At 31.3% G+C, this 71588-nt stretch overlaps 9 protein-coding genes across 11 annotated transcripts; 5 read left to right on the plus strand and 4 right to left on the minus strand.

The window, feature by feature from the left end:
* Positions 1 to 1807: 1807 nt before the first annotated feature.
* LOC114196268 (XIAP-associated factor 1-like) lies at positions 1808 to 5936 on the minus strand. Its single transcript, XM_028086858.1, has 6 exons — positions 5758 to 5936; positions 5570 to 5649; positions 5088 to 5223; positions 3313 to 3450; positions 3100 to 3221; positions 1808 to 2174 (listed from the first exon to the last, which is right to left on the minus strand). The coding sequence occupies exons 2-6, from the start codon at positions 5611 to 5613 to the stop codon at positions 2015 to 2017; spliced, it is 600 nt and encodes a 199-aa protein (XP_027942659.1). The 5' UTR covers positions 5614 to 5649; positions 5758 to 5936; the 3' UTR covers positions 1808 to 2014.
* Positions 5937 to 6435: 499 nt separating this feature from the next.
* Positions 6436 to 8672, plus strand: LOC114164371 (pentatricopeptide repeat-containing protein At1g09900). Its single transcript, XM_028049020.1, has one exon. The coding sequence runs from the start codon at positions 6634 to 6636 to the stop codon at positions 8431 to 8433; it is 1800 nt and encodes a 599-aa protein (XP_027904821.1). The 5' UTR covers positions 6436 to 6633; the 3' UTR covers positions 8434 to 8672.
* Positions 8673 to 14674: 6002 nt separating this feature from the next.
* LOC114164446 (oligopeptide transporter 2-like) lies at positions 14675 to 19341 on the minus strand. The gene is made up of 6 exons (XM_028049121.1): positions 18596 to 19341; positions 18392 to 18489; positions 16062 to 16625; positions 15727 to 15979; positions 15464 to 15646; positions 14675 to 15379 (listed from the first exon to the last, which is right to left on the minus strand). The coding sequence occupies exons 1-6, from the start codon at positions 19094 to 19096 to the stop codon at positions 14768 to 14770; spliced, it is 2211 nt and encodes a 736-aa protein (XP_027904922.1). The 5' UTR covers positions 19097 to 19341; the 3' UTR covers positions 14675 to 14767.
* Positions 19342 to 21897: 2556 nt separating this feature from the next.
* On the minus strand, positions 21898 to 27210 carry LOC114163062 (CBL-interacting serine/threonine-protein kinase 8-like). The gene is made up of 14 exons (XM_028047124.1): positions 26503 to 27210; positions 26346 to 26408; positions 25899 to 25970; positions 25686 to 25793; positions 25532 to 25606; positions 25381 to 25434; positions 25133 to 25258; positions 24594 to 24683; positions 23733 to 23855; positions 22884 to 23003; positions 22546 to 22662; positions 22311 to 22367; positions 22153 to 22227; positions 21898 to 22066 (listed from the first exon to the last, which is right to left on the minus strand). The coding sequence occupies exons 1-14, from the start codon at positions 26659 to 26661 to the stop codon at positions 21965 to 21967; spliced, it is 1341 nt and encodes a 446-aa protein (XP_027902925.1). The 5' UTR covers positions 26662 to 27210; the 3' UTR covers positions 21898 to 21964.
* A 3701-nt stretch (positions 27211 to 30911) lies between these two features.
* Positions 30912 to 36083, plus strand: LOC114163061 (protein odr-4 homolog). Its single transcript, XM_028047123.1, has 10 exons — positions 30912 to 31230; positions 31314 to 31622; positions 31698 to 31786; positions 31870 to 31998; positions 32096 to 32216; positions 33669 to 33753; positions 33864 to 33973; positions 34255 to 34397; positions 34943 to 35039; positions 35573 to 36083. The coding sequence occupies exons 1-10, from the start codon at positions 31150 to 31152 to the stop codon at positions 35864 to 35866; spliced, it is 1458 nt and encodes a 485-aa protein (XP_027902924.1). The 5' UTR covers positions 30912 to 31149; the 3' UTR covers positions 35867 to 36083.
* Positions 36084 to 38217: 2134 nt separating this feature from the next.
* On the plus strand, positions 38218 to 39369 carry LOC114163694 (F-box protein CPR1-like). The gene has a single exon (XM_028047989.1). It carries the CDS (start codon positions 38218 to 38220, stop codon positions 39367 to 39369), a length of 1152 nt encoding a protein of 383 aa, XP_027903790.1.
* Positions 39370 to 40779: 1410 nt separating this feature from the next.
* Positions 40780 to 42088, plus strand: LOC114163695 (putative F-box protein At3g16210). The gene is made up of 3 exons (XM_028047990.1): positions 40780 to 41327; positions 41433 to 41598; positions 42062 to 42088. Exons 1-3 carry the CDS (start codon positions 40780 to 40782, stop codon positions 42086 to 42088), a joined length of 741 nt encoding a protein of 246 aa, XP_027903791.1.
* Positions 42089 to 43733: 1645 nt separating this feature from the next.
* LOC114163696 (F-box protein CPR1-like) lies at positions 43734 to 44870 on the plus strand. The gene has a single exon (XM_028047991.1). It carries the CDS (start codon positions 43734 to 43736, stop codon positions 44868 to 44870), a length of 1137 nt encoding a protein of 378 aa, XP_027903792.1.
* An 817-nt stretch (positions 44871 to 45687) lies between these two features.
* On the minus strand, positions 45688 to 54698 carry LOC114164564 (phosphoglycerate mutase-like protein 1). 3 transcript variants are annotated; one of them, XM_028049283.1, is made up of 11 exons: positions 54546 to 54624; positions 54244 to 54351; positions 53942 to 54003; positions 50201 to 50308; positions 49855 to 49934; positions 48876 to 49038; positions 47565 to 47639; positions 47353 to 47441; positions 46941 to 47060; positions 46130 to 46174; positions 45688 to 46047 (listed from the first exon to the last, which is right to left on the minus strand). In XM_028049283.1, exons 3-11 carry the CDS (start codon positions 53999 to 54001, stop codon positions 45939 to 45941), a joined length of 849 nt encoding a protein of 282 aa, XP_027905084.1. In that variant the 5' UTR covers positions 54002 to 54003; positions 54244 to 54351; positions 54546 to 54624; the 3' UTR covers positions 45688 to 45938. The 3 variants fall into 3 exon arrangements, with proteins under 3 accessions (XP_027905084.1, XP_027905083.1, XP_027905085.1); XM_028049282.1 differs by lacking the exon at positions 54244 to 54351 and having other exon boundaries at positions 54546 to 54698; XM_028049284.1 differs by lacking the exons at positions 53942 to 54003; positions 54244 to 54351 and having other exon boundaries at positions 54546 to 54698.
* Between the last annotated feature and the right edge of the window lie 16890 nt (positions 54699 to 71588).

Genomic DNA, 71588 nt, shown 5'->3' on the forward strand with positions numbered 1-71588 from the left:
TTGGTAGGTAATTGATTTTCTTTAATTATATTGACAAGAATTTGATTCCCTAATTATACATTACAAGAATTTTCAAAAATAAAATTTACTTTAATGATCTCTACATACGGGGACATTAATTGACAGAAGAAAAAAAAAATGAATGAAAAACGGTAAGCACGTGTGGATACAGGATGGAACATTCCTTGCTTTTATATCTAGATATACCCGTACCCTTCATAAGGAAGATCAATAAGATCGCTGGCTGAATAGTCCATCAGAATCCTTGTATCATCCAAGGAGGAGGTTGGATAACAAGTTCTCCTTATTATATATTATTATATATGATAATTGTATTATTTTTATATTAAATGAAGATATGAAAGTTGAATATTATAAAAAATAGGAATATGAGGATAAATTCTGTTAGTATCGGTGGGTAATAGATATTCATACATAACAAATATTTTAATATATATTTATAATCGAGTATGGGTATTCGGATTTGCATATATCTATTATCTGCCAAAATTTAAAATATTTTTTTGTTCTTGTTATGTTATAATATATTAAGTAGTTGCATTCTAAGATAACAAATATTTTAATATCCATTAAATGAATCGATTGTAATATCATATTATCCGTACTTATATATTCTCGTGAAAAAAATTAAAATGATGTTTTTATTCCTGTGTTAATGATATATTAAGCAGCAGATATATGAATTTGGAGTGTTCACGGGTCTTAATCACAATCTTTTAAACTCGTGTTAGGGTTGCACACATTTTCATAATCCCATTATCCTCACTTTTATTCAACATGCAGCATGAGTGAGTGAAGTAGATGATTTTGAGTTTTTGTTTTCGGTAATAGGATGACAAATAAGCATGATAAGTAAGTATATTATCCAAAATCCTTGTAAACTTTAGTTTGGTTGTATTTTATTTTATTCAAAAATATTTTAATTTTAAAGTAATTTTAGTGTTTAAATATTCAAAATTAAATTTTCGTGTATTTTAAAATTTCAGCATGTATCTAGCATGTACCTATGGGTCGAAAATAATCTAGAAGTTTTTTCATGTGAGTATCCCATAGATGAACGGAACAGATGTGGCTTAGTTCTTTTCATTTGAGTAGGCATTATCAATGTGTTATTATTTTTGAAGACTCATAAATTCATAAATTTATTGTTTTGATATTCTGTGTTTAAAATGGTGTCGATATATGGTATGGTTGGACACAAATTTACCCATCACGTAGTGCACCTGGGTGTCATCAACCAAACTCTTCATTCTGTCTCAATAAATACTCGCATCTACATCATTCTAGTGTAAAAGGCTTCATGGTGATGGAACAGATTAATTTATTCTCCCAGGCATAGTTTTGTTTTGAAGCAAGCACTGACAAACATATAGGTTGAAAAACTCGTTTTATTTGGTGACAAAGAATAACAAAAAATTAAGTGTAACGATTAGGTATAAATTTGTCTATTTATCTGAACTTTTAAATTCATCTATCATTTTACGAGATTCTTTTTCCTTTAATGGACAGGAAAATTTTGAATTGAGTAATCCCTGTTAAAAAAATGCATTTCAAAAATCAGGGGTTCTCTTTATCAGGACAAAAATGCATTTCAAAAACTGCTAAATACTCACCTTCATCTGCATACGTTATTATTTATCAAAAACTTGCTTAATATTACCTAAAATTTATTATAGTAATTTAAGTGCTAACGCAGAATCACAAATCCCAACAAAATATCCCCAAATTTTATCAAAAAACCATATTTCAGTTCCTAGATAACAGACGAATAACAAAGAAATGGCAATATTGGTAATGAATGACTCATTTATCTCTTGCTACTTGGCAGTTTTCACTATGAAATAGAATAACACAATAATAATTCAATGACAATGCCAATCTGTTTTATCCGCAGGTGAAGGATATCCCATAGTTATCTCATTCGACCTTCTGTTGTATGCAAATAAATTATACAGATCAAGCAAATTTACAGTAACATGTATTCTCTCCGCTGTTATTGCACATTGCTGAGATCTGTCTTTCTCTGGAAAAAAATAGACCCGAGTATAACAGCAATACCGGTGATGGCTATTGTGAAAAAAACACGCTTTCTTGGGAAATCATTCTGCGGCCTTCTTCGAGGACCATCGTCTCTTTCAACTGGCCTCACGTACCTTCACAAGAAAATTAAAAGTAAATATTCAATCACGAAAAATAAGTTAAGACACACCTATTCTAATAAGTTAAGACATTTTTAGAAATAAAAATATATACATGTAAATTAATTAAACAATCGTTTTAGTGCTATGAAGATACTCTTGACATCAGTTTGGTCTTCCAAGATAAAATGAATCAGTCCTCTTAAGATTTAATGTGAACATCAGAATAATTCTAACTTGATGTCATATGTAACTTGAAAAAAGGACCACTTTATGACATATCTTAAAATAGTTTTATGAAGCAAGCCAATTGGAAGGAATTTCTTCTAAGGGGAATAAAAACAAACCAAGCCGAAGAATACCTTAAACAATCAAATAACTTTAGAAAAACAGGAGATATCTCTCAGATGATAATTCATTATTCAAAATTTCATGGAACTTGCCTGTGGTTAACAGTAAGTGAATTGTTATTTTACCATCTACACTTAATATATGACATGCCTGCGATTCTCATACCATCTACATTCTAATCATTGTTATAAATTTTTTAATGGCGATTCTTTGCCACTCTCCTGCAGAATGTACAATTCAGCACTAAAAAAATTATAAAAATTTATGAAGCAACCATAAATATTCATGCTACTAATAGGGTAATTACACCGTCTACAGCTAACAGGAACCATGCATCTTAGAAAGAGAGCACAAAAATGTATTTAAGACTTGCACAGGTTGAGAAAAAATTCTAAGAAAAAAATCCATCCCAAACTCTCGTGACATCTATAAGCTGCATCAAGAAATAATCTTTGGCAAATGTATTTTTGTGGAAAATAACACTTTTTTTTTCCTCCCAAAACTCTGAAGGAGCTATTGATTCAAGCTGTTTCAATACAAAATAATCTAATTGAAATGCCTACTACAATCAAATGATACCATTTCCTACCTTGAAGGCCCTGAAGAATTTTCTTGAATTCTATTGCAACTATCTTCATGGTTGTATCTTTCACGCAGTCTAACATACTTGTTACAAAGGTGACAAAGTTCTGTTCGATTCCCGCATACTTCCTGAATGTTTAAAAATCAAACTGAAATTAGTACCTGAGTTTATTGATTGATGTAGACTTCTCAAATACAAAAAGTCCTTTACAAACAGTACCTGATGCTCAGCCAGATCAATGGCTGGCAAAGGAAATTCACAGAACTCACAGGTGACCATCCTTCTAGGACAATTTTCATCTCTATGGATATCTAAAATATCACGTTCCATAGTTTCACTGCACAGCGAACAGGCAACCTGCACAAATTTACGATTTTCTCATGAATAACCATTGCAAAAGTGAATTTTAAATCTGATTTCATGAACAGTGTTATAATGTGCTAAGCAGCCTTTGGGAGAAGGGGAAGGAAGGAGCAACAGCAAGGAACTGATGGGCATGTAGCCAGCCAGCTTCCTTTGTCGTATGGAGTTGACACTCCAAGTTTCTACACTCTATGATATGACCGGACCTTCATATCACATACTGGACATAGTAAAACTAGGACTAGTTCAAAAAAAAAATTGCACCTGTTACTGCATCCCCGTTCCATTCTTGATTGCTAAAAAATTAAAGCCAACTGAGTATGTGAAAGTTGAAAGAGCTGCTTAATTAAGTAATATCTATTATCAAAGTACCGAAAAATCCTTTAAGAAAGTAAACCCTCACCAACCAATATATATTCCCTCCTAAGAACCATTATCTTTTTCTATTTTTTTATGAAAGCACTATTAATATAGAACCAACACTCCATTGATAGGTCCCACATATAAGAACTAAAGCAACAATTATCAGAAGCCATGCTAAGAAAGATATCAACCAAACCAACTCCAACCCATCCATAAAAATTGATGTATATCCAATCCATCTATTATTTTGTTTTCTAATTTTAATGCATCTATGGGATTATAACTCTGCCGTTCTCATTTTTCACAATTCAGGATCCAAAAATTACTATTTGTAACTTAAAAATTACAGAGACAGTTGAGTAATCATTTTTGTTGAAGTTTAAATTGACTTGTATTTTTATTAGGTTGTTTTCAAATTTATATTTAGTAAATGTTCAGTTCAATGTTGTCATTTTCAGTTGGAAAGCATGGGAGAAAATTGAGGGGAAAAAGAAAATGGAAACTATTTTCTCAAAGCTACAGCATAACTGTTGACAAACTCATGAGATGACCCAAAAATTTATACTTTTATTAATATGAACATTTGAAAACCAGAAATCATAAAGTAGCTATTTAATTAAATTTTAAATACTTTTTTGTTATAGTTATTGATTTGAACATTCTTTTGTAACGAGGTTTCAAAAACAAAGCTGACGGAATATATAAATGAACTACATATATGGAAAACAAGATGCAAATGATAAAATTCTAACATAAGGACCCATCATAAGGTAACTTTTAGAGATAGATAGGGGGTAACAAGAGCAAGAAGGTTGACAATGTTTATTGAGTTTCAGTTTTTGGAGCTCGCAGATTCAATTAGTCCCAAATATCTGCAGAGATATGGTTACAGCTAGTGAAGGCGTTGAGTGACTCATAGGACAATCTCAAGATTAAGTTACGCAGTTCTCTCAGTGACTCGGTTGAAGAAGCTGGCGTCTAATATATCCTAGTTAGACCAATTACCACTATTAATCGAAAAGATCTACAAAATCCAACTCATAAGATCTAAAGTCATAACTTGATGAGTTTGATTGAATGATACATGAACCGGGGGGATCATTTTCCACTAGTAACTAAAATTGTCAACCAATTGTCATGAGACATCAATTTAGACCCTTAATAAACTCAAAACATTTTGTATTTATTCTCTGATTTTCTTTATCTTCAAATACAGAACTTCTCAACTTATATGTTTATCAAGCAAAAGAAGACAAAAGTTTCCATACCGGGGCATGCGTGTTCAAATAATGCTCCTCGGCAAGTGTTTTCGGAACCATATCGCAACAGATTTTGCATCTTTCAAGGTTCCGAGAGCAATGAGCATAATGCAAATCAATATTTGCAGAAGGGATAGCCCGATCACTAAAAAAACAAAGAAAAACATACCGAGAAAGAATAATGATCAAAGCTCCGGAGGATAAATCATAAACACGTGATTTAGGAATTCGATATGAACAAAGCATCACCCTAAATGGCAAAAAGAAAATAAAAAATCACATCATCTTGGCTTTCATCGCCCTGAAGCAGTTCTGAGTCAAATGCGATACGAGTAATACCCACGAAACAAATAAGGCCAATTATCCACAATTTCAAGCTTAGAACTGTCAGGGGAGTAAATCACTGAACCTAGTTCCTCATTTTAACAAATATCAAATAATTGATCATTTCATCGTAAACCATATTCATAAATTGGGAGGGAAGTCTTTACCAGTGAGTGCATATACTAGTGGCCTGATCGGACACCGTTGCCATGTCGTAGAAACAAGCAACCTCGTTCTAGGACCAGATCTTAACGAAAGAATTAAAAAAGGAAAGACATTTAATAAGTATAAGAAATAAGAAAACAAAAATAGAAACCAAATTAAATTAAAAATATATATGAGGGAGAGAGATTACAAAAGTAGAGATTCGGAATAGGGCGTAAGGAAGAGGAGGGTTAGGTTATAATTAAGGAAAATTTGGGCAAAATAAACAAAATGGAGAATTGCTCTTGTTGAACCACTCTTATTTGAGGAGACTTTTCGGAACCATCGGCCATTAAAATAGATGACTGAGAAAGTAGCTACCATTTACCTTACGCGCCATTAAGACAAGGGAACCATCAACAACCTACCCTTTTCATCTTATTGGGCCGTATGGGCTTGTTGGTCTTTACAATTTAAATGAGCCTTTTGCTTTATGCATTCGTCATTACTAAATACAGCACCACACAAATAAATAATAAGCTTACACGTCTCGTCGCCACTGCAGAGAAAGAACACCACGTAGAAAGAAATTGTTACTTGATTTTTTTTTCTTACTTTTCTGTTTTACATTTTTTTATTACTAACTATAATTATTGCATTTTTTTTCTTAGTTTTGGTTCTACCAAATTCTTATTTTCTTTTAACCTCAATATTTATTGACATTCTTTAAATTAATAGTTATTTAATTTTTCAAAAGATATAAAATATGCAAAGTGCAGAAAAAGGATGCAAATAGTAATCTGATGGGCATGCGATGAAGAGGTCGTAAAAAATGAAAGCCCAATCCAGCCCATTTACTGTGACGACAAAAGCATAAATCTGCGTTTTGTAAGAACGAGAACAACAAATAGAGGATAAGTACCCTCGTTTTCTCGTCCCTGCAAACCCCCCCTAACATATCAGCCACCGTGCCTTCTCACCATTGCCGTGGAACCTCTCAACTTAAGAGGTAAACAAAAACCAATTCTCATTTTTTACCTATCACTACAGTTTCAGTGGCAACGCTTTTGCAAGTGTAGAGAAAACAATGGATTTAGTGGTACCGGAACAGTTTTGTTCATTTCACCGCTTCCATGTGATAAGAGCTAGGGTTTCGGATAACACCGTTTCGCGACCATTTATTCTATCTGCTGATACTGGTAGTCACTTTACAAAATTGAAAGTCACTAGGTCTAGAAAGCGTTCAGACAGTCGCGTTTTCGCTGCTTCAAAATCCGAAACCTCTGGTTTGAACGGTAGACTGCAACAAATTGTGAGCACCTCAAACGGGGACTTGAATGGCATAGCTATGGAATCTTCGGCCAGCGGGGTGAACGGTTCCCGGAACTTTGAGGAGTTTGCGAGCAACATTCATCTGCGGAAGTTGGTTAGAAACGGGGAATTGGAGGAAGGGCTTAAGTTTCTGGAGCGCATGATTTACCAGGGGGATATCCCTGATGTCATTGCTTGCACCAGCTTAATTCGCGGGTTTTGCAAGGGTGGACGGACTAAGAAAGCAACGAGAGTGATGGAGATTTTGGAGAATTCGGGTGCTGTTCCTGATGTCATAACTTACAATGTTTTGATTGGTGGTTATTGCAAATCAGGAGATATAGATAAAGCCCTGCAGGTTTTGGAAAGAATGAGTGTTGCTCCGGATGTTGTTACATATAACACCATTTTGCGTAGTTTGTGTAGCAGTGGGAAATTGAAGGAGGCAATGGAGGTTCTCGACAGGCAGCTGCAGAGGGAGTGTTATCCTGATGTGATTACTTACACGATTTTGATTGAAGCGACTTGTAATGAAAGTGGCGTTGGTCAGGCGATGAAGCTGTTGGATGAGATGAGGAAGAAAGGATGCAAGCCTGATGTGGTCACATACAATGTTCTTATCAACGGTATTTGCAAGGAGGGTCGGTTGGATGAGGCTATAAAGTTTTTGAATAACATGCCTTCATATGGTTGTCCACCGAATGTGATAACTCATAACATTATTCTGCGTAGCATGTGTAGCACTGGGAGATGGATGGATGCTGAGAGGCTGTTAGCTGACATGCTGAGGAAGGGTTGTGCCCCTAGTGTTGTTACTTTCAATATCTTGATTAACTTCTTGTGCCGGAAACGGTTACTGGGAAGAGCTATTGATGTCTTGGAGAAAATGCCAAAGCATGGTTGTGTGCCAAATTCCTTGAGTTACAATCCATTGCTTCATGGGTTTTGTCAAGAGAAAAAGATGGATAGAGCAATTGAGTATTTGGAATTAATGGTGTCAAGGGGTTGTTACCCGGATATAGTGACCTATAACACTTTGCTTACAGCACTATGCAAGGACGGGAAGGTGGATGCTGCAATTGAAATACTGAATCAACTGAGTAGCAAGGGATGCTCTCCTGTCTTAGTTACTTATAATACAGTTATTGATGGTCTTGCAAAGGTGGGAAAAACAGAGTCTGCTGTGGAACTCTTAGAAGAGATGCGCAGAAAGGGTCTTAAACCTGATATAATTACGTACTCTTCACTGCTTCGTGGACTTGGCCGTGAAGGAAAGGTTGATAAGGCTATCAAAATTTTCCGTGACATGGAAGGATTAAATATTAAGCCCAATGCTATCACTTACAATTCTATTATGTTCGGACTTTGTAAGGCTCAGCAAACTAGTCGTGCTATTGATTTTCTGGCTTATATGGTAGAGCAAGGATGCAGACCTACCGAAGTCACATATACCATTCTTATAGAAGGCATTGCTGATGAAGGATTAGCTGAGGAAGCTTTGGAGTTGTTGAATGTGTTGTCCTCCAGAGGATTTGTGAAGAAAAGTTCTGCTGAACAGGTAGCAGTCAAGATGTAGAATAAAATGCATTTTTACCTTGTAAACTTAGATGGCTAAGTAACATTTTTGTGCACATAGATTTTGTCAAACCCCTCATGTAAGTTACTTGTTCTGGATTTTGGATTTTCATTTTGAGGAGGGAGAGGGGCTGGCGAAATGCGTGTCAATTTTGTTAGCAGGTCATTGTAATTCAGTCCAGACATATTTAATTCTAATTTATATTATTTATATACTGCTTGGTAGTTAATATAGGCTAATATTGTTTCCCCATCCTGCTACAGCATCCATGGTGACAGTTTTTTAATCTCATCATGCAAGATATTTAACTAGAATGGTAATTCCTTGGCTGCAGATTGTGATATGATTGATTTAAAGATCAATTTGTACGTCTTATTTTTCTTAGAGCAATTTCTTTTTCAGCATATGGGTACGAGTATAGTCGATTGCAAAATGAAGAAATGTGCTTTATCAATGGGTCTGAGTTTCATCAGTGTATTAATATTACCAAATTGATACAAGCCAACATAATTGGTGCCTTAATATTTCATGAAATGAAAATGGACCAGAATTAATAGAAAATGTAGACAGACTTGGTTATTTTTCTTCTTGCTGTACTGAATGATACGAGAGAAATACCAGTGACAGGGAGGCTATTTGCATGGTATTTTTACAATTATTGTAGCTCTTTGATTAACACAAGGCCACTAGAGGCTTTTCCTACATGCTGGTGTGACTTTCTCATGGTATTGGTTGATTGATTCATCGATTATCGATGGTCCCTCAAAAGTAAAGACAATTCAAACAATTTCAGGTGTGCTTCTTTCTCCCCGTTCTTAATCCTTTCTGACATTGTCCATGATTTATTTACTGTTCCTTTGTTACCTGCCCTCCCTTTGAGGGACTTATATTGCTCACACACGCAGATACAAAATATATCAAGTACCCATCAAAGTTTTCACCGTACCTTTTGAAGGAGGCTTCTGAAGAGTGTGAACTCCTTGAAGCTGGCTCTTTCTCTGAAGTCACTCCAAGCCAGTCTAAACCATGCACCAATGGTGTGTGTATAACATGTTTCTCTTTACCTGCAGATATTATTAGTACAGTTGCATTCAGTGTATTTCCTTGGATTGGAGCAGATTCTTTTTTTGATCTTTCATGTGTCATGTACCACTTATAATATTACACTTACGAAATGGGTGGGAGCAAGGTTGCCACTCTCACCATTAATTTGCACATTATTGTGCCAGCTGTTGCTTTTCACTGTGGCAAAATCAAACATGACAACCCCGTTATGGTTTTTTGTTTTCTTGGGAAACTCCAGTTATAATTTGGTGATATTTTTGCAATTATTTTCGACAAAAAAAAAATGCTATTTTACACATAAAGCCACAGCCAGTCACTGTATATCAAGTGATTGGAAAGGATATGCCATGGATGAAGATTACCTGCAGTTGGAAGGAGAAAGAATATTCAATCTCTATCCTTAATTTTGTTTTTCAATTCTTATAAAATAGACCACTGATATTGCCATGCCCTTTATTGATAATGTTTTAATATTCTTTCCAATGCATTTTCTTTGACAATGATGCATATCAGAAACATATCTTTTTTGCAGAAAAGAGCAAACAAAACAAAAGAAGAATAAAACACAGACTAATGTCTAACAAAGACAAAAGAAGAATACCGCGTGGTGCAGAACAATCAAACTCCACACAGGTGGCTCTGTAATACTCAAACTCTTCAGCTGACTTTTCCTTCCTTGGCAAGAACATCGAGTCCAAATTCTGTCTGTGTTGGATTTTTTGGTAGGTATTATTATCTGTTGAGTAAACAAAATTAAAAATACACTATATATTAAAAAAAATTTATCTGCTTTAAAATATCAAAATTAGTGTCTATTAATAGTATTAGTAAGCACATTAGAAAACAACATAAAAAAAAAAAAAAACATTAAAGAAAATTCAAATTCAAGAAAATCAGAACAAAAATTCCTTCCTCAATGTTCCACAACAACCTCAATGGTGTTTTACAATCCATTTCTGTCCGAAAAAGATAAAGTTTATTCAATCAAGCTTATAGAATATATAGAAGAAAAAAAACTGCATTACCCTTTTGTAATATTAATTGAATTAACTATCGGTGAAATAATTTTTCTAATAGCAATTAAATTAATTAGGATAAAAATTACAAATGTGAATAATAGTTAATTAATTACTATTGAAAAAAGTTCTTATCCTTTCTTTAATTTCAATTAAACAAAATTCTATCATAACATTTATTATCATCTACGGAAACCTAGTAAATTTTATAAAATTATATAAATTTCAGACCCTAGAATCTGTGAGTAAGTTTTCAATAAACATTAAACAAACTGATAGACGCATGTTAGTATTTTCTTTTTTTTTTTAAGTCCTGTTAACTTGTTTGCAGGACTAGAAATGAATTGAACAAATCCACTAGACTCGATAAAACATTATTTAATTTGAAGTTTAACATGATGCGGTATAAGATCCTAATTATTTTACATGTTTTTGTTTGTTCATTTATTTATTTTTGTAAAATTGGAAATTAATTAAAAAATAATTATTTGAATTTAATAATATAAAATATATACGAGTGTGTGGAGTTTATTCATGACCAATTAAAGTGAAACTATACATGATTCAAGTTTTTTTTACTACATTATACATGATTCAAAACATAACAAAGTTTATCTCATCTACTTAACCAATTTAATTTTTAACTCGTGTTGGAATTATTTGATTTCTGAACAAGTATGAATTGAGTTTTGAAGTATCTTTGATTTTATATCAACCCTACCTGCTTGAATGGTTATACATTTGTAAAAATAGATTGTGTAGAGATAGAATCTATCAATAGTAATTTATGATGCACTGAAACTTTAATTTGGATCACGTCTTCTTGTTGATAATTCTAGGATATTTTTTCGATATTTAGTAATAAATTATCTAATATATAAAGCAGTAGTACTTTTATGAAGATAAAAATTTATAATTTTTTATGTTAATAACTTTAATACATATCATTTTAATTTAGATTTATACAATAACAATTATATATTTATCACATTTTTAAGAATTATTGTATATTTTTTAACATGCATATATTACGACCGTATTCTATAATTTTTGAAATAAACATATCAAATTCGTGTCGTATCTGATACACGTATGATATTTGTGTATCATAAATAATAATTATTGTTTTCTTTTTCAAATTTGATGTCAATATTTAAAAACGTTTACTAAATTAAAAATAACACATCAACAAGAAAAATAATTAATTATGACAAGAAATGTTATTATTTGTAAGAAAAATCCTTGTTAGATGCATTTTTTCTTTCTCTATATAATGTTTTGTTTGGTTGGGTATATAGAGTTAAGGAAAAGGAAAAACATGGTGAGATTTGATTCTTCCATTGTTTTACACCATCCAACATTTTACTTTTCATCTGAGGGGAGAGATGATTTGATTACCTATGAAACAACTAATATACTGAAAAGAAACTTGAACATTCATCATTCAAATCCTACATAATTTTACCAAACACATCACATCTAACCAAAAAAGTTAAAAGTGAATGTCATGAATCAAGAAGTTATCGTCTTCTTCCACTTTTTGTCAGTAAAAAGACTCTCATCTAAAGAACCAAGAATCAGATCTTGGGTGGGCTTTCCTTGACATATATATTATATCATGAAATTATCTTATTTTTAACCGAACAAGACGTTCAACCGAAATAAGTAAAAAGTTATACATAAAAGTTAAAGATGAAAGACACTTTCTAATCCTTATAAGTCGACCCATTAAGCTCATATATTGATAAGCATTGTGCTAAGTTCCATTTAAACAGTGGTGTGACTAATTCTTTTCACTTTATCTTTATGATGATTAGGTAGAAAGAAAACTTAAAAACACACTGTGATGGGAATTATGATTCTCCACTAAATTACCGACCTAGGGCTACTGAACGTTTTGATTAGACAAAAAGAAAGTCATAGGTTCCATGAATTATATTGTTCTTTTCTACTTTCAGATAAATGAGGAAATGGTCCTCCACTCTCGATTTTACTAGGAGAATAAAAATCTAAATGCACCACTGCCATTCTCATATTCTCTTCATATCAGCACACAGTCAATATAAAAAGGACAAAACTAGATTCTTCGACTATCTATTACAAACACAAAAAGATATTTTTTTTCTTAAATTATTATCATTATTCTCTACCACACACTTAAAATCCTTACCAAATAAAATTCCAGAACAAGATAATAGCACCCCACAAGTCAGAAACACCGGAAGCTTGAAGTTTGGTTGAATGAATGAAGCAACCTGGAAGTGATGGAGAAAAGTTCGTGTTCCAGAAGCAAATCAAATGGGGGGTGGCTTTCATGCTGGGGGTGTCTTAAAATGAAGCTTCCATGGACGAAGAAAACAAGCTCTTATAAACCAGTTGGTGGTTTTAAGTATGACCCTTTAAGCTATGCTCAGAACTTTGACGATGGATTGTTGGAGGACGACGAAGAATCGTTGCAGCGTGGATTTTCTGCTAGATATGCAGCACCTTCCTCACATAAATTGCTCAAGCAATGATAATTAAGGTTCTAAAAGTTAAGGTCAGAGCTAATATACATATACATATATATGTACAATCATTTATCATGTCTGATGCAGCAAATAGAACAGATATCAATAACTCATCTGCACTGCACATGTGTTGTTATCAGTTTGTATTCAACACTATAATAGAGATTGTTGGTTACAGGAAGTTCATATCTTCAAGCTGTTCTTGTGAATTTAACTAGTGTTGGCGATATTTACTGAAGTTATAAAATAGAAAAGATATAACATATTTTAATATTACTTTGTTCAAATATTAAAATAACAGCAATCGAATTTAAACACTTATTTATATCTTAAAACTTTATTTATTTATTTATTTTTATTTCAAAAACTAATATAATAGTACTTTACACTTGGATAATCTGTTTTATACATTTAAGTTTGCAGTTAGGTAAACAATTCCTAACTTTGATGCTGGTTGACTACCCTCTGTATTCCTCTGTTCCAGCATAATCTTTTCTTTTCTTTTTTATATCAACAAAAAACAATTAAATATAAAATAGAATGTTTGGATACTTTAACCCTTTTACAAAAGTGTTCAAAAGATCATTCATACACGGCATCATACTCAACAATAGCAAAATCAATTAGAGTTAAACAAAACTCACAACTAATAAACATAATTTTTCAATTATATAAAACAGTTTGCAACATCGATTGATAGTGAATGTTTTCACCAACAAAAGTTTTTTCCTTTGATTTCAGAAAATATTTTAATTATATATATAAGAATGTGGTACAAAATTATTAGCTACCTCTGATTGATCTTGAACTGCGATAATTAACATCTTACTGTGTATGACTGATATCGTAATTTATAGCCTGAATTTAGTATATGATTTGCACTTACACAGTCTCTCTTCAACCCATGAACTAATTGAGCCAATTAAGATCATGTAATATATTGATTCATTTAAATGTTATTTGGCTCAATTTATGTTATAGAGATGAGCTTCGTGGATTGTTGGTGTAACCTATACTAACAATGTTTTTTCTATACAAATTAAATTAATTTGAGTTTCTTTTTTTAAAATTGAAATGAATTGAAAATGAAAAAAATTATAAAAATAAAAGAATTAAGAAGGAGAGCACAATTCACAAATTTTTGGGATTCAAACGATATTTACTTTATCATAATTCTCCGCATAATTAATCGAATATTTATTTTATCATAATTTTCTATAGAATTAACTAAATTAATTATTTAATTGAGTCAAACAAAGGTAATTAAATCAAATATAAATACAAATCAAATCAAAATTTAATTAATTCTTAATTTGATTTATTAAATTGGAATTATAAATTAATATTAAAAAACGTGAGTTTAACAATAATTTGGAAAATCTTTTCTGAAGTTTCTCTGTTGTTAAATGTGGGCTGAGAGATGCGTGTGCGAGAAAAATTGAGTGTATACTTCATATCAGAATGTATTCTATTTACAGGTAAAGGTAGACAATAAAAAAATTCAAAAATAAGTTAATCGACAGAATATATGTTATTTGATTTAATATTTGTCTATGTATGTTACTTATCATATTCAATGGAATTCTTCGTGCATATTATGATGTGATATTTTAAGAATACTTAATTATATTTACTAATTAAGAATGTAATTAAAGTTGTATTTATAGAGAAATATTAATCCATGAATATACATTTGCTCCCTCATCATCATCTTAACCAACAACTATAACATGTAATTAGAAATCAAAAGACAGGACAGCCTTCAGCAATTACACCTTTTGCCGTTGGACATTGAGCAAGGGGACAGTGCTCATCAGTTCCCCACCACTGAATGCCTTTACCCTCCATCGTAACTGCAAAGTATATAAGAACAGTCATGAAAGCCAATCCCGCGTCCAAAGCTGCAGCTAGCACATAATTATACCGCTGCCACCAATTCTTCCTATATTTGAACACAAAATAGTTAAAGATTGTGCCAACAACAATCCACGAATTGAAGTTCACTGTGCTAGCTGGTGGCATGTTTGCAGTTGCTCCAAGAAGTACAGGAAGATGAATTAAGGATATCCAATGTTGTTTCGGAAACACTTTCTGCACTGCCCATATAACAACTGGTCCCACTGCTCCTATTAAGAAGAACCAATTCAGGTTTTGGTATTTCCCTAGAGTACCGAAAATCCTCTTTGGACCAACCAGACCCCAGATCACAGACGCATCAAAGAAAACATGATCACCCGGGCACGTCCATGGACTGTTTTCGGGAAGTAAATCTTGTTTGCATATATTCTTTATTGAACCTAGCAGCCACCAGGCCACACCAACATCCACGCTTCCTGATATCAGAGTCCCTATAACCTATGAATACAAAGTGTATAATCTCTCAAGACACGCTTTATTTTTCTCACTACAAACCAATACGCGTAACTCAACATATCATACCTGAACGATGAACATTGACCGAGGCGGAATCTTCATATAATGTCCTAGTTTGAAATCAGATAGAAAGGAAACGGCCTGTGACATACTTATGTAACCATATGTCTTAAAACAAACGTTTGCTATTGGTTCTCCCGGTAAAATCACACCCATGATGTACTCAGTAATGATATTCAATCCTGGACTCTGAAAATTAAAGGGTAAAGAATATAATAAAAACAATATATATGAAGGTTAATAATAGTAGCAATTTCTTGAATATATACCTGATTTGTGGTGGCTGTAATGATGCTAATGGGGAGAGTAAAAGTAAGTGCAAGACCAGCTGCAAAGATGAGACCCCACCATGGCATTTGTACCTGATCTTTCATGACAGTACACAGTATAAGTGCCAGTACAAAGGAAACTAAAAGCGTCACATGAAACCACCAATTAGGTATCGGCTTGTATTTCTTCATCAGTCTTGTGTGGATGTCTTCCTTTCCAGATCGTGAAGATCGGAATTGTTCGTATATCTCCCTGTTTAACCCGACAACATTAATTTAGTTCTGAAAATACACAAATAAAAATGAGTAGTGCTTTCAGAGTAATAATTACCTACCTTCCGTTGAATATGGCCACATGAGTGAGGGATGCGGCAATGGCAGCAAAACCAAGGCCATAACTGATAGCAAAGAACACACTCAAGTTGACCAGACCTTGTTTCTCGTATGCTTGCATGTCTATCTCAAACTTTTGATTGACAATAGCCGTAACATTATAGTCGTCACCGTGAGCAGTGAATAGACTAGAAGAGTATATAGGAAAGTTCTTGGCACTGTAAAGATTAAGTCCCCAGTATGAAATGGGTATGATGAGGTAGATCAATAAAATGTAACCCGCTAAGACGTTTGCTATAGCAAAGAAAGGAGTGACAAGGGGATTGCCAAGGAATGAAGCAATGGTGGTCCAGTCAAGAGAGAAAGAACCCACACCAAGTCCATTCTTGCCGGAACCAACCTGATGAGCAGTAACTGAACGTGGAAATATCCAGCACACCCACGAAATAATTGACAGCGTCGGAAATAGGTATCCAGGGACCACGTACCACGCGAAGCTGCAAGTAAGTGCGATGATAAAAAACTTCTCTTTTGACATGCGCTTCCGTTCTTTTTCATGCAGAGCTCTGCCAAATGTTCACATTCAAGAGGGGAAGAGTTTCATCGTTAAAACTAAAATAACTAAGGAAAATTATGTTTTGACATTTTATATGCTTGTTTTTATTTTACATAAATGCATATAAAAGTATATCACATTTTGGTCTCAAAATACATTTTTCAAAAGAGAAATGTTATTTCAATAATATAATAATTACATATGCATGTACCTTTGGTTCTATATAACAACTTTTGATAATGTAATAATTGTACTATTGTTAATATATATGTTCCAATAATTTATAGCGCATTTGCAACGACTGTTTGTAAGTTTCTTAAGTTGGAGTACTATTAAAGAAAAAAAATCTAGTTGAAGGTTACTTAAGTATTTTTGACTATAAGAATGTATTTCAGGTTTATCAACAAAAAATAAATAAATAAATAAATTAAGTAGATTTTTTAAAAAAAAATTATGCAGTACCTACAAATTTAAGACAAATAAGAATACCTCATAAATATTTTTAATATAAAATTTGGTCTCCTGATTTTAATTGTTAAAATAAAATTATATATTTTTAAGAAACATTAAAATCAAATTTTTCAATAAAACTCTAATTTTCTTTTCTTTTCAAATATATGTCACTAAAAAACTATTTAGAAATGTAAAATTGTTCATTCGAAATAGAAGAATGATAATAATTGGGTAAATAAGCTAAATGATATCTAATTAAAAAAAGGAAAAAGACTAAAATGGAAAAAAAAAAATTAAAAATTTATTTTTAAGGGAATTCAAATGATTTTTTTTATTCTTCTACTAAAAAATTCAAAAAAAAAAGTTTCTAAATTTTAGAAAACATTAAAGTATACCATAAAAATATTCTCAAAATAATCACATTTTTCCATTAATTGAATCCCAATCACTCTATTTTTCTGTAATTCAACCTCACCCACCATTCATCAAATTCTTTTATATTCGAATCCTTTAAATCAAACTGTGTCAAACTTATCTTAAATAAAACAGGAATTTGATGGTTTATGCAAATAAAAACAATGAAATGACTTAACTATATTTAATTATAGAGTAACAAGATAATTGAGATACCAAAACCACACGTTACTTAAAAAATAAATATAAAAGCATAATCTACACGCTTTACGTAGAAATAGAAAGGAAAAAAAAAATTAGTTGGTCATCAAATATGGGAATCATGTTTAAAATCATATGAACACGTTTCGTTAAATTTAAATTGTGTGACCATCTTTATATGTATAAAAGATGATGTGAAACTTGGCGTATTTTCTTCAATATTCTATATTTTTTTTTTTGAAATATTAATTAAATAGGGTATAGACTTCGGTATTTGGTAAAGACGGTAAAGATGCGTAATAAGTTAAAGAATAGCAGACAAGATTTTAATATAGTCCAGTAATAAGAATTTGCTCTTAATGTTATGCCCAACGGAAGAAAGATTCTTCTATTTAACATCAAATGTAAGCTATATGAGGCACGATACTAAAAATATAATTGAAAATAATAAGCTATATATAATCAATGTAATTAAAACTACGCGAATAGTTTGCCGTTGATTTATTTCACTTAAATAAAGCCAATAATGAATATAGTAAAAAAAATTAAATATTAATTCTTACTGTTACTAAAAGTATTCATAACATTTAACTGATAAAGAAGCGGAAATTGTAATATTAAAATAATAGAATTGGTAAAATAAAATTGTGAAGGTAAATGGATGAAAAAAAAAAGTGAAAATTATGGGGAAGAAGACGATTAGTTTACCTGAAGAGAGAGACTTGGACCAGAGTACCGGGCCACCACATCTCTGCGGGCTCCACCACGTACTTCTTCATTATCCCCGCCCATCCATACCCTAACACCTGCGTTCATCACCATAGCTAATTCTTCACTGTTCAACCAATAACGCAATTCGTTTCAATCTTCAAACTACTCTAACTCACTCAGCTCTCACACGTTTAACATTACCTGTGTGGTCAACACCAGGAGCCAACTCGCCAAGAAGGTAATCTTCCTGCCATAAAACGCGCGTATTATATCCACAATGCCAACAGCGTAAGCCGAACCGCTTCCAAAAGCGGCACCGGCATTCGCGAATATCGATATCAGCACGTGCTCCTTTGTGTTGAAGGGGCCAGGGTTCAGTGAAAATTCCCTCCCTCTTATCTGAACTTCCCTTCTCGGGAGAACCTTCGCCATGAACCGCCCGATTGGAAGCGTCGCCACCTGAACCGAGATCATCGTCACCGTGAGCGGCTGGCTACGGTAGCCGAAAAATGTGTTCAAGAACGAGAGCAATATCACCGCCATGATCCCCAGGAACCACATGCGGAACGTCCAGACCGGCTCGTTCGGATTGTCTTCGTTCGACACCACCATCCGAACCTCCTCTATCGGCGAAACGTCATCGTCGCCTTTTGCGTCTTTCGGACTCTCCGCCCGCTCGCGTTCTATCTCGACGGTGGCCATACTGATAAAAGCACGCGCCGCCCTCTGTGTCGCTCACTGGTGAAAAAATTGATCGGAACAAAGTTTAAAACGGGAAGATCCTTACTCGTATTACTGCCGCTGCATTTGAACCACCAACAGATTTGGTTTTTGCTCGAACAGACTTTGCTATTGGAGTTTCTAATGAGGATTTATATCCACATCATTGGTTAATGGTGCAAACAAGTAATGGCGGGTTAAGGATTTATCTTTCTCGTACCCCTGAGACTTTGTCTTTACTTTCTATTCAGTATTAATCCTTTCCCTCTTCTTCTTTATTTCATGCACTATTTCTTTCTTTAAATTGACTCAATTGGACTTAAATTTATAATTTTTATATTTTCTTTCATTGGTGACTGAACTTTTGGTTTGTTCATTTTTTTTTAAATGTTAATTAATCTAAAATCAATTATTCATTAATTTCTTTATGAATAATATTAAAAGATTACTTTTGTGTAGCAAATAAGTGTTTCTTGCATTTAATGAAAATATCAACTGTTTTAAGAAAATAATTTTAATTAATTTTATTTATTAAAATTTAATTGATCATATTCCTAATATTAAAATTTTCAATATTGTAGTATTTTTAAACTACATAAGACTAATTTTAGTCACAAAAAGTATTAATGAGCGATTTACAAAATAAAAATTTATTAGTTATTAAATTAATTAATATTATGAATAAAATTATAATTGATTTTTAAAATTTAACCACCAGGTCTTACTTGTTAAAAGAAACTGTCACTGAACATTTAGTTACCAAAGTTTTTGTTACTATAAAAATTAGTTTTTAAATTATACTCTAATTAATTAATGATCAATTTAATGACCAATTATAAATTTTTATTCACAATAATAATTATTTTAATAATCAATAACTTTTTTATTATTTTATAAATTAATAATAAATGATTAACAAAACATTTGATTATTAAAATTAATTATTAATGAAACATTTCTTTTTAGTGTTAAAAGTTTGGAAGTCATCCTTATTAAGCAATTAGTATATAAAGAGAAAGAGAAAAATCATAATATGTATTGTTTTAGGAACTCAAATACTCTAATTAAATTTGATAAAAATAGTTCACACACACAAAGAGTAATTAAATAATAATAATAATAATAATATTTAAAAATCATATTTTATAACTAGGAACAAAATAGATATCCATGTTTCTGAAACACTTGTATTTTGAATAACTTTTTGTACTCACTTGTTGAGTTTTTTTGGAAACTAAAAGGTTCACGTCGTAAAAATAACATCACTTTAATCTATAACAATATATAAAGGGGATTCCCCTTTTTGTGTCCACTTTTTAAAATACCGATTTTACCCTTTAAATATAACAATTTTTTAAATTTTTTAAAATTGACCGTTACTTTTACAAAAATTTTATAAAATCAGATGTCTCTACTTCTTCTTTATTTATTAATGGTTATTCTTTTATCTGTTCTGATATATTTCACTTTATTTTTAATAAATATAATTCTAATATATATATATATATATATTAACTTAATAACATTATCATATTATCACCTACTAATATAATATCACGTATATTTAAAAAATATATACACACAGGCGCGATAGCGCCTGTGTTACGCTAGTAATATAATAATGCGTATTCGAATTTTATATTAGAAATAAAATAATATAACTAAAATATCATTATTTTAAGTTATGGATGTTTTTTTTTACAAATGTTAAAATATCAGCACCCCGTCTTTTATACATCTTATTCAAACACAATTCCTAATTTATTAATTTGAGTTTTTTTTCTTAATTTTCGATGCAAACTAAAACGTTATGAGTATCAAATTATTTTTTAACTTGAAAATTTATATAATTAAATGTCAAATTTAAGCTGACAAAATCATGAAATTTCGTGTCAACATTTATTATATATTGAGCGTAATTGGTATTCATGAGAAAGGATAAATATTTAATTTTAACATGACAATGACTTATTATAATACAATACAATGGTTTTTTTAATAACAAAAAATAATTAAGTTCTCACTATTGTCTAAACAAATTTAGATCCATTTTTTCTAACACTGCATTATTAACGAGGTAAATCATTACGGTTGGTTGGGATACACGAAGATAAAATACAAATAAGAAAAACAAAAAATGGTTCAAACCAAGACTAATATTTTCTTTTCTTTTGTTCTCTCTACAATTAATATATATTTTTTCTCTTGTTTGAACAATTTCTGGAGGCATGTTTTGTTCCTTCAGAATTAGGATAATGACAAGGACCAGAATTATTTGTAATCTCAACTCCTCCTTTTGGTCTGACCTATATTTTTGAAACAGTGTTTGCGACAAATGGAATTTTCAACATCATCATATTTTTTAAATATAAATACGATAAATTAGTTTATATATTTAAATTTTATTAAAATATAATGTTTTTTTAAAATATTCAAATATCATAAATTTAAGAAAAACATAACAAGTAAACCGTAATTGAGACACATTTTCACATTAACTAACTTTTGACAATAACAAAATAATAATGATAATAAGAATAACATGTTGAGACTTTGGAGTTACTAATCTCGTTAAAAAAAAAAAAAAAAAACCTCATTGGAAAGTCGAGACAGGAGAAATCGACTTTCGTAGTACATTTGGTGAAAGAAATAAGCTTTCGATGTGGTATTTGCAGAATTTGTCAAAAAGAAAAAACAGTATTAGTGTAAAAAAAAAAAAAAAAAACTAGGCAAACCGTATTTATAAAACCTTGACATGCTGGGCTTCAATTTTGTCTTTCACATTGTTTTGCTTTTTTTTTTTTTTTTCCTTTTTTGTTTCAACCAAGTGACGTATCAGGAGTGATGAATCTATCGCCTTTTGCTTTTGGTCTTGGAGATCCTTGATTTAGTTGCTTCATGAGGGGGTTTCCAGATTATATCCTCAAGATTGCTACAAAAGTTCTTATAAAACTGCAACAATATGGAGTGCATCTTTCGTCATAAATCAAAAGTAAAAGCAATCGAGATGGGTAAAACTTAGGTTTTCAAAAACATACCTTGAGGTATTCACCAGTATCTCCAGCTGCTTTCTGAATGTCCACCATGTAAAATGTGGGAGCCACTTCAAAAATCTTGGACCAGATAAATAAGAATTATTGTTTTAGCCATAATGTCATGGAGCAGTCGAAATTCTGGGAGAGGGATAGAAACTTACTTCCATGATGACCGAGAAATAGGATGTTTTGTTTGCTGAAACACCCTCTACCCTCATCTGAAAATTTATACAAATATCACTTCAGATGATGACCAACTTTGTCTTATGTAAAAAATGACATCAGATGATAAACATTTGAAAGTTGTATGTGAATGGAGAAAATTATGATGCAAAAGAAACCAGAGTAACAAAAGCAGTGAAAGCAAGTAAATTAAACATGTAACTGCAAATAGACCTTGTAGTTGCGGATATGTGTCTTATATCCCATTGATTGTGCCACGACTTCCATACTAGATAAAACCACCTTTGCTGGCTTTTGAGTGACAAAGCGGGTTTGGTACTTGACAGAGTCCTGCGAAGATATTCGAGTGACAAATCACATATCTTAACGCTAATCACGGAAAATATTTAAGAAAATTAGACCTTTAAATGACAGAACATTGTAAGTGAGTGTCATCATATATTTTATATCACAAGGACCCTTGTAACATGGGATATGGGACTGTTATTTGACCATTTAGATATGATTACTGATTGAGCCACATCGCAACACACAATGTAACAATTAAATACCTGTCCACGATCAAAGATCGTTCCAAGATTTAAGCCTTGAGACAGAATTATCAAGTCAAATGCATTAAGCATTAAGGGACCCATGTCCTCGTTATCACATTGTTGATCAGCCCTCTGTTCCTGCAGCAACAAAATAATCAGTAAGCAGCAAAACATGGAAGATAATTAGTAGACGAATGCCACAGGAGATAACAAGTTGGCCTCTTTAACTGAAGAGAAGGGACACCAACTGTATAAAATGACAACTCAATTTGCATTATGTTCAACTTCCTTCAACTCAATTATACCAGTGATGAAATGGTTTTTCCAGGAATAAGATAATTCAAAATATCTTTACTAATATTATTATTGTTTATGGTTCTTTGGTATGCTTGTTTATCAAATGGAATTGTGGAGTGACGTATAATAGGAACCACAAATGCGTTTTTGGCAAAAGTTACTCGCCTGATAAACAATCCTAGAGTGCTACTCCGTCTCATGTTTTAAATATTCTCCAAATAAAAGGAAATATCAAGTTCTTTACACTTATCAAAAGCAATATGAGAATATATCCATATACCGAGTATAACCAAAACTCGGATAAGATTATCCTATTCTAATTTAGAATGAATAATCCAGAAAAGAATAAAGTCCCCTCCCTAATAATGATAACAAATACTTCAAAGTCAAAAATCCTAATTTTAAAATTAAAACCCTAAAACAGTGTGTCCAATCTATCTCAGATTCATTCTAACAAGATGAATTTGAATAGGTAGACTGGAAAATGGGGACAGATTAGCTCAAACAGCAGATTTTTTTTACACACATATAGTTGATAAACAAGCGCGCCCACACACAGATTTAACATACCTCGGCTTCATCAAAAGCAGCATTTATATCATCAAGATTTACATCTTCATACTCAAGAAGACTGACAGGAACATAGCTCCTTTGAAACCATTCATCATTTCTTATCTGTTCAATGGTTATACGCTGCAAATGTGCATGCAATCAGGGGAAGTAAATTAGTCAGAAAGAATGACGATCGAGAAGTAATATTTAAATCTATAAAAAAACTAGTATTAGTACATTACACATGAACAAAAATGAGGTCCAATACATATAATGGAAAAAATCCTTGAGCTTCAAATATAATTTGAGCTAGTTAAATTCTTCATCCATAAATGTGGAGTCAGTATTGAAAACAATGATCAAGAACTACAGGATGAAGCAACGCTTTAATTCAAGTTTAGCAGTATGAAATACTGAAATACCGAACATATGTGCTCCACAGGTACAATATAGGTGCAATAATAACTATCAACATTTTATAAGTAATTCAGGTGTGAAGGATAATTTTCCGTAAGTTTCATTAATATTTGTCATACCACATCAAAAGAATGTGCTATATTATCTTATTTTATTAATCTTGATAGAGAAATAAAACCATTAACGGGCTCAGTATAAAAAATCAAGTATTTAGGGATGTTGGTATCTGCACTCCCATTTTCCAAATCAAATTTAATTTCAGCACAAAGCAAATTGGCTATGCATGTCCAGCCTAAAGGGCTCCTTCTGTGGGGGACACTTAAGTTTTTTAAATACCTTTATATTACAACAGATCATCAAAAGACCCAACTCATTTTCTGATTCTATGGCCACAGAGCATTAATTTTAAATTGGCTTAGAAAGGTTGTACTTCAACTCCCGTTGTGTAATGCAAATACTTACGGTTTCAGGATTTGGGTCCAAAATTCTATTTATCAACATTTTTGCTCCCACAGGAAACCATGGAGGGCACGAAAATTCTGCTCTCTCAATCTGAAAGAAAGAAACAAAAAAATAACAATGAAAAATTATCATCTTTAATAACAATCCAAATTCCACTTTGATGAAAACAATCTAGACTAGCAACACAACCCTCAGATAATGCAATATTTCTTGAGCCTTTCTACACATAATAGAAGAGTGCTAACACAAGAACTCGTAGCTTTCAGAACAACAGCCTGCACCTATTGAGAGATGCAAGAGACTACTGATGAAAACTTCCATTTCCAATTCTGTCATTCCGAGTCAATTTGCTACTTTGGACACTCTTTCACAAAAAATAGATAAATTTTGACCCCATAACAGCAAATTGTTAACTACTTATTATCATGTCAAATGGCTCATAAATAATAATTGATGTATTTCTATATATGCAAGATAAATAGTTTTATTTGCAATACAGTATATCATAGAGAAACTATTTGTCATGCTTAAATTCATGCCTTACTATATAAGGTGGTTAGATCAAGCTCATCAAAGGGAAGATATCCAGCCAGTAGGACATAGAGGATAACCCCACAGGACCAAACATCTGCCACAGCACCGTTGTAACCCTTATGACTGAGTACCTAAGTCCACAAAGTCAAAAGAAAAATTGAAGATATCAGCATTAGAATAGTCAGTATTTTTCATTTGACATAAACTGCATCACTGAAATTTAGCTAAATGACAAACCAGACTTGTATTTTACCTCAGGAGCTACATAGTTTGGAGTCCCACAAGTAGTTCGAAGGATACTCACTCCCTGTGAGAATGTTCAACAAGTTAGAGGCCCTTTGGTATCGTTGTATCTTACATGAATCAAAGTCATATATAAAAAGCTACTTTTGCAACAAACTCACCTGTTCAGGCAATGCACTCAAACCAAAATCGGAAATCTTTATATTTCCCAGAGAATCAAGTAAGAGATTTTCAGGCTGCACAAGGCAAAGAAGAAAATTAGAAGAAGTCATGAGAAGATAACAGACAAATTTTCATATCTCACTCAATGCAAACCTTTAAATCTCTGTGATAAACACCCTTACTGTGGCAATAATCTACACCATCAATAAGCTGTTGAAAATATCTTCTAGAATCACCTTCACTAAGACGACCATGGTGTATCTGCACAATTATATTATTCATCATGAACATCGCTAATATCTTGAATGGTGACTAATAAACCTACAATAAAACCTACAATAAAAGGGTTCATCTTGAGATACTCACAATTTTATCGAACAATTCACCACCCGTGATGAACTCCAGTATGATGTAAATCTTAGTACGGCTAGCAAGAACCTGAAGAAAAGCATATTTTTACAGCAAAACAAAGTACTTGAGAATGGCGACAAAACAAGAAAAACATCAACAATGGCTTATCAGAGAAAATATTGAGTCAGCATGTCTATTCTCTTAGAAAAGCTCTCATTAACGAAGTAAGTAAGATTCTCAAAATATACTTCCACAACTGTTCTCCCACTCCAATTTCCAAACGATAACAAATAAAACATAAATCTGTGACTCAGGTTTTCCTTTCACTTGCTCGAAAATACTGCTGAAACCTTAATTGACACCATATTCCAAAATCCAATCATGATTCGAAATTGGATGACAACTTTCAAAAGAACCCAAACCGACCCTTAATTACAAAAACAGAAAGGAATTATCACATGCCTCGTAGAGGCGAACAACATAAGGATGCCTAACTAGCTTCATAATGGAAATCTCCCTCTTGATCTGCACAATAATAGAAACAAACCAATAATGAAACATTTTTTCAACGAAAGGAAAGTTAAGCTTATAAGGAAAGTTAATTAATTGAGAGTGCAACCTGGTCGACCATCTTGTGCTTGATGATGGTGCTGCGGTCGAGCACCTTCATGGCCACGCTCTCTCCAGTTTCTGTGTTCTGAGCGAATTTCACCTTCGCAAAAGTTCCCTCCCCAATCGTCCTCCCAATCTCATACTTCCCCACTTTCCTCAGCACCATCTCTCTCTCTCTCTCTCTCTCACTGCACCAATCTCAGCTTCTGCATTGCACACTCATCCAACCCCAAAAGCGTTTCACGAATCAAACGTTAATCACAAGCTTCGCACTTTTCCAATTTTTAACTTAATATTTATTACTTTATTAAGTTCCTTCTTAGCAAGAAATTAGAAAAACTGAAAGAGACCAACTTCACTCTTTGAAATTAACCAAAAAGAAAATAGAAACGGAAAGAGAGTATGACAGCTATGAAGGAAGGTTGATTGGTTGGTTGGTCATAAAAAGGGAAGTCGTTTGGGGAAATCGGAAAAAGGAGAAAAGAAAATTAGTGTGTAGAAAAGGAAAATGAAGGAAGGAAATTTGAAAAGAAGTGAAAAAAAGTTTGAATTTTTATTTTATTTGCTTGTGGGGATATATTGGAGACGGAGAAAGCATGGTGGACTTGTGACAAAGCGGTGAGTAAGCAAGAGGGTGAGAGCGGTTGATTGTGTGTGGGGCGGACGATGGAAAATGAAAGAATCGACGAATGAAGGGATTTTGGGAGACAGTTCCCGTAGATACGGGTGTAGGTGATTACCTCACCTCGTCCAATTATTAAGAGCAGTAACCGGCACTAAACCTAGTTTTTCGGCTTGTTCATACGGTTCATCTTTTCTTTGCAAGTCACGTCACGCACGCACTCAAATTGGAATTGCAATTTGATTTGGAAACTTGCAGTTACGGGGGCAAATCGGTCAGTTCCGTTATATTTGATCCGGTCCGCCGTAGTTTGTCGGAAAATGGTTAGGTGGGGCCGGTTCGCCACAGCAAATAAGTTGAATATCACAACCCGTCATTTTTAAGACCGAGTCGGTGGCTTGGGTTCTCACTTTCTTTTTAATTTTTAATTCCTTTTTTTTTTTTAATTTTTGTTTAAAATTTTTTTTCTATATAAATTTGGTTATATAATATAAAAAATATTTTTTTTAATTATTTTTAATTTTAAACATAAAAAATTTAAAAAGAAAACTAAAAAAACGGGTTAAAAGATAGGTGACGAGTTGACCCGACAAACTAACAGACTAGACGAACTAAATTACAGCAGGTTGACAAGTCAAAAATTTCATTCCAGCTTACCATTTTCTTAACAAGCTGACCGACCGATAGACCTGACCTACTTATTTGTAAGTGAAAATGTTTTGGAGTGTCAACTTATTTTTTAAATGTTTTTCTTTATAATAATAATATTTGAATTTAGATTATATACCCTCTCATCTATATTTTTAAAATACTTGGAATATATAGTCATGTTTCTATATTGTATTGTTTCTATGACTCAAAATTAAAAAAGTAAAAAGTACAACACACATATTCACAAAAAAAAAAATCTAAGAAGAGATTATTATCGTACATTTTCATAAACAAAAGTCTAAGAAGAGATTATTTATTGATATGGAGAATAAAAAAATCTATTTAGAGAAATTAGAAATATATTAAGACAGCATTTTATTTTCCAATACCATATTCACATTTGATGTTTTATTAAGCAATATTTCCTATTTCCCACCAGCATACATTCAATTTATATGACTGAACTAAACTTATCAATTTCTACTGCTATTTTCATGCCTGTTATATTATAAAATAATTAATTTTCTAATTTGCAATTTGTTCCACACATTATGTTTTTCATTGAATAACAAAATACGAAATCATAGGTACCTGTAATTTTTTAGTTTCTGAGTAAAAGAACATAAAATCTCTGTTATGTTTAAAATAGATTGCTAAAAAGAACAATGTGTTCCGAGTCATTTTTGTATGTAGTGCATTACACAATCTATCATGAGTTACTGGTGTTAAATGTGAGAAAAAAACTATATGTTTGTGCGCATATATCAAACATTCTTGAAACACTTACACGTAAACAAATAACTCTTTAATTAACTCATGTACATACAAATTTTATACAATAACCAGTAAACAATTTTATTTTAATACTGGATATTTAGTCATTAATATTATAATAAATCAATTTCACTTAAGTGGTAGTTAACGAACTCAACCCAGTAAAAGAACAAAAGTTAATAGAAACTAACTTATGTAAAATGAAAGTTTGTGAACAAATTTCCAAAAAGTATAAAAATATAATTATTACACTCTTAAACTTTTTTTAAAATATATAATGAACTAAAGAAAGCATACTGAAAAATAAATAGCACCCTTTAGAAATTTTTGTATGCATTCTCACAAGAACACATTGTTTTTACGGAATACGTTTTTTTCTTGTTTATTTAATTATTTGTCACATCCAAATCTGAAATTAAATACAATAAACTTTTATATATAGCAATCGAATTACTGGTACCTATCTTTATCTCTTTGTATTGATAAGTACTCTCCGCACCTCCTCTTGTTAACTTTCCGGCATCCATAGTCTAATGAATAAGCAATTTTCTTGTAGAGATGATAATATACCGAGTCAGGTATAGATAATATTTATTTACAATCCGACCAATAATAAAAGAATAATTTGTTGCTATTCATATTTGTTTAAAAAATATTTATAAATTTTTTAAAATTTGTGGATATTTAGATGTTCATGAATATTTAAAAAAGAAATATAAATTTTATTTTTAATTTTTTCATATTAAAATGAATATTAAAATATTAACTATTCAAGGTTTAATTACTCTTTTCATTTCTGATTTTGTCCAAAATTTTCAAGTTGGTCATCCTGTTGTTTTAAGTTTTAATTTGGTCATGGTTTTTTAAAAAATTAATGCAATTTGACCTTTTTTGTTAATTTTTTTAAAGCGAATCAATTATTTTTTTATCAAAATTGATATTATAATTATGTTAATTACATTAATAAAGTAAATCATCCTTATTAATAATTTCAATTTTCATGAAAAGTCTTTGATCCATTTCAAGAAATTTAATAAAACGAACCAAATTGCACCGATTTTTTACAAATCGAAACCAAATTGAAACTTAAAAAAACTGAAGAATTAATTTGACATTTTTAGACAAAAACAGGGACCAAAAGAGTAATTAAACCTAAATTCAAATATAAAATTATAAAATAATTTTATAACAATTTAAAATAAATATATTTATTTAAAATTTTACAATTCAATTTACAAAGTTATTATTTTTAAACCAACTCTAACATTTGTCTATAAATTATTAATATATAAATATTTGAAATAATATTTAAATAAAGTTCGATGTAAAATAAAAATTTAATTTTGTTATTTAGATAACGGGTAAATTTTGTCTCAATTTAGATAAAGATGAAATTGTTTCAGTTTTAAAAAATTTGGGACCAAGAGTGAGACAAAATAACAAAGACAATGACTAAATTCAGAAATTTCACATTCAATAGTAACACTAGCACTATCACATCACATTGTCTCTGGCACACCATCAGCTTGACACATCACAATTTTTATTTATTTTTTTAAACAAAATTATAAAAGAAATGAAAATTAAAAAAGAAAAAAGAACTGCATGCTAAGATGTGGCACATAGTTAACTCTACTACTGCTAACAAAAATGACCTAATTACAACAAAATTTTCAAAATAAACACTAATTGAGATAAAAAAAAGAATAAAAGAAAAGGAGATGACCTATTTAAGATTTTCCTACTAAAATGGAAACCAATGATTTAATCTATATTTTAAGTTAAATTTGTAATTTAAAATTATAATTTATATATTTAAAAAAGGAAAATGAATTTTTGACTACTAAATTACAATTTTTTCTTACAATTTTAAGTGTGATTTCCATTTTCCATCTTTTTGACTACTCAAAAGATGTAACCTCATGTTATAAATTTAATAATCCATAATATATATATATATACTAGCAGAAACACAGGCACTATCGCGTGTCTGTATGTATAATTTTTTAGATATACGTGATATTATATTAGTAGGTGATAATATTGTAATGTTATTAAGTTAATATATAAACTAAAATTATATTTATTAAAAATAAAGTGAAATATATAAAAACAAATAAAAGAATAATCATTGATAAATAAAGAAGAAGTAGAAATAGCCGATTTTATAAAAAACTTGAAAAAATAACGGTCAATTTTTAAAAATTTAATAAATTATTATATTTGAAGGGTAAAATTGGTATTTTAAAATGTGGACACAAAAAAGAATTCTTTATATATTATTTTATATATATATATATATATATATATATATATATATATATATATATATATATATATATATATATATATTTAGATGTATTCTTCATGATACACACAGCAGTTCTTAAAATCTGGAGCAGTTAAATGCATCACGTCAGAAGTTGATTGGATCGGAGGGTTTACCAAAAGGGGGAAACAGTGTCTGAACCGGCATAAACAAGACAACCCGTTTAGGGTTCAAGGATTGAAGTGACCGGAATTTGAAGCATAGAACTGGTGATTCATGTGTTACAGATTTATGAAATATTGTACTGGTTAGTGACAGTAGCAATTGAATAATCAGCAATGGCGAAAGCAGTGATCGGAGAAGAAACGCGACTCAAATTGGCGGAGGATCGTCTCAGCCAATCCGCACTTCCATCTGAGGCACATTCTCCAATGCATCTCCGTCACACTCTCACTCTCCCAAATACCTATCTAACTAACTACCACTCCGATTTTACTTTCAGGTGGGTCTTATAATTGGCAAGTTCAGCTCCGCTTTGGGCCGGGCCTTCCTCTTCGATTTGGTTCCCACCCCACTCAACGATTCCGGTGAACCCGCCTGTGCTCTCACCGAGCCTGACAAGAAGAAGGGTCCGAAGCCCAAATCCAAATCTGAGCCCGCCGATTCCTCTTCCCTGTTCATCGACAAGGACTGGGTCGCCGAACATGCACGCCAGGTTTCTAGAATGCTCGTCGGTGGCATGAATGTCGTGGGCCTATACGTTTGGGTCAGCGATGCCGCGTTCAAGAATTCCACCATAATGCTTTGCCAGGTATGTTAACAATTATCACTGCTTAATCCAATCGTATTTGACTTCGTGATTAACTATGTATGTGTTGTCTTGTAGACAGTGAAGGGTGTTGCTGACGCAGCGCCGGTTTTGGAGGGTGATTGGGATGAGAGACTGCTTCTTCATATTTGTTATAGTCCTAGAAGGTAACCCTAATACTAATAATTGTTCCATTTTGTATTATTATTTTAGTTTATGATGTGATGCTCAGATGTTGTTATTAGTGTAGGTGGAGTTGTAGAAACTGTTCATTGTCTTCGAATATTACATCAAGTAGTTTGCGACCTTGTGATTTTAAAATGGGGAAGGTCTTAACTTCCCTACAGACGTACAAGTGCATGTACAATTTCAACATCAGGTAACTTCCTGGAAATTTGTGCAATTCATAGATTATCGGCTGAATCTGTTGGTAATTTGAGTAATTGGATATGATGTATTCTGTTATATCCTGCAAGGTTACCCATTTTACGTGACAGTGGATCGAAGTTCCAGACATTGAGTGATATTCTTCGTCATGTGATATCTGTTCATGCCAAAGAGCTTACAGGTGCAAAGGCCTTGATTGACGGTAAATTGGTAACTACACGATTACCTGTTTTTCTCTTCAGCCTCTTTCTTCTAATTTCCGGTTACTGTTTATGTTTGGTGAACTTTATTCAGAAGTAAGAAGCAATTTGGGTCCCAATTTGTTGAAAAAAATCCAGTTTCTTTAAGTAGCAGAATTTAATTCGCTGCTTGTACTGTGTTTGCCTCCCACAATATTGTTTTCATTGTGGTACAGTGGCTCTCAGCACTGAATATTACACGGTTCAAGATAGTTTCTGCATCAGAGTTTGTTTGAGTTGGACATTGAATTAATGTAACATTTTGATGTTGCTCTCCTAAAAATTCCTTGGTGAAATACTGAAACTGTATTCTGCTAGACTGTTGATGTTGAAGTCAGATGAAAGCTTTTATAATTAGATTATGGACAAGTATTCTCATTTGCTTCATTATTTATGTTGAGGATTTACAACAGTAAGAAATATGGTCAAATTATAATATATAAGTGCAAATCTCATTTTCCAAACGTATTTTATGAGATTGAGTTAGACTTAAAATTCACATTCTAAGATGGTAGCAGAGTTTATCCTAGAAGGTTTATTGGGCTATCGTCTCACTCACTATCATACCACATACAAATATTTAGGCTCACGCTTGAGATGTCCAATCTTTGGTTTGGTATAAGGAGATGTGTTGAAGATCTTACATCAACTAGAGATATGATTAAACTATAGTATATAAGTGAGTGTAAACCTTACATTTCAAACGACTCTTATGAGATTGATAAACTTGAAATCAACTTTTTAAGAATATGTTATGATGTAGGATTTAGAAATTGATTGTTGACTCACTTTTTTTTTTATAGTATGTTACTAGATCTGTGGTATCTAGAACAAATTATGTTAATAAATGTTGAAGATATTCATAACCAGAACCTGACTACAATACTTAAGCTGATATATTATTTGGCAAATGTATCATCAGTGCTGCCCATGAAGTTTGATCTTCATGCTCTCTTAATACAACTGTTACAGTAACAATGCAATTTGTTAGAGATATACCGATTCGTTTGTAGTGACAGAAACCGTGGTAGAGTATTAGAAAACCAATTATGGAATGTAGAGTATATTTAAATTATAACAACATGTTTACCTTCATACTAACAGAAGTAGAAAAGCCATGGGGTGGGGGCATGCTCAAGATTCAACAAACAAGCCAAAAAACTAATTCAAATGTGATCATGACAAGTACATAAGCATAGAGGGGTCAAAAAAAATTCAAACAAATGAGTGAACCCAACTCTTCATGGGTTTGAGTTGAGACAGTTAGGTTAAAAAGAATATAGTTTTTCTTAAATGTGGGTCAAAGGCTCATAGGCATGTACTGCTTGTATTTTGGGTTGATTACCCCAAACTATTTTTTGATTACAATTTGTAGAAAATCCTTATCATTTAATTATTTATAAGAAATTCATTTCTATTTTAGGTTGTTGAGAGCGAGTCATATTCATCTGATGGTGTGCATGAAGTCGAATTGCTTATACCATTTCTGAACAATAGATCTATTGAAGGTATGTTTGCCTGCTGCGTTTTCATATAAATATTCTGATTATTATTGTTGTTGTTATTCTGTTGTTTTAAAACTTCATTTTCTAATATTGACAGTTAATATTTTGTAAAGCATGCAGCCAAGGGGATGTTGTTGGTCTTCTTTCATTTAGTGGCTTGATATGTTCTTTTGCATATCTAAATTCAAAAGAGCCAATATCACAAGCCGTCACTGATATAAAGGTGAGTCAATAATTATACATACATACATATATATATATATATATATATATATATATATATATATATATATATTCATTCTGTTCATGAGTTTATGGTCAAACTTTTGTCCTTTTATTCAAGGGTTGTCTTAGAATTGACAATTGTTTGGAAACATCTACCTATCCTAAAATATGATTTCTTGATCCCCCAGTTCTTGTGTGTAATAAAGAAAATGAAAGTTCCCCCACCATCAACTTTCCTGATTTGTCTTGTATTGTCATGGATTACAATTCTGTGTGTAGGGAGATATTATCAAGAGTCTGCAAAGTAGATTGGATATAATCTGTGATGAGGTAGACGCTGACTCTGGTAACAATCATGATGAAGCAAGCAATGAAATATCAGTTGAAAAGCCTGTTCCCCAACTAGTGTTACACACATTGAGGTAGGTAACTTGTAAGAATGGTACAGTACTCATTGATATACAATATTTTGCTTGTGCTTCTTCCTGATGTGATGTCATCTTACAAGGTTATTGCTTTTTGTATACATATACCTGATTCTTACTCACTGGAGTTCTCTTGTTAAGTTCATTTTATTACACTGTGGGATCAATCATTTATGTTGGGTTGTTTCAAACACTCGCAGTGAAAGCAGTGATCCAGTGCATGAAGCTTCTGTCTTGTGGGGGTCTGGGGAGGGTAGATGTATGCTGTCTTAAGGGATTTTATGCCACATTGACACTTAAATGAATCGTCGATCAGCATTTTTTGTATATTCATTATAAAGTTTATGTTGATGCATACATAGAGTAAATCTATGACCTAAATGTGTATAATCGGAAAATCACATTCTAGATTTTGCCGCCATAAACATCTAAAAGTGATAATCATGTCAATACACAGATTAAATTGATGCATTTTTGTTATTTTGGCTTACTGTGCTCTGGTTTGTTTGATTAATTAAGCGTATTATATGTTTTTTTGGCAGAAAAGGATGTAGTCTTCCATTTCCTAAAAGAGTCTTTGCACCTTGGTTAGCAGGGGTTTATGTGTGTGATTATTTGCAACCTTCTGAGACTGTCGAGGTATGTTCCATTTCTGTACGGAAATAATAGATCTGGTGTCTAAATTTGTTTCCATGCGTGATTTTGTTTGAAGAGCAGCTATTCTCTGTTTTGCATCATGGTATTGTTGCAGAAAAAGATGTATTTGTTTAAGAATTTTGAACTGATCCTTAAACATGTGCATAAAGAGACATTGTTGTCTTGACAATATCAATAATTTATTGATTCTAGAATACTTCTGTCAGAAATAAAGCACCAGGTCATACCTCGATTCGAGCACTTGGGTCATACCTTCAACAATAATCTAATCAATCAAAGTATAATCTGTTGCAGTGCAAATAAAGAATGCATGTATTTGTGTACGGCTTGAATTGAGGAGCATGCATTACATTACATGATTTAGTGTTCCGATAACACCATAATTGCGGAAGGCAAAGTAATATGATAATGACGTTACGTGTCATTTATTATGAACTTGATCTTTTATTTTTATTTCTTCTTTCTTACTACTATTTTTTAAATATTAGTCCTGACTTGTGATTATCATTCCTTAGGTTTTTAAGGACCACTGCATGGAGTTATTATCCATGAAAGCTCCAATGGATGTCTCTACAATTTTGGAGCCAGAAAAAGAAGTTCTATCTTTCAAAACTAAATCTTTCTTTGACCTGGCAGTGCCCTCCAATTCAGAAATTCATGTCATGGAAGGCAAGAGCAAAGTTGATGGTGGAGGAGAGAGTTCAAATAGTAAAAGTGTGAAGCCCGGTCACATTAATGTTGTCGTCGCCGGTCTTATCCTTCTCTTATCTGTGTTAGTTGGTTTTGTGCTATTCTTTCTGAAAGGTTGAGGGTTTTATTCTAGGATTTTGTGTTACTTTACAAAATTGCACAGTGGCTGACAACAATTTACACTTGGAAATCATACATCGGCAGATTTGAAAAATAATTATTTATCGGCATCTAAGTAAGGTCAATAGGGGGGTTGTGACGCTCTTCATATGTTATCAACTCAGAACTTGACTCAGTTCTAAGGGTTATAAAATTATAAGTTGCAAGTTCTATTAAGAAACATTTCAAATTAGTTTGCTTGAATATGTTAAATATAATTAAATGGAAAAGTTTTATCTTTTGTTTTAGAAATAGAGACTGGTCAATTCTCCTGCATAACTTTTATAGAGTGAATGTTGACATGCCTAAAAGATTGACATGCCCTCAAATGTCAATTTAGGTTCGTGGTGTAGTGATTTCACATTACAAGTTTTAAAGAGATTAAACTGAACTTTACATTTAAATTTTTGTATGGTTAGAGATATCTGAAATGGGATATCTATACATTTAAAGAGGTTTAAATTGGAATTTTGAATTTCATAGGCATTGAAATATTGGTATTTATGTTTCTCATTTTTCTTAAATAAGGGGAGATTAAAAATTTTCAAAATTTTTTTGAGAGTAAGAAATGACGGTTTTGAATACTAATGAACTAGTTTTGACTTTCAAGTGTAAGGAGAATAAAAAATAAATAAGGTAAAACATTAAGTTATGTTCTATAAGTTAAAACATTAAGTTGTGTTCTATTCATTAAAAGGACATGTAATTTTCTAATCTAAAAATACACAAAATTATATTAAACAAAATACAATCACGTTCGACCTATTTCAACAATATAAAATAATATATGTTAGTAATTTATATTAAAATATAGAGAAATATGATTAAAATATTAGTATATTAAATTGTTAAGTATTTATAATTTTTAAGATATTAACATATTATATTAAAATATAGAGAAATATGATTAAAATATTAGTATATTAAATTGTTAAGTATTTATAATTTTTAAGATGTTAACATATTTTCTTAAAAAATTATAAGAAACTAATATTCTATCATTAATAACTAACTAAACTATATTATTTTACAGTACTAGTGAAAATATATATGCCTTCACTTTTATTTTATTATTATTATTATTATTATTATTATTATAAATATAAATACATTATGAAATTTATAAAAATGAATTCATAAAAATTAATTATAAAATAAATATTTTTATAATTTTAATATAAGTATTTTTTTTGTTAAAAGAATTAATTACATTAAAAAACAATTAAAAAATCTAAAGAATAAAATAATTCAGGCTTAATTATGTTTTGGATCTCTAATAAATTAGAAAATTTCCAGTTTAGTGCTTATTAAATTTTTGTAATTTATTGAGTCATTGAAATTTTAAAACTTTTCAATTGAGTCTCTAAAATTCTATTTTTTTATTATCTATTATCTGCATTTTCTCTGTTTAAATACTTAAATATCATCACATAAAACATCGTTACAAACTATCACAATGTCAAAGATCTCTCAAGAATTTGCTTATGTATTTACGTAAAATATTTTTGAAGCTAATAAAAATTATAAATATATGTTATATGCCGCTCATAGTTTTTTTTATTTTTTATTATTATTATTCATGTGTTAGGCTCGTCCACGTGACACTAGTAGTTCTATATGTCAAAGTTAGTACACGTAATAATGATAGCATCAAATATCTTCGTTTTATATTCAGTTTCTCTATATATTTATCCTTTTTTATTTAATTCTGTTTCAACCGTAGTAAAATTAAGTAATTTTGTTCCTTTCTCCAAATTAATACCATTTTATTTGTATAGTTCGGTTCAAAAATTCATAAAAGTTCAATTTAAAGTTAAGATATATAGTCTTAAAGCTATTATTAGCAATTAAATATAATAATATAAATGACAGTTTGAGAGTATTTAATAGATATTTTGTTATTGGTTACAAAAATAATAAAGGAAATGCATGAGTTTAATTTTCAATATTATATTATTTATGGTTCATAAATTAATATAAAAGTAATTTATAATTTTATTGTAATTATTAATTTCACATATGGTTTTTATTCACATATTAATTTTAAATATGGATATAGTATATTATATAGAGAATATTTTTCTTATTAAGATAGATATTTCAAGAAATCTTAACTGGAATTTAAATGTTAACTTACGGTACATCATATAAAAATCCTGTCAAAAAAAGTAGAATTGATTAAGATTATTATATTAAAATTGACCTAAAGCAGAAAGAAAACAATATCTCATTGATATAAAGTTAATTTGAAAAGAAAAAAACTACCTTTCTAAAGAGCCATAGTTCTGCAGTTGAGAAAAGCATAACAAAGATGAAAACTGGTGACAGCAAACGAAAGAAGACGAAGATTGATTCCCCTCTTTCTGTAGACGTTAACGAGGACTTGGTGAAAGAAATTCTGTTGAAGCTACCCACCAAATCTGTGTTAAGTTTCAAAGGCTTATCAAAGTCATGGTTCTCTCTAATATCCGATCCTGAATTTGCAAGAAGACATTTTGACGCTGCAGTTGCACCCACCTACAAGCTTTTAAATATAGTTAAGGATTGTGCAGTTTATTGTGCAGACAAAGAATCAGCACTTTGTGATGATGATTCGTGGCATGCAGTGTCCAATATTAGTGGCTTTCATTGGTATGTAAACTGCATATCCGTGGCAGGCTCCTGCAGGGGATTTGTTCTCCTACAATATTTGTTGCATGATTTTGTGTTGTGGAATCCGTTAACTGGTGTACAGAAAGAAATTCACCAGAAACGTGGCACATGGACTCGACATCATCTATCTGGAATGGGATATGATCCAGTGGATGATGACATTGTGCTGGTCACTATAATCCTAAGAATTCATGATGGTAATCATATGTTGCTTCGTTATTTCTCTTTGAGGAATAATTGTTGGACTTCTGTTAAGTATGATGTTTCTTATGTTGCACCTTATTTTGGAGCCGAACTCAGACATGGACAGTTATGGAATGAGACTCTCTACTGGATTGTTAAGTCTGCTGATGATCTTAGAAATGTAATGATTGCATTTGATGTGAGGGAGAAAAGATTATTAGAGATTACATTGCCTCATCACTTAGCCAATCTTCCAAATGGATCTGACATATACCATTTGAAGGTAATGGGAGAATATCTGTATTTGTGCTTGGTGGTGCGTAACCACCCGTATCAACTGATTGAAATATGGTCAGTGAAAGAATGCAAACAAGAAACTGTTTGGACCAAAACATTTGATTTTTCCTTCTATTTTAGACCTTCTCTGAATCTTATTTTCCCCGTATGCTTCACAGAAAATGGGGAAATTTTGGCATTTTGTAACAACAACACGTTAGTGAAAATCGACGAGAAAGGTAAGCTTAGATATGGGAACCAAAATAACAGTAGACTTCATTTCTTACGTTGTGTTATGTATAGAGAGAGTTTTCTACCACTTCCTGGTGATGAGGCTGAGCCTGAAGATTGATTTGTTGGAACTGTTAGTGAGTATCCAGATAGAACAATTGATGTGATACTTTCTTCAGGTAATTAGGGTTAGTGTATTCTATTTAATTTCTTTATTTATTTTTTTCTTTTGCTGATATTGCCGATGTACTTGGCTTGGCCAAATGTTCTTTAAAATTCAGAATATAATGTTGGTTATTGTTTGTTAATGCCCATCATTAAATTTCTTCTGCACAATAGTTAGTTTAAGCTTTATAAGCTTTTGGCACGTAATGTTATTATGTACATATACCCGAAAGATCTCTTTGCAATCAATGACTAAATGTTTTCCAATTAATTCTGAATACATGGGTATGGTTTTCAACGGTTCGGCCTTGGATTGTTTGTTGCATTGCATCTTATTGTCAGTATGCAATTCTAATTTAATTATTGTTAAAACATTTTTAGATTTAAAAAATGTTATATTAAACTAAAATTAATAGTCTATGATGCATCGATACTTTAATTGTCCGACATGTGTCCGTATATGATATTTTAGGATATTTTACCTTACCAATACATATTCATGAAGTATCTAATTTATAAATGAGTAATACTTTTATCATGACAATAATTTATAACTTTTTATGTTGACAACTTTGATATATATGATTTTAATTTGAATTCACACGATATCAATAATGTATTTATCATATTTTTTACAATTATTGAATACTTTCTAATATGCATACATCATGTGTTGTATCTGTTATTTTCAAAATAAACGTATAGATATATTAAATATGTATCATATTTGATACACGTATCGTATTTGTACATCATAATATTCTTTGCTTTCATCATCGTAGTAATCTTCAATTTTATTCAAATAAATAAAAAATATTATGTTATATGAATAATAGGATATAAATTTTATAGTTAGCTTAATTCCTTTGTCTAACCTTAATTAATTTTGGTCAGAATCATATCTAAAATTTAATTTTAAATAAAATACATAATTTTAATTAACTTATAAATTTAATTAAAATATATATTTTTAATTATTTTTTTTGTTATTTAATATATTTTTAATTAAAGAAATAAAAATTATTTATTATTTTACAATGATTACAATAATTTATTATATTAATTAAAAAATATCATATTTTTCAATTCTTAAAAGAAAATAAAATAATACCTACAAACAAGTAAGATTTTAACTAAAACAATAAAAAATATTCATTATTTTATAATAATTACAATATCTTATTATATTAACTAAAAAATCTTATATTTTTAAACTTCTAAAAGTCAAGTAAGATATTATTATATCAATGAAAAAACTAATCAACAAAAAGTTAAATATAAAAATAAAATTCTGAATGTAATAAAAACTTAAATACAAAGTTTACGAGACATTTAATTATGTTTTATTTTCAATATTATATCGTTCATGATTTATAAATTCGGTGGCAGTGAAAGGAAGAAGACGAAGACTGGTGACAGAAAAAGTGAGAAGATGAAGACTAATTCTCCTCCTTTCATACACGAGGAGTTGATGGAAGAAATTCTGTTGAAGCTACTCACGAAATCTGTGTTGCGTTTCAAATGCTTATCCAAGAAATGGTTCTCTCGAATCTCTGATCCCCAATTTGCAAGAAGACATTTTGATGCTGCAGTTGCACCCACCTACAAGCTTTTAAATCTAGTTAAGGGTTCCGATGAAGCTTATTGTGTAGACATAGAATCAGCGCTTTGTGCAGATTCCTGGCATGCAGTGTCCAATTTCAGTGTTCCTTCAAGTTTATCCGTGGCAGGTTCTTGTAGAGGATTTCTTCTCTTACAAATTTATTTCCAGAATTTTGTGGTGTGGAATCCGTCTACGGGTATTCAGAAACAAATCCTCCGAAACACTTGTGTTCAATATGATCTATGTGGAATGGGTTATGACCCAGTGGATGATGACATTGTGGTGGTGACCGTAACCCTAAAGGGTGGGAGGTATAATAATACACTGGTTCGTTATTTCTCCTTGAGAAAAAATTGTTGGAGTTCTGTTGAGTGTGGTATTTCTTATGCTCGACCTTACTTTGGATGCAATCTCAGACATGGACAGTTCTGGAATGGGGCTCTCTACTGGATTGTTGCTTCTGCAAATAGGCTTAGAAGTGTCGTTATTGCATTTGATGTGAGGGAAAAAAGATTATTGGAGATTCTATTACCAGATCATTTAGCCATTATTCAAATGGAATCTGACATATACCATTTGAAGGTAATGGGAGAATATCTGTATTTGTGCTTGGAATCGTGTAACCAGAATCTACGAATTGAAATATGGTCGATGAAAGAATACAAACAAGAGACTTTTTGGACCAAAACATTTGTTTTTCTTTTCAATTCTAGAGATCTTGTGAATCTTATTTTTCCCACATGCTTCACTAAAAATGGAGAAATCTTGGCATTGAGTAACAGCAACAGGTTAGTGAAAATCAATAAGAAAGGGAAGCTTAGATATTGGATGCATAGCATATCTGATATCCTAAGTTGTGATATGTATAGAGAGAGTTTTTTATCACTTCCCAGCAACTCAGGAGAAATTAAGTGAAGATGAACAACAAAAAATAAGAATTCATATAGAACAATGCGATAATTTCTCTATAAATAATTAGGGTTAGTATATGCTATTTTATTTAGCTTCTTTATCCTTTTCCTTTTGCTGATATTTGTTAATGCAGTGGCCAACATTGTCTAGTAACGAATAAATTTCTTTTGCACATAGTTGGTTTAATGTTTATAAGCCTTTTGGCACATGATTTTATGATATATTCGAAACATCCATTTGCAATGAATGAAAGAATAAATCATTTTCAACATCTTAGTTTATTTACCTGCATAATTTCTGAGCATTGGGTATGGTTTTGAAGGGGCCTTGTTTGTTGCATCATATTCCCACCACAAATATTTTCTTAGAAGTGAGAGATCATCTCTATCAAACTAAGTAATAGTATTCTTTGTTTTCCATCATTTGTACTAATCTTTAATTTTAATTCAAATAAATAAAAGTTATATTATATAAATAATAAGAATATTATTTATACTTTTTTAAATAATATTGAAAAGTTAAATAAATAATCTTTATAGTTAGTGAGCTTATGTAGCCTTAGTTTACTATTTCTCAGATTTTACTCATATCTAAAATTTAATTTCAAATAAAATAAATAAATTTTAATTAAATTTCAGTTACCTTATAAATTTAAATATTTTCAATTCAATGTATATTAATATGAAAACTGTTCATACACGTCACGATATCGTTATTTCATATGTTTTCAATTAAAAAAATAAAAACTATATATTATTTTACTAACTACAAATATCTTATAATATTAACTAAAACATTTCGTACTTTTCAAGTCATGGAAACAAAGATAACACTAAGATAATATAATTTTAATTAAAATAATATAAATTATATATACATTATGATAATTATAATATTTTATTATCTTAACTAAAAAATCTCAAAACAACATAACACCTAACAACAAGATATCAAATATATTACCGTATTAATAAAAAAAACTAATCAACGAAAAATTAAGTAATTTTTTTTGTGTGAATATAATAAAAACTTTATTAAAAATACAAAGTTTATGAGAATTTTAATTAAATAAAATAAATATAAGGATTTATTCACTGATTTTGAATTTATTCTTAAACACGACTAAAATTGTAACTTAGGGAAATCCATTCCACGCAAATAAATCATAAGAATTTGATAATGATTTTCAATATTATATTGTTTATGATTTATAAATTAATATAAAATTAATTTATAATTTTATTATAACTTTTCCCTTACCATATCATTTTTATTGAGATTAACTTTCAGTCTGGATATATATATATATATATATATATATATATATATATATATATATATATATATATATATATATATATTATTTATGATTTATAAATTAATATAATTTTATTATAATGTTTCCCTTCCCATATCGTTTTTATTGAGAGATTAATTTTAAATCTGGATATAGTATATTATAATAAAGATAGTTTTCTTATTAATATAGATAGATATTTCATCGAATCTTAATTAGAATTTAAATGTTAATTTAGAGCACATTATACATTATGTAACGATTCTAACAAATAATTAAGGTTGATTAAGATTATTATATCAATATTGTTAAAATTATTTAAAAAAGAAATAAAACAATATCCTCATACTGATATATATTATAGATTATTAAGATATAAATTTGAAAAAGAAAAAAGAAAAAAAAAACTACCTTTCTCATATATATACATATGTTTCACCATAAGAGTGGTGAATCTAATACTAACAAAGGTGAGGGCTGGTGGCAGAAAAAAAGGAATAAGACGAAGATGAGTGACAAAACGAGTGAGAAGATGAAGACTGATTCTCCTCCTTTTGTACACGAGGACTTGATAATAGAAATTCTGCTGAAGCTACCCACGAAATCTGTGTTACGTCTCAAATACTTATCCAAGTCATGGTTCTCTGTAATCTCCGATCCCCAATTTGCAAGAAGACATTTTGACGCTGCAGTTGCACCCACCTACAAGCTTTTGAATCTAGTTAATGGTTCCGTTGAAGCGTATTGTGTAGACATAGAATCAGTATTTTGTGAAGATTCATGGCATGCAGTGTCAGTGTCCGGTTTTAATATTCCTTCAAGTTTATGCGTGGTAGGTTCTTGTAGGGGATTTCTTCTCTTAGAATGGGAATGTCTCCTCTTAACATGTTTGCGATATTATTATGATTTTGATTTTGTGTTGTGGAATCCATCAACTGGTATGCATAAAGAAATTCACCGTGGCGCTTGTCCTACACATGATGTATCTGGAATGGGATATGACCCAGTGGATGATGACATTGTGCTGGTCACTGTAACCTTAAGAAAGAACAATAATGGGATGATTCGTTATTTCTGTTTGAGAACGAACTGTTGGACTTGTGTTGAGTGTGCTCTTCCGTATTCCACATGTAAGCTTAAGACGAAACATGGACAATTCTGGAATGGAGCTATCTACTGGATTCTTAAGTGTGCTGATGGGCTTAGACATGTCGTTATTGCATTTGATGTGAGGGAAAAAAGATTATCGGAGATTCCATTGCCGGAATATTTAGCCATCCTTCCGGTAGGATCCGACGTGTACTTTTTGAAGGTAGTGGAACATTTTCCTTTGTGCTTGGTGGTGCATAAGCATGCTTCACCGTTTGAAATATGGTCGATGAAAAATTACAAAGAAGAGACAGTTTGGACCAAAACATTTGTTTTTCTCTCCGATTTTACATTTTTTCTGAATCGCATTTTCCCCGTATGCTTCACAGAAAAGGAGGAAATTTTGGCATTCTTTCACAAAAACAAGTTAGTGAAAATCAATAAGAAAGGTGAGATTACATTTGGGAAGCAACATAGCATCCATTTTTATCTCCTACATTGTGGTATATATAGAGAGAGTTTTATACCCATCCCTGGCGGTGAATGTGAAGATTGAATTGTTGAAACTGTTGGAAGTGAATGTGATAATTTCTTCTAATTAATTAGGGTTAGTATATGCTATTTAGGTTTTTTATCTTTTTCCTTTTGTTGATATTGCAATGTACCGGTCACATGTTCTTTAAGATTCAGAATATAATGTTGGTTATTGAGTTGTTATTGGTAATCATTAAATTTCTTTTGCATTCTTTGAACAATAGTTGGTTTAATGTTTATAAGCCTTTTGACACATAATGTTATGATATACTCGAAACATCCATGTGCAATGAATGAATAAATCTTTTCTGAACATAACGTCTTAATTTATTTATCTGCTTAATTTCTGGGCATGAGACGAGATGCTCACAAGTTCGAAACAAAAATTATTATTATTTTATAGTGATTACAATATTTATTATATTAGTTAAAAAATCTCATTTTTCGATTCTTAAAAACAAATAAAATAACACCTACAAATAAGATAATATATTTTTAACTAAAAGAATAAAAATTATTCATTATTTTGCAATAACTACAATATCTTATTATATTAACTAAAAATATCATATTTTAAAACTTCTAAAAATAAGTAAGATAACACCTTAAAAACAAGTAAAATATGTTACCATATTAATAAAAAACTAATCAACGAAAAATTAAATATAAATATAAAATTCTGAATATAATAAAAACAATTAAAAATACAAAATTTATGAGATTTTTAATTAAATCAAATAAATATAAGCACTTGTTTTTAAATTTATTCTAAACACAATTAAAATTGTAATAATAGGAAAATTCATTCCACGCAAATAAGTTAGAAGAATTTGATAATGTTTTAACTCATCTAGAATCATAAAGGCCTAAGAATTAATGGAGAGTTTCAGGGGCAACCTTTAATATCCAAAGTTAACACATGAAAGATTGATATCCATCAACGAATGCTAAAATTGAGTGATAATTGTCAACAAATATCTTTCCATCAAAAAAGAGTTGGTAAGATTTGTGATTTTAGCATTGAAGAAACCTATAAATGCAAATCATGAAAACAAAGATATTCCACCCTATAACAGAGCAACAAGAACTATCAGTTTCCGTTTCCTGTATGGTTCTCGTCAGCAACATCACTAGGAAGGTCAAGGCCATATGGAATTTTGCCAGAATAGTTGGTTGATGATTCATCTGAACCAATCATACTGCAAAATGGAAAATGAGATTCTTACGTGAATTTTCTGTAAAAAGCCAAATTGTAAGTTATTCTGCAAACAAAATGCTCACCCTTTATCAACCACAACCATTGAACGTAGCTCACAATTAGCAAAGCTGTATGTACAAAAGAGACACCCAACATCAACTAATTAGCACCATGAAAGTTTGATACAACTAAGGCTCCAAGAAAACTATTTGCTAAAAAGTTATATATTCTCTTAAAGATTGGCATTTGAAAAATTCAGAGATGGGTTTCTCAAACAGATTTTTGTACAAACTAGTTTCCAGCTTCAATTTTAAGGGGAACATCAAATAAAAGATTAAAACAACGAGTATGAATATCCCTCAAGTGTAATTTCTTTGTCTTCCGCTTTTTATTTTCGAAGTTTTTTTTTTTTTTTGTCAGAAGTGAATATCATTACCAAATAAACATCATTCAGAGAACTCACCTAACAAAACAAAAAACTTAAAATCACTAGAGTTTATATTTAAAAAAAATAGAAGTCATTAAAACATAGAAAAACACAACAAAAATTATTTATTAGTATTCTAATCAAATATTAGTATATAAGTTTAAAATTGTAATTAAAAATATTTGAAGTCTCGATGGTATATATATCTAGCACAGTTCAACACAATTACTATGTAAAAGTATTTGTGCTTCTTAGGTTGTCGGAGAAGGACATGAATTATACACTTCTATACTCAACCAATAGAGTTGTCATGTAAATTAATGAAAACGATATACACACACTGTCTGATAAAAGTAAAACTTAAGTGGTGTTAGGATTCAAATTGGTCATTTAATACTCACCACATATCTCAACCCTATGGTGTTCATAAAAGAGACAGGCCAATATGTTTTCAGATGAATACTTACTGTGTACAGATTTCACTCTTCACTGTTGGATGACAATCATTTCCAAAAGCACTCAAGGAGTGAAACAGAAAACCGCTGTGGGTAACAACAGCTATTTCCTTTTCTTTTCTTGTCCACAGCCTGCACCAACAAGAAAATACTCAAAAAAAATCAAATTTCCAGTTGAAAGCATGTGCTTCAGATGTCATGCAACAACAGCACACTTAAGTGCAACATGGCCAAAATGTCAACACAGTCCAGCCAATTAAAAATTTCAGTTTAGACCTCAATTCTAGTAATATAAGAACATTTAAATTCAATACAATCAAGGTTATTTTTCTCTTTAGCTCTCCCTGCCTGTCTTCAATAAGACTGCTCTTGTTGAATATGAATACTCATTGATGTGAAATATAAATTGTTTAATCACACTGACCATTCCAAAAATTTAAGTCCCCTGGCAGCAACTTCTTCATTCTTCTCTCTTATGTCAGGTTTCCACAGAATGTCTTCATCATTTTCTATCTGACGTAATTTACACGCAGGAATCCCATCAAATTAAACTTGATTATATTCTAGCAACTATGGATCCGAACAAACTGTCGTAGCTCTAGCCCATACATGAGCTTATCATAACAGATTACCTACCAATGAAAAATCAATTGCTGGAAACATATTTCGGTAGTCAGTGATGCTTCTTCTCTTATCACAAGGATGCACCCCCTGAATTTCCCAGAATAAAAAATAGATGATGAAGACAATTGTTGAAATTAAATGCCAAATGACATTAACAACAGCAACGAAGGGGTAAACACAATTATTGCTCAATTTTAAAATTTTGGCTGCTCATCATAATCCAATCTAGTCACTAGCTAGTGGCTATAAGACCAGTAACTTCTATGCCAAATATCCAATCAGATTCATTTTAAAATTACACAGTCAAAACATAAATCAATGTAGAGGAGCCAACAACCCAACACACATCTCATGCATGAATAAACAAACTTACTGTTAAAAAATGGATTTAAGCCTAACTTAACCCTACAAAACCCGTGTGTAAGATGAGGTTTGCACCCACATATATACTCTAATTGACCTAAGTGGGACTTACAACACACTCTCTCACGCCAAGGTATATACATCTTAAGCGTAGGACTTGACATTAATGAGTGTTCCGCTAGTGGCCGAATAACAAGTGGAACAATATGTCCAACAAACAATAAATTTTACTAGGATAGGCTCTAACTTGGCTTTGATACCATATTAAGAAGTTAACTTTAAGCCTAACTCAACCCCACAAAATCGGATTATAAGGTGAGGTATCCTAGAGAAATTTGTTGTTTGTTGGACATATTGTTCCACCCACTATCGGACCACTATTGGGCCATCCATTAATGTCCCACGCTCGAGATGTATATACTTCAGCATAAGAGGGTGTGTTGAAAGATCCTACATTGACTAAAGATAGGACAATTCAAAGTATATAAGTGAGTGCAAACCTCCCCTTACAAATCGGTTTTATGGATTGAATTAGGTTTAAAATCAACTTCTTAACCCTTACTATCAAAAAGAATTGGGAAATTGGTTAAAATAAAACAAAAGAGCCAAAGTTGGAACAGGAAAGTACACCGTACAGAAGCTGTTCAAGAAGTTGACATATTTGTATTTTATTCAATAACCAAACAAACATGAAACAGCTAACAAACAATAAGACCTGGCATCAGTTTCCTAAATAAGCAAGGAAACAAGTTCCAGAAGGGTAATGGACACGGCAAACATGTAATTTCAGTAATTCATCAGGTACTTCCTAATTACTGGTTCTGTATCCTCTTGAAGCTTGGGAGAAAATAAGTAAGATATAGTAACTAACAAAATGTTGAAAGCAAACAAAGGTACAAGTGATTTTTTGCCCAAACTCTCAAATCCCAAAGTTACAAAACTGTCATCATCATTACATACCAAGTGTTCTCGGCAAAGCTCCACTGCTAAAAATGGTGGAGCATTGAGACTGGAAATTGCAGGCCGATCACTGTCTCCCACACCGGCGTTCATTAGTGGAGGTACACTAGTCTCATCGGTACATGCTTCACCACCAAAAACTCCCACTGCTGTTTGCATGGTCCTGCAATGCCATGATTAGCAATAAACATAGGATAATCACTACACCTTAAAATTTTGTATGTTTAATAATACGCAAAAACATTTCTTCAGTGAAAATGCCAGTACAACTTCACTTGACTACATTTAAATAATTTTCATGCGATACTAAAAGGACACTCCAAATCAAGATACCACATAATAAATATAAAACTGGAATAAACTGTTCACAAATGTTTCCAGTTTTTCCAGCTTTCTCGGAATAAAAAATAAATTAGAAGCCATTTTGCTAATACGCATAGTGCCCTCATATTTGAAAAACACTACAATAATTAGATGTTAGAGATATAAGAAACTGATACAGACACAGGTACACCCATATATATACATATATACACAAATAATAGAACAGATTAACTGACATTGTATCATTCAAAGATTAAAGTTGACATTGGACATTCTATTAATAAACTTGTGCTCCGTAGGATTTCGACCAAGAGTTATATTTCGTTGAAACTTCACAGCTGCATCATATCTTCATCAATCAGTAAAACATTATAATTTTAAAATATCATATCCAATTTGGTTATTTTATACATGATTATCTGAGTCTAGACTAATTTGTAAACATGTTTGCATGCACCCTATTATTTTCAAGATGTTTTCTTTACTCACATGTCACATCATCTACAAGTATCCTTATCAGGCTATCTGGTATATTTCAAGAAATCTTGAAGACCTTGGTGAGAACCAAAAACGATCTTAACATGAGAGAGTAAAATGGGTATTAAATATTGACAAAAAGTCTTAAGAATAATTTTAAATTACAATGTGGATATACCTTAATAAGGGAGAAACAATAACTAGTTCAATTGTTTTGGAAAGACCGCTAGCCTTAACATGTCCTCTCAGATTTTCAACCTGTCATGGAGCCACAAGTATTACACATGACGTTAAAATTACAAAATATTGGTGAGATGATCACAAGGAGAAAAAATTACAAATATGAAATTATAATTAACACATTATCTCGTGATAAATTATGAGGAAGAGATTATAATGATGTCAAAACATAACAGTTAACTCAAGTACCAATCCCTATAGGAAAGCCTAGAACTATATTTTTTTTATAGTGCAAAAATGCATCAAGATTTGTCCTAAAATAACACCAGTTGATTAACAATTACCTGTTTCCAGCCGAGAGGGGTCAGGCTTGCATCAAAAAGATCATAAGACTTGTACGCTTCAAAGTTCTTTTCACCTTCTACATTGTGAAATCCTTGGGCATGTCTAACCTGAATACAAGATTGGAGAAGACCGTAATACACTTAAACATAAACAAATGATCTTTTCAACACCAGAACACAGCACAAAAGGAAGAGTAGGTAAGAAGAGAATGAAGTTTTATTTTCATACTTTCACATCAATGATCTATAGCACAAAAATAGAAATGGAATAATAGCATTCCATTCCTAAAAGTACAAAATATTAGGGATCCATATAATCCTAATTTGCTCTCCCCTTAATTCTAGGAATTTATTTCCAATCATAATATGAATTTAACGCCCGAATTTCAACCTTCCTAATTTATTGATACTTCTCCTTAAGTTGTAGAAAATATATCAATCATACCCAATTTCCTAGCTCCTAGTTCAAAAGCCTACCTCAAAAGCCCTTCGGTCACAATATCTGCTATCTGTTGTGCAGCTGGAACAATATCTCCACTTGTTCCATTCGATCATGTAGAATAGGATTGTGAACAATGTTGATTGTTGTCTTGTTATCACAATACAACTTCATGGAAAAATAAACAGGCTTCCAAGTTCTTCTAAGACTCGAGCCACAAAACTTCACAGATTTCTTGAGTTATTGATCTAAATTCATACTCAACAATACTTCTAGCAATAGAACTTTGCTTATTGCTCCTCCATGTAACCAAATTACCCACAGAAATGTGCAATATCCAAATGTAGACCCCTAATCTATAATTGATCATAACCAATCAACACTAGTATACAACTTGTCATTTCTTGGTTTTCCTTTCAGATAGCAAAGAATTTTATAACTTGCTTCAAGATATAACTCACAAGAGCAATTCAAAAATTGAGTTACCATGCTCACAACAAAAACATTGTCTGAATGGGTGTGTAATAAGTAAATTAATTTCCCAACAAGCCTTTTGTATCTCAATGTGCCAACTGGCACAACCATATGTGACTTCTCTAAGCATAGCATCGACCACTATAGGTGTATATGAAGGCTTAGATCCTCTATTTCTCATTTTCTATCAAGAGATCAAGAATGTATTTTTGTTTGTGATACTATGATACCCTTCTTTTATATTGAGACTTCCATTTGGAGAAGTTGTTCTAAATCTTTGGCTAGCCTTTGTTTCAATATGCTCATATCTTCAAAATCATCCATACTTACAATTGTTCCATCTATATAGACAATCATACCCTTGTCCTTTAACAACTTTATGAATCTTTCTAACAATGCCGTTGGGGAGATGTCTTATGTCTGTATAATAACCGATTTTGTTTGCATACCTTTGTTCCAAGCATCTCGAGAAAATAGGTGGAGGCTACATATACCCTTCTTCTCCCAATTCTCCATTCAAGAAGGTGTTCTTTACACCAGGCACGAAGTAGACAAATTATTACAAGAGATACATACTTTGAAAGACCAAGGATGTTTTGTAAAATACCTAATACCTTTCCTAACAGCTATGAGAAGATGGAGTAGAGTTTACACAAAAATACTTGAATCATCAAGAGATACATACTCGTGCCTGGTGTAAAGTATGTATCTCTTGTAATAATTTGTCTACTTCGTGCCTGGTGTAAAGAAGGTGTTCTTTACACCAGGCACGAAGTAGACAAATTATTACAAGAGATACATACTTTGAAAGACCAAGGATGTTTTGTAAAATACCTAATACCTTTCCTAACAGCAATGAGAAGATGGAGTAGAGTTTACACAAAAATACTTGAATCATCAATCTTAGGAACTTCTAAAGGATCATCAAAAACTTCATGATCCAACATTTGCATAAACTCTTTGCAATGTTGTTGAATGGAGCCTATCTTTTCTTATGCTTGAATATCCCAAGTAAACAAGACCTCTATATTGTTTCAAACATTTGTGTAGTTTCGGCATTTTCATTTTAAGATGGCATTTGAGAATTACACAATTCAGCAATTTTCACAATTAAATTATTTGGTTTCATTGATTCTGGTGATTCTTGAGATGGGATATCATTATGAAACCCGAGTTAAATCAAAACCATCTTCAGTGGTATCACGCAAACCTTGTCATTTGAACCCTCTCATTGGTCATCATAAAATAAATCCAACCCCTCCTAAAACAATCATTATGGCATTATAATAGGTTGTTATATTGTGCTCACCGTGTTGCATCTTCCACATACAACATGTAAATTCAAATAAATGTGAATGGCTATCCATAACAAAACAGATTTCCTTGATGACTTCCCAATCATGAGAGGTTGTGGCAAGAAAACTATTGGAAAGTCTACATCAACTAAATATAAAATCAAATATACTATACAAGTAGGTGCAAACTTCACTTTATAAACCAGTTTTATTATGATAGTATCAGAGTCAGTGCTAGTCAAGTTTGTCAAGTCTTGTGTCACCTGCTATTAGGTCCTCTCTAGTCTCACTCAAAAAGTTCAGTCTTGAGAAAAGAGAATGTAGAAAAGAGAAGATGTTGAAGAGCTCACATCAACTAAAGATAAGGTCAAATCATAATATATAAGTGACTGTAAATATCACTATATAAGTTGGTTTTGTGAAGTTGAAGTAGGTTTAGATTCCACTATTTTAAGAAAAAAACAAACAATTTTCCTGCTGCTAGATCCATGGAGTTGATCAAGTAGGCAATGACTATGAATTATTCAAAGCATCGTTGCTTGTATTTTGGATTCATAGCTGCTGGTGGATGCACCTCCCCACTCAAATAGCCAAGTTTCTTTCACCTTATCATCAACCACCAAATGTAAAGTTTGGTTTTTTATATTCAGTTGATGACTGGTAATTTGAAGAGTTCTTAGAAAGAAATTTTGTTGTTGGTCGATGATGCTCATTATCCAAGTCCACCAAACCACTGCCCTGCCACTATTCGGATGGAATGAACTGGGGCTCAACTAGGCAACCTAATTGTTTAAGGATGGGAGCCCTAAAGCTCTAGATACCATGTAGGTAAGAAGAGAGTGAAGTATTACTCCCATACTTTCAAGTCAATAACCTACAAGATATAAATAGAAAAGGAATAATACTAGCGTACTCCTAAAAAACAACATATCATGAATTGATTTAATCCTGAATTATTCTCCCCTTAATTCTAGGATTTATATCCTATCATAATCTGAATTGAACCTCCAAATTTCAACTTTCCAAAAATCACTAAGAGGAAGGAACACCCTAAAATATGTAGTTAGTGAAATTTGACTCACATTAGCTAAATGTTAAGCACTTCCAACTATTCCTACTTTCAAACAACATAGCATATTTTAAAATTTCAATGAGAAACAGATAGGTAGATAATAACAGTGAGTGCAACGTGCACCCTCCGACCCTATTTTATTGGACCCTTTCAACTAATTCACACCCTTTGAGAAAATTAGTTCAATTAGTTAAAAAACAATAAATTTGCCAACAAGTCGTGTTGTTGTTCCAAAATTACTCTTATCATATATTTAAAGCTAAAGCAGTTTAATGGAACTTCGTTATTCGTGAAGAGATAACAAATGTTCTGGGAAGGGACATATAAACGGGGAGTAAAGGAAGTATCTCGATTTAGTTAAACTTTGGGATTCATTTCACACACAATGAAAAATAAACTGATTACATAGGGCAAAACAACTTCTAACCAAAAAACTGTTGAAGGGTAAAGTTGCAACGAACCAGGTGAAGAGTTTTACAGCGGTGCAATGGGTAAAGAATTTGACCAGCAGCAGTATCCATATCTGCGTGACATTGAAGAAAAGCCAAAAATAACATGTAACTGATGAAGTTATCATTTATCACTAAAGCAGATCTGCTTTCTGGTTCAGCTTAAAAGGAATGAATCGTAAGGCTTCCGACAACATCTTGTCCTCTTGAACAAGACAGGAACAGCTCCATAAATAGGCAAAAATGCTTAAAAGAATTTGCTCCTAAAAAAATTACATTACATTAAACATAAATCCACAAAAGAAGGTTCGTACATTCGCAACAGAGAACGGTGCACAACCAAGCTTACGCTCCAAGCCTCGTGGAACGTGGAACATACCACAGTCTCAACCAAAAGCGAGTTCAAATTCGATTTATTATTACTAACGAAAAGGAACAAATCAAATGGAATTGAAGAAAATTGAAAGGGCGTTAATCGTCACGTAGAAAAACTGCGTCGAATCTATGTAGCGGAAAACGAAAATTTGCTGAGTAGATTGGATGGTCGGAAATTGAGGTGATGAAATTTTAGCAAAAGGAGCTGGAGAAAAATAGTATGGGGGAAAGAGAAGAGTACCTGAGGGATAAGAGAAACAAAGGAACGGAGAAGAAGGTTGAGATGCGCAACGACGCTTGGAAATGGAACCGGGGACAAAACTGGAATTCGATAAAATAGGATTAGAAGAGATGAGCATGGTGTTGGTCTATTAAGAGAAAAATATTGTGTGACAGTGAGAAATTTGCGAGTTGTGATAGAAAATTATATATATAATATAATGATTATTTTTTCAATAATTAATTAAATGATAAAAAAATAAAATAATTTAAAATATGTAAAATTTTATATAAGTAAATTAAAAAATTATGCAACAGTTACTTTTAAAAAATGTTTTAACACGTTTTTTTTAATTCCTCTGGTAAAATTTATTAGCAATGTGTGAATGGTGTGAATCATTGCATTGCTTGCAGAAATAAAAATGCATGAGATTGGACCATTTAACACCTCTCTCCACAGCATTCTCTCATTTGGTCAAAGAGAAACATTGGTCATGGCGGCACAAGAATCAATTTTTGTTTCCAAGGTGTAATTGCGTCAATTTGTCACACCCACACAGTAATTTCACGTGCTCAACTTGTGTTGTGCGTAAGGACAAGAGGTAATACAAATACGTTTATTAAATTAATCTTATAAAATCAATTTTAAAATAAACGTAAAGATTTTAAAATAAAATTCACGTTTGTTTATATATAGAAAATGTTAAATTTTTAACATAAATAATTATACTTATATAATATATATATATATATATAAATGAATTTCAAAAAATACTGTAATAAAATGAGTTTGGCTAACTAAGATCTATGTTAAATTTTAATTTGATCCAGGGATGTTCTGATTAAAGTGAATTAAATGATAATTAAAATGGTAAGGAAATTAGTACTATTACTCTTTATCACTAGTGAAATTTTTAGTTTGTATTGTAAATTTAAGAGTTAAATATATTTTTTTCTTTAAATTTTAGTGAATTTTTGAATTAATCCATCTTCGAAATTTTATATCAATTTAGTCTTTTATCTTTAAAAATACGTAGAGTTAGTCTTTCTTACCAAATTTTGTTAAATTTATTCAATATTTTAAACGCATTTTATGATAATATTTTAAGTTAATATTGAAGTAAGAATGTATTAAACGGTGTAAATAATTCTATTATTATCATTAAATGCGCTTGAAACGTCATATAAACTTAACAAAATCTTGTTAAAATGACTAAATTAATACATTTTTAAAGATGAATTACTAAATTGATCAAAAATGTTGAAGATGAACTAATTTTAAATTTTAGTGAAACTTGAGGGACCAAAAATATTTAACCCTAACTTTAGAAAGTTGAAAGTTGTCATGTGAATTAAATAATTTGAAAAGCTAAATAGTTCAAAATTATTATTTTAGAAGAAAACTAAAATTAAAACTTTTGATTTTATTGTGTAATGTATATTAAAATAATGAATTTTGAAAATTAAACAAATTTAATTGGACTAGCAAGTTAGTGATTAGGTGAGTGAGTTAAAAAACAATTAGTGGGGATGAGATGTGCTTTATCTATTCGGATCTTTTTTCTTTGTTATTGAATCCAAATCAGTGTAAGGTTGGGCTGTTCTTTGAACCGAGATAATTCGACGTACATTTCTTCCTGCACCCCTACAAAGTTTTTCCTACAGTCCCATAATTTGTTCTACTTTATGTTGCGTTAAATTTTATATTTTAAAACGTACATTTTAGAATATATTTATATCATGAATTGTACAAGTCATAATAATATATTATTTATTTCATATTTTAGAATGTATAATTTAAAGTACAATGTATTTCAAAATGTATAAAATTTATGGGGATGGAAGTTGAAAATGTGGAGGTTAGGAAGAAATAGCCATGCACCAAAATCGGATCAAAATTGCATATATGAGAACTAGTGCAAGATCTAACGGCTAGAAAGAGACCCTTCATTGATGGAAACAAGAAAATGATCATGGGCTTCTTGGTACTATTGTGGACTTCAAGTTTTTCTTTAAAAACTGCAACTAAAGCCCGGTTCTATATATATATATATATATATATATATATATATATATAATTAAATGGACAGAAGTTTTTTAACTTGACCAGACTCTATATCAAACAAACAAAAGATTTTGACCCCTTCAAGTTTTAAAAAAATAATAAAATCAAATAAATTTAAATAAAATATAAGTCGATGTAGTGCTTTTATTTAATTTTTAGTTAATATAATATATTTAAATAAAAGGAAGAACTAAATATCACTTTATTAAACATATAAAAAAGTGATTCTCACTTAGCATAACGTAATTAAGATAAAAAATATGTTTTTAAAAACTAAAAGATGTAAATGTCATTTTATTAACAATATAATACGTGAACTTTTGTTTTAAAATTATAATGAATATGAGCTGACTTGGGAAAGGTAAGTGTATATTTTTCTTAATTGTTTTTAAATATCATACATGTCCCCCCTCTTCCAGGTCCATCACAAGGGAAATGAAAACCTAGATTTGCTTTATCCGGTATCAATCGTGAACTACGAGCAAATAGAACACCCTTTAAGAGTATCAATATTGTTACATGAATTGTAAATGCATGAATATGATGGACCAAAAAATCCGCAGTTCCTAAAGGAATAGGTAACAAAGCAACTTTACCGCCCACTGCTACTAAATTTTCACCTCCCCAAGTCAAACTGGTACTTGTTGCTGCACCTGGGACTGTTGTGCCAGGTGCTAAAGTGTGGGTATTTTGTATCCATTGAGCAAAGATCGGCTGTAATTGTATAACAGTATCTGAAAACATATCTTGAGGGCGCCCTAATGCGCTCATGGTATCATTATGAATATACAAACCAAAACTGTGAAAACCTAAAAAGATACATACCCAGTTAAGATGTGATATGATTGAATCACGATGTCTAAGGACACGATCTAATAGATCGTTGTATCGAATAATCGGATCATAATCTCTTACCATAAAAATCGCTGCATGCGCAGCAGCACCGATTATGAGAAATCCACCAATCCACATCACATTATACTTTAGATATAGTAATTTGAATAATTTTTTTTATAAAATGAATTAAATGTTGTCAGGTAATAGAGTCATAAAATGACGTAAATGAGTATATAATTTTAAATTTTACTCTATAGATATAAATACAATTCGACAATTTTTACTTTAGAATAGGAACGGTTACATATATTTTTATTTAGAAAAATGTTTTTTTAAGTCAAATTATTGTATACTAAAAGTGTTTGGTTTTTGATACTCTAATCTTTTAAAAAAAACGGTGAGGTGATGGATTCAAATCCTAATTCGTATATTTTTTAGAGATTTGATTTAAGATAAATAATATTTACTTTTAAAATATATAATTAAATTTAAAATAGTTATTAAATAAAATAAGGGTTAAAAACAAAAAAGTTTTTGGGGTGTATAAAATAACGGTTAAAATTAAACTATTTATAAAATAATAAATAAAATTAAAAAAATAAGTGTATAAAATAACAGTTAAAATTAAACTATTTATAAAATAATTAATTTTAAAATAATAAATAAAATTGAAAAAATAAGTGTTTTAAAATAATTACTAAAGACAAAATAAGTGTTTAAAATAATAAAAGTAAACTATTAATAAAAAATAATTTTTAAAATAATAATAAAAAATAAAATTGAACAAACGAAACATAGAAAGAAAAGAGAAAATCCTAATTATATATTGTGATAGACGAAGACTCCTTGATAGAATAATCATCTAAATAACTTTTTCTTTAATAGAACGGAGATGAAAACTATGAGAGTATAATCACCTATTTCAAACTTGTCATGCTATATATATAAATTAAGTTAGTTATACACATGTTTAGGTGAATGTAGTAAAACCTGAAAATGGATAGTAAAACTTTAAACTCGCATTTTTCAAATTTCACCTCATTTGCGTGGATGGAAGATGAAGACTTTCTAAGCTTTTCCATTTATCTTGCCTAAACAAATAAGATTAATCTCAAATTCGCTTAATATAAGTATGATTTAATTACTCGTAAGGTATCCAGTTTGGGCCAAGGGTGTCAATTTGGTACCCGGCGAAAAAAAGGTTTCAATTTGATACCCAAGTTATTTTAAGTGCATTAATCAGGTACATTTTCATTGACGCCGTTAGAGTCATTAACGTTGACGAGTGAACAGGGTCTGTTGACACAAATATTTGACACGTGTATTGGCACTTATTTCTGACGTGGTATTTTCAAAATAAGTAATAAATGAATTTGCGTTTGAATTAAAAAAACAAAAGCATTCAAAGCTGTTAAGTTTGGAAAGACGAAAATGTGAGTGAGAAGTGAGAAGGAGTGGAGGAAGAAGCGATCAGGGTTTCTGCAAAATCGAAGGGCGAATTGATCGGAGAAGGTGAAATCTTCGGAGAAGGTGAAATCGTTCGGAGCAGGCGATCAAAGGTACGTTTTTTTGAGACCCCTGTTCTTCATTCTCATCAGGGCATGGATTTAGGGTTTTTTATGCGAATGCGTTTGCTTTGAAATTGGTGTGTTGGTATGCTTTAGTGTGTTGTTTTTATACGCTTTTGTCGGTTGAATGTGCTTTTTCAGTAATGCGGTTGGGTGTGTATTTGTTTATTCGATTTTGTGGTCCACCGTTTGTGTGAAAGTGACGGTGTTTGTCGGTGTTTCAGTAATGTGGTCCCCCATTTTAAATTGTATGTCGGTGTGTATGTGGTATTGACTGTAAATTTGGTATTATTGTTTGGGCAATTTTATAGATTACAGATGGACGACCACTTTGAAGTTGTTTTCCACCATGGGGGAAAATTTATAAATGATGGGTCACTAAAATACGTGGGTGAGAGCAATACCCTGACATGTGACCCAGATAGGTGGAGCTACTTCGAAATAATGTCCATTCTGAAGGAAATGGGGTATGTGAACGTCAAAGAGATGTGGTATTCAGTGGGCGGAGGTTCGATGTTGGATGGAAGGTTAGAGTTGCTAAGTGATGATAAAGGGGCATGCCATATGGTTAATATTGTCATACTCAATGGCCAAGTGCATCTTTTTGTTGTACACATGGTATCTGAACCTCAGATAGTTCATTTGTTGGAGTATGGTGGTAATGAGGTTGCAGCTGATGAAGGAGTTGATGTGGAAGATGCTGTAGAGGTAGGAGAAGACTGTGGAGTTGGAGCTGCTGCAATGGTAGGAGACGATGGTGGAGTTGGAGCTGCTGCAGAGGTAGGAGAAGTTGTTGGAGTTGGACCTTCTGCAGAGGTAGATGGTGGTGTTGGGATTGGATCTGCTCTAGTAGTTAATGTGGATGTTGGGATAGGAGGTGGTGCAGTTGTTGGAGAGGATGGTGGAATTGGAGCTGCTGCAGAGGTGGGAGAGGATGATGGTAGAATTAGAGCTGCTACAGAGGTGGGAGAGGATGATGGTGGCGTAGAGGTTGATGGTGGCGCAGAGGTTGATGGTGGTGCAGAGGTGTCCGAGGAGGAATCATATGAGGGCAGTAGTGCAAGCGATGAAGATTTTGATGTTCATAGTTGGAATGAATCTTCGGAGGAGTTATCTGCTGCTGAAGGAGATGATGGTCTGTTTGATGTACCTATTGGAGGAGATGATGCATCTGAAGATGAACTTTTTAAAGTCAGAATTAAAGAAGGTAATGTTGGTGGAGTGAGAGGGTCATCATCCCAAAAGCCCAACCTTAAACATGTGGACCAAAGAGGATTCTCTGATACAGAATGGCAATCTGAAACATTAGATAGTGATACAAGTGATGAAGATAGAGATAGATATGGGAGTTTTAATATATTTTCTCAACCAAAAAATATGGAGGACTATAACTGGGAGGTTGGGACTTACTTCACTGAAAAGGAACACTTTACTGATGCAATTAGGACTTATGGGGTGCACAGTGGGAGGAAGCTGAAAATATTTAGAAATGACAAAAGAAGAATTTGTGTTAAGTGTTTAGGTGCGAAGGGTAAGTGCAAGTGGTATGCCTACTGTGCTTACAAGGATGCCCAAAGCACTTGGCAATTGAGGAAAATAATTAACAACCATACTTGTAGTCGTGAATTCAATGTGAGGCTAATGACTTCTAAATGGTTGAGTGGACGGTTGGAGAAGACAATAAGAGAGAATCCAGGTGTGAAATTGACTGCCTTGAAAAATAAGATTGGAAGGAAGTGGAATATAGGTGTGTCTAGGTCTATGACCTTCAGGGCAAGGACAATGGCATATACAAACATAGATGGATCATTTAAGGAATAATATAAACGCATTTATGATTATGCAAATGAACTATTAAGGTCCAATTCGGGGTCAACTCTGAAAGTTCATGTTGAAGAGAATGAAGGGAACCCAATATTCAAAAGACTTTATGTCTGTCTGAAGGCCTGCAAAGACAACTTTGTCTCTTGTAGGCCTATAATTGGTGTAGATAGTTGTTTTTTGAAAGGCAAATATGGTGGTGAGTTGTTGACAGCTGTAGGAAGAGATGGAAATGACCAGATGCTCCCTTTGGCATACGCAGTAGTTGAGGTTGAAAATAAGGAGACATGGAATTGGTTTTTGGATTTATTGATTGAAGACCTTGGTGGGCCTGAACTTTGCTGCACTTATACATTTATTTCAGATCAACAAAAAGTAAGTTTATTGACCATTTTCTGTCACTTTTCAGATTTTTATGCAACTGCTATTCTATTAATACTGCTATACTTTACATTACTTTGACATGGACTGCTCCTAGCATTGCAAGAATTGTTACCTGGTGTGGACCAAAGGTTTTGCGTGAGGCACATCTATTCTAATTTCAGGAAGAAATTTCCTGAAAAAAATCTGAAGTTGTTGTTATGGAAAGCAGCCTACTGCACACATCCCCAAGCATGGGAGGCAGTCATGAGGGAAATTAAAGAAGTTAATGTAGACGCATTCAAACACTTGTTAGCCATCCCACCAAGGTATGTTGTACTAATTCCTGCAGTACATTGTATATATTGTGAACTGTTTTTGAAGTCAATTTTTTTATCAATGTAGGTTTTGGTCTAGGTCCAGATTTACAGCCACACCTGCATGTGATACACTGGTGAATAATATGTCTGAGGGGTTTAATAGTACAATTCTGGATGCAAGGAGCAAACCAATAATCAGTATGATGGAAGAAATTCGGATTTATCTCATGAAGAGATGGACAAGCAATAGAAAAAAGATTAGTACATTTGAAGGGACAATCTGCCCACGAATTAAGAAGAGAATGGAAGAGGAGGCAAAGAAGACTAAATATTGGCTTCCAAGGTAATACTCGTATATTACTGTGATAATGATACAATTCATTTTGAAATGTGAATTCACTTTATTTTTTTGCACTCATAATAGCTGGTCAGGACAAAGATTGTTTGAAGTGAGTCATAGGTCAATGATTGGAGAACTATTTGTGGTTGACATTGACAAACAAGAATGCAGCTGTAGAAAGTGGACCATAACAACAATCCCATGCTGCCATGTGCTGACTGCTATTAGATTTTTAAATCTGAATGCTGAAGACTTCCTTCCACACTGGTTTCTTGCATCTACCTATGAAGAGACATATTTGTCACTCATATACCCTGTCAACGGACCTCATCTATGGGAGATGACTGCTGCGACTGATGTTTTGCCTCCAACAAAGAAGGTCCTGCCAGGAAGACCGAAAAAGAAAAGAAGATTGGAGGCTTGGGAATTGAGGAAGGATGACACTCAACTGAGACAAGGTGGTACCCGTAAAAAATGTGGGTTATGTAGAGAAATTGGCCACAAAAGAACAAGCTGCCCACATGCTCCTCCTGCACCAGCAGAAACTGCTCCATCTGGAACACAACAAAACACACTTGCAGACCCTACGCAACCAAGTCAAAGCACTCCACAAACTGAGCATACTCAACCAAGTCAGCCTACTCCACCAACTCAATCTACTCAACCAAGTCAGACTACACAAGTCTCACAGCCACACAATGCCACTCTTCCAACACAAGCAAGTCAAACTACACAAGTCCATCAAATGCAGTCTACTACAACAGCAACCTACAGAGAAAAATTGTCTTTCAGGAGGGGCCCAATACTGAATCCGTGATGTTGTGTTTTGGAAGATCAAATTGCTGTTGTGTTTTGGAAGATCAAATTGGAAAAAACTTTTGTAATTTGCTGGTGTATTTTGTAATCTGGTGGTATATTTTGGTTTGTTTTTTGAGAAGCATTATGTATATTGAACATCCACTTGGTACGAACATCAATTACCAACTTTTAATTAAGCAGAACAGTATTCAATGAATATAATATTGGGTTATTATGCACAGGTTGTCTTATTATTACTGGATGGAAATGTTTTTGGCTTATTATGCACAGGTTGTCTTATTATTGCTGGATGAATATGGTAATCCAGTTTGTGTGCTTACATGGTGTAGTTTTTTGTGGTTTCATTACAAGGCTATATATGATTGGTGGATGAATATGATGCTCCAGTTTGTATGCTTTCCTTCCAAATATAATTCAAATAAAGTGACAGGAAAATTTACTCGAAAGATATTTTCATTCCATAATCAAAATCCATTACAATAACATAACGTAAATACAAACATTCTAACCCATGAAATTGCATCCACACCCACTGTACTCCATCCAGGTTACAACAAAATCAAAAAATTTTATTCAACTTACAAACTAATATAAAGTTCACCAGTCCCAGAAAACATATTACCTATGTTAAAAACCTAATCCTTTTTTTAGACACCATAACTGATTTTTCAAGAGCATATATTTTTCTCCTTTGTCTTCTTATGGTTGCATCTCTTTCATCCCCATTGTCTTCGTTGAACCACTTGAAATAATTGCATCCTTTAGATTCTTCATTGGCACCACTGCGCTGGTTAAAGGAAATTAAACCCACAAAAATGCTTAACACCAACAAATATTATGGAAACCAAAAATTTAAACAATAATTAATACCTTGTAGTTAGGGCACCCAAGAAATTGCTTTCCAAAATTCTTTACTGTTTTAGCAACTCTCAACGCTGCAACCTCCCCACAATAGCACATTGGGGTTCCACCCGCACTCCTATACGAAACAGTAGGGGAGGACACACTATTTTTTTGCGATGCCCACGAAGAACACGCACAACCCTCACTGCGAGACATTGAAGAATTGATTGGAAGAAGAAGACACACAACAAGGACCAACCTCTTGAGCTCTAAACCTGCAACATAATGGAGCGAAAGAAGAAGATCACACATTGACGAATTGATTGGAAGAAGAAGACAAAAATCAAGAAGCCACTTCTTAAACTCTGAACCTGCAATGGAACGGAGAGGAAGAAGAAGATGATATGGTACTATTAAGAGTTAGGGCAAATCTATACATCACCTTTCGTTATAACACCACTGCACACTGTACAATTATTTTTTTTACACGTATTCTTCTTTCAATGACACATATCCGTTATAAATTGCCACGTCACCAAGATTTTAACGCCGTTTCTGACAATCTAACGGGATGTACCTGATTGATGCACTTAAAATAACTTGGGTACCAAATTGAAATCTTTTTTTCGCCGGGTACCAAATTGACACCCCTGACCCAAACTGAGTACCTTACGAGTAATTAAACCTATAAGTATCTAACAAGCTTCAAATTATTATATATATTTTTGCATTAAATTATACAAAGTTAAACATGTTTTGCATCCTCTTGTATTATAATATGTTGGATTTTAATCAATGTAAATTTGAATATTTTTTAATCAAGACAAAAGATATTATCTAAAATAAAATCATTACATTATTATTAAACACATAATTTAATTAAATATTATAATTTATGTTACAACCTATTTACAAGTTTAATATATATGATTGTAAGGATCTTGATAGCGCTTTTCATAAAACTTCTACTTTTTTATCAAACATTTTGCTTCAACAATGTGTTTTTCTTTAGAAATTATTATCTGCCCAGAAGTTTATAATTTATTTTTAATATATAAAAGTTTCAATATCATAACTTAAATTATCAATAGTTGTAATGTAGTTTATTTTTAATATATCACAACAATTACTTATATTAGACCCTCACTCTTCCACAAACAATAATCTAATACTTTATAAGAATAATCAAATACTTTATAAGAATATGATACTTTGACAAACTTTTTTAACAATTTTTTTTTAACATATATTAATTTTTTTTTCAAGTCATATCAAATCTTTATTTCATCCATGAGAGATAATGTTATGTGTATATTATTAAATGTTTGTCTATCAAACTTTGTTAAAATATAATTTTCGTACTTTATATTTGCATCTGGTCTAATTTAACTTTGATTTGGTTTTGTCTTTTGTATTAATTTGTAATATCGAAAATGATGGAGCTGAACAATCATACACGCATACTTCTTTTCATAACAAAAGTGAGTTGTATAATTATCGAAACTGATATTATATATCATTTATAAAGTCTTTCATCACTGAGCTATATATGTTAGTGAAGGTCAATGAACTTTTGCCAAATGTAATTTGGAACTGATCATATGTTGAAAATGTCGAAATTTATAACTGACAGCTAATAACTACCTGTGTGTTGTTTATATTCATTCACAAGTGTAATTTTAAATATATAAAGCTCAACTTACCTATAAATTTTATTATATAGTTGGAAGTCCACATCAACTAAAGATAAGACTAATTCATAATATATAATCTTATAAATCAATTTTGTAAGGTTAAATTAAGTTTAAAGTCCACTTCTAATATAATATCAGATATAGGTTAAAGCCTATTCTCATAAATTTTTTTAGACATTTTGTTAATCCTCACCTATACCATTATTTAATAATAACTTTCCTATAATTAATCACAAGTTCGTGACCTCAGTTTTAGTCCACTAAACACGCTAGTTGGATTTCATATATAGTCTACAACATGTTTTCATTTCATTTCTAACCTACAAAATTGGATCCTTTGATCTGCATAATCCTCACTGATTTTTCTGGATTTTGATCTTCTTTCCTGCATCTCTCCCCCACACAAATTTGACTAATTCGAATGCTAGCACAACAAGGGGGTTTTCTAGTTTCGAAAAAGACAAAATTTGTGGAGCGCTGAATATTGTAACCCAACTTGAATTGGAAGGTTTTAAATAACTAGTTTTTTCAAATCGTGTTATTGCACAGTTGCAATTCCCTCTGAGAGAGGGTACGTGGGGCTACTTTGTTTCTTCCACATACTAAAAAACAAGCTATCTGGTTTAGAGCTTAATACTATATTTCTATCTGCGAAATTAGAAACTTATATGTTAGAAGTGGATTTGTGGAAAACCTAACAAACTAATCTCTAGATTTTGATTTTTTTTTTTTTAAATTATGTGCACGCATAAAAGGATTGTCTGCATTAGTGTGTGTATTAATAATTTAATACGAATTTTAGTATAATTAGTATATGCAAGTTATGATGATTAAGGTTGGTGCAATAAGTGCAAGTGCCTTGAAAAATAAATTGATTTGTCTATCTCATAAAAGACAAAAGGTTAGATTACAATGTAGTGTGACCACCCAACACATAGCCGCTCAATTTGAATGGAGCTGACCCCATGAAGATCACAACTCACAACTCACAAGCATTCAGATTTTCATGAATTTAAGACATGAAAACTAATATTAGGGCAACATATACATATGTAATAAGAAGACCATATTGTCTTTATGAGAAAATCTCGCAAAAGATATTATCTAAATTACAATATTATGGATCTGGTAATAAACAATTTCAAGTTCCTTGTCTATCAAATATTGAGTTCCAATATTGGTGGATTAGTTGTTTGACAAAGAGTAGAATATTTGTATAACTAATTAATTTTGAATGTAATCAGCAAGTTGACGTAACAAAATTCTCCGTCTTGTTCATTTATCAGCTATCCATAAAGGAGGGGAAACTTAAGAATCAAGGTTTCTTACATATGTAATTAGTCTCAAAATCTATTTCATTATTACTGAAAAATTATTTTCTACTTAGCTTGATCTTCCACTTTTATATATGTGTACCTGCTAATTAATTGTTTACTAAATAATTATCTTTACTTATTTATAAATACTGTATTGTTAATATGCAACTCAATTCTGGTCGAGAATCTAAGTATGAATTTAACTTTCATATTAAATAAAATTGATAAAGTTGAACATCATGTACGGATCAAAACTCATAAACTTATTATCGTAAGATTATGAGCGATATCAATCTCTTATATGTGAATTATGTTCATATTCCATTCGTGTTACATTTTTCCTCTCTCAAATCCATATATATATATATATATATATATATATATATATATATATATATATATATATATATATATATATATATATATTACATTTTTAACTCTTTTAACTTATAAGTTATTTAACTTTCTTATTTTTATCTAATATATATCTTAGAGTGATGTTTGAAACAAAATTCAATATATATTTTTTAATTTATATAAAATTTATATATGTTTTACGTCATTTTATAAAAATTATAGCTATAAAAAAATCTTAACTTTACAATATTAGCTAATCAAAATTCATTAGTAAAATTTTATTTTACAATATTAGCGAATAAAATTTTATTAGTAAGATTGTGTTTTTATTTTTTAAATTTAATCACCTTATTATCTGTCTCATTCTCGCGATGAAAAAAAAAAACACGTAGACATAATCAAAGGTCAATTGTAACCTACATATAAACATAAAAATATAAAACATTAATTCTTAGAGTAATAGGATCATAGTATGAAAATTTAAATCAGTTACAGTAAGAATTGATGTAGCATAACATTAATTCTTAACGCGTCTTTGTCTTCGAAGGAGTATTAATAACCGGTTATATGTCAAGTCAGAACAACGACCGATATAAAATAAAAATTATAAGAAAATGTTTCTTAAACAATTAATTTTAGTAATAAATTTTTTTTAATCATTTTATATATTAATTTATAAAATAAAAAAAATTATTAATTATTAAAATAGTCAATATTAGGAATAAAAAATTATAATTGATCACTAATTAATTTTTAGAAAAGTTAAATATCTTTTGGTCCTTCAATTTTTATTGAAAATTGGAATTTGTTTCTGTTAAAAATCGTGAACCAATTTAGTTCCACATATTTAGAAATACGTAAATTTATTCCTTTAAATAATTTCTTTTTTAAATTTGTTTGATGTTTAAAATGTGTTTCCCAACTAACATTGAAGCGAAAATGTGTTAAATAGCGTAAACAAATCAAAATATTATACTGAAATGTGTTTAAAATGTCAAATAAACGTAATAAATTTTGGTTAAAATGACTAAACTCACACACTTACAAAGTTGAGAGGCTGAATTGGTTCAAGATTTTCAAGAGGGACTAATTCTAATTTTTACTAAAATTTGAATAACCAAAAACATATTTAACCCTTTCTAAAATTTACCTATCAAGGTTTTAACTAACCAATTTTCTTTGATAGCTAAAACTTTGGTAGCTAAATTTTAAAAACTAATTGAGAGACCAATTATATATATATATATATATATATATATATATATATATATATATATATATATATATATATATATATATATATTCATAATAATAAATATTTTAGTAACCAATAATTTTTTATTTTTAAAATTGATATACAAATTAGTTACTATCATAGTGATTAACAATTTTTAATCGCTAAAATTAATTATTAATAAAACATTTTAATGTAATGTTACCTAAAATATAATATTTAAGTGCTATAGTGGGTATTTTGAGGGTTGAGGAATGTTTAATCCTAACAAGGATCAACAAGGGAAAATACAACTCTTAAAAGCATAAACACTTTTATGACTCAGTGAAGAATTATGTAGATTCTTTTTCCAAAAAGGATTTGTCGACATGAAATACCAAACTTTTAGGTGTTGGCCGCTTAAAATATATAAATTGTCGAACTTCATTAGAAACCAACGATGGTTATGGTTGGAAAAAAAAAACACTCTTTAGAAGACCTTTTTAGAGGAAATCATGTTCCATAAGTCTTCTATTGATAGGCTAGATTAGTTAACACTATAAAAACTTGTAAAACTCTAAAAGAAACATTTTTTTAAAAAAACCAATGAAAAAGTATATATATTATGACACAGGAGATGCATCCTAACATATCAAAACACAAGTAAAAAAAAAAAAAAAAACTCCACAAGACTACCATACAAGGTATGAGAGTGTACTTAGTATTAAAAGAATAGGCTAACTTAAGTTCTGGATCAGACACAAGAAGTTAGGTGAATTTTGAACTTATTTTTTATGTATTTCATTTCTAATACTTTTTTTCTTTTCATTCCTACGAAACACTTGAAGTGAAAGAGTAAAGTTACATGCAAAGTGTAGATCACAGGCACGACTTTTGATGAAATAATTAAGAGTGATTAATATGAGGTGGGGTTTGCTGCTGGTTGCATCCTTCTCGTTTTCTTGCGCAGGAAATGACTCGTGATCGACCTAGAAACTACTTTTTGCAGCGCTTTATTAACATAAACTCTCACGTGCTTGAGGTTTTGGGAGTAAGAACAAAGGTGTTAAGTAAAAGTCTTTCACCATAATCATGTAAGTTATGATTACTTCAAATTGCATCTTTTTAAAAATCTTTACATCCACAAATTATTTTAATATTATAAAAAATTTTGAGAAAACGAGAATTTGAAGAAAAGGGATTAATATTAAAAAATATTAACTTGGTGCCAGCTAACACCTGAATATTGCACTTTTTCCCCCACCCATTACTATTAACAAGGATGGTTTTGAATGTTGTTAGCTGAGAAGCCATCACATAAAATGAAATGTTAGAAAGAGAAGAAACAGGGTGACAGGTACCAAGAACCACCCCCACTCACCTTCACATGCATGCTAATGGTAATGTCCGCAGCCAAGCTACTTGGCCAAATCATTATCAACAACCATGCTAGAACATGACCGACCATATAAAAATGTCTTCTATATTTTGTAATCTTTAATATTTTTTCGAAACATGATAAAGAAAAATGATATTTATTTCACATGGAAAATTAAATATGTTTGTAGTCCTGTAAAATTTTAATTTGTCAATTCTAAACTTTGATATATTTTGATTTTCAAACTTTAAAAGATATAATCCTTTTAGTTTAATGGCAGTGTTAATTTTTTCTTACATATTAAATGACATTTTAGATTATATTTACGGGTTAAATATGTTTTTTGTCTCTCAAGTTTCAGTCAAATTTGAAATTAATTTTTCTTTACAACTTTTGACCAATTTAGTCATTTATCTTAAAAAATGTGTGAATTTAGTCCTTTTAACCATATTTTGTTAAGTTTATTTGACGTTTCAAGCGCATTTCATAATAGTATTTGAATTGTTTATACCGTTTGTTACATTTTTGCTTCAATGTTAACTCAAATATTATCATAACATGTGTTTAAAATGTCAAATAAACTTAACAAAATTTGGTAAGAATGGCTAAATTCACGCATTTCTAAAGATGAAAGACTAAACTAGTATAAAGTTTCGAAGATGGACTAATTCCAAAATTCACTTAAACTTGAGAGACAAAAAACATATTTAACCCTATATTTATAAAACTGTTACGGGTTGCATAATTGTCCTGTGGGAGAGGTCAGATGGGTCAAGTCACAATCCAAAACAGAATTCCTAATAGAACAATTGTTGAGCAAAGATTGTTGCAGGTGACATCAATTGTCCTAGGACAGAGATCAAGTGGTCAGGTCATAATCGAATCATGACGTTTTGGCTGTTACACTCTTAAACAAAAAAGTTTGCACTCTAATTAATGACTATAACTTTTGACCTAGTGGTGAATGTTCGATCATAACACAAACAAAGTTTTAATTTGGAATAAAGTCAAGTTTTAATTTTACATTAAAAATATATTTAATTTTTTAAAAACTTTGATTTGATTTGATAAGAGTATGAATTTTGGAAAAATAGGTATTGTGATGATTTTGTAACGAATATTTGCATAAGAGGTAGATTATAGAATCTAAGATGGGTGGTGGGTTATTGGACCCCAATCTGTAGTGTTTGAGAGTGGTGAGTAAGAAACAAAAAGTGGAAGAAGACAAAAGTGGGAGATGGAGAAAGATTGGTGGTTTTGGTGGAAGTTCAGAACTCCAAATAAGATATTGTGGGCTGTCAAAGCTGAATCTTACGAAACAAAGGAAGATCCAAACCAAACCAAAAACTGCTTTAAGAATACCACTTTGTGTCGGGAAGGTAGGAGGAAAACAGCCGCGGTTTTCTCCCATTCATTTCACCCACGTAATTTTTTTTCTCCCTGTGCTCCTCGTGCTTTCTTCAGGTTTTTAATGTGTCACTGTCTCTTCCAAGTTTCTTTTCTTTTCACAATTTATTATCATCACTTTCTTTCTTAAATGAATCACCTGGATATCACAAATTTTCCCACCACCACCTGGCTAAGAAAGAAAATTTTGTTTCAATTATCCAATTTAATTCGAATAAAACCATTTTTGGTACATGTTTAAAGAAAAAAATATATATAAACACTTAGATACAAGATTTGGCTAATGAGGATAAATTCTTCCTTTTGCAAAGGCTCATAATATTAATAATTTAATATCTGCCAACCATACTAATCAAACAAAAAGGATAAGCAACCACTCAGTTCTTGTCTGGGTGGTCTTTCAGAAATCCGCCATTTGTTTTTGGTGTTTATCATATTATAATGTCCATTACTGCAACATCATGCACACAACCTTCAAATTCAGATTCTTCTGCAGCGATTTCAGATGAAATTGCATAAGTTGGACACCTGTAACGAGCCTCTAATTGTCCCTTAATTAATTTTTCACGTACTTTAGCTCATACATTCTGCATTCCCTTTCATTAATCTAGTGTCTAAACAATTTTAAATGTGTACTTTTTAAGTTAGCATGTTAACAAGTACCATTCTACATTATTCTTAAGACCATTCTGATTCAGATGCTGAAAAATAAAATTTCTGTAAAAAT

Source organism: Vigna unguiculata, chromosome 9 (genome assembly GCF_004118075.2).
Source record: "Vigna unguiculata cultivar IT97K-499-35 chromosome 9, ASM411807v1, whole genome shotgun sequence".
Lineage (NCBI taxonomy): Eukaryota > Viridiplantae > Streptophyta > Magnoliopsida > Fabales > Fabaceae > Vigna > Vigna unguiculata.

Coding starts and splice junctions, on each gene's coding strand:
- LOC114196268 (XM_028086858.1), bottom strand. CDS start 5,613: ATGGCAACGGTGTCCGATCAGGCCACTAGTATATGCACTCACTG. Junction 3,451..5,087: donor ATTTGAACACGCATGCCCCG/GTATGGAAACTT, acceptor AAATTTGTGCAG/GTTGCCTGTTCGCTGTGCAG. Junction 2,175..3,099: donor AATTCTTCAGGGCCTTCAAG/GTAGGAAATGGT, acceptor TTTCTTGTGAAG/GTACGTGAGGCCAGTTGAAA.
- LOC114164371 (XM_028049020.1), top strand. CDS start 6,634: ATGGATTTAGTGGTACCGGAACAGTTTTGTTCATTTCACCGCTTCCAT.
- LOC114164446 (XM_028049121.1), bottom strand. CDS start 19,096: ATGGCCACCGTCGAGATAGAACGCGAGCGGGCGGAGAGTCCGAAAGAC. Junction 15,647..15,726: donor TTACAGCCACCACAAATCAG/GTATATATTCAA, acceptor TTTAATTTTCAG/AGTCCAGGATTGAATATCAT. Junction 15,380..15,463: donor GGTCAATGTTCATCGTTCAG/GTATGATATGTT, acceptor TTGTATTCATAG/GTTATAGGGACTCTGATATC.
- LOC114163062 (XM_028047124.1), bottom strand. CDS start 26,661: ATGGTGCTGAGGAAAGTGGGGAAGTATGAGATTGGGAGGACGATTGGG. Junction 24,684..25,132: donor TAACCACCTTATATAGTAAG/GCATGAATTTAA, acceptor TCTTTCTTTCAG/ATTGAGAGAGCAGAATTTTC. Junction 22,663..22,883: donor CGATCTTTGATCGTGGACAG/GTATTTAATTGT, acceptor ATATCTTCGCAG/GACTCTGTCAAGTACCAAAC.
- LOC114163061 (XM_028047123.1), top strand. CDS start 31,150: ATGGCGAAAGCAGTGATCGGAGAAGAAACGCGACTCAAATTGGCGGAG. Junction 31,787..31,869: donor ATTTGTTATAGTCCTAGAAG/GTAACCCTAATA, acceptor TTATTAGTGTAG/GTGGAGTTGTAGAAACTGTT. Junction 33,974..34,254: donor AAGCCGTCACTGATATAAAG/GTGAGTCAATAA, acceptor TTCTGTGTGTAG/GGAGATATTATCAAGAGTCT.
- LOC114163694 (XM_028047989.1), top strand. CDS start 38,218: ATGAAAACTGGTGACAGCAAACGAAAGAAGACGAAGATTGATTCCCCT.
- LOC114163695 (XM_028047990.1), top strand. CDS start 40,780: ATGATTTATAAATTCGGTGGCAGTGAAAGGAAGAAGACGAAGACTGGT. Junction 41,328..41,432: donor GTAACCCTAAAGGGTGGGAG/GTATAATAATAC, acceptor ATGCAATCTCAG/ACATGGACAGTTCTGGAATG. Junction 41,599..42,061: donor CTGACATATACCATTTGAAG/GTAATGGGAGAA, acceptor TTGTTAATGCAG/TGGCCAACATTGTCTAGTAA.
- LOC114163696 (XM_028047991.1), top strand. CDS start 43,734: ATGAGTGACAAAACGAGTGAGAAGATGAAGACTGATTCTCCTCCTTTT.
- LOC114164564 (XM_028049282.1), bottom strand. CDS start 54,663: ATGCTCATCTCTTCTAATCCTATTTTATCGAATTCCAGTTTTGTCCCC. Junction 50,309..53,941: donor GCTGTAAAACTCTTCACCTG/GTTCGTTGCAAC, acceptor TCTTGTATTCAG/GTTAGACATGCCCAAGGATT. Junction 47,640..48,875: donor AGCTTTGCCGAGAACACTTG/GTATGTAATGAT, acceptor TGGGAAATTCAG/GGGGTGCATCCTTGTGATAA.